This window comes from Tasmannia lanceolata, unplaced genomic scaffold (assembly GCF_043159265.1).
Source record: "Tasmannia lanceolata isolate RefF3 unplaced genomic scaffold, GAP_Taslan_0.1 ptg000026l, whole genome shotgun sequence".
NCBI classification, from domain to species: domain Eukaryota; kingdom Viridiplantae; phylum Streptophyta; class Magnoliopsida; order Canellales; family Winteraceae; genus Tasmannia; species Tasmannia lanceolata.
Genome location: NW_027518703.1, coordinates 1,846,579 through 1,907,526, shown reverse-complemented (window position 1 = coordinate 1,907,526; position 60,948 = coordinate 1,846,579). Strand labels below are relative to the sequence as shown.

Genomic DNA, 60,948 nt, shown 5'->3' with positions numbered 1-60,948 from the left:
ACTTACTCAACTTGTTTACAACGAAAAGAAGACAGATGGGAATTTCTCATCTGAACGCAAGTTCAGTTGAGCCCTCTTTGAAATGTAGGGATATGATGGAGCAAATGTATTTAGAAATACATCCATCGAGAAGAATCTCACGTCAATATTTGTCTCAGATGCTCTATTTCACGTCAATAATTATCTATTTCTTTTGTTGAATGGAAAGGTGCCCCACCTGCCCTCCAGCAGTACTTCTAACGGCAGCATATTGAATGTTTACTGGTAATGCAATTTTCAGTTCTGGACCAGTAAAAACGTACATTGGCTCTGGTCACTCGGGAAGAACCTCTTCTGGAGAAGCTGCCCATATGAATGCTCGTTTTCGCGACTGAGAAATGCCATTAGCTTCAGCTTCCAGAATACCAACCTCACCTAAACAAAGCACACAGCTTTACTACATATTTCTCTGTACTACATATGTACTTATTTTTTTAAACAAGAACAACAGAAATAGGGATTAGACTCAGTTTTAAACTAGTGTCCACTCCCAGCTACTACTTAAAAAAAAGAGTATGGCCTGCTTTGTATAAATATCCAAACCATTTATTTGTTGGGCCGCCATAAATAGGATGTGCCGAGACCTGCAAACCGGTGGGCTGGGTCGGATTTCACCCTACCCGTATGGGTTCGGTTGGTACGGGTTGGGTCACAAATGACCCGGAATCTTACGGGCCACAATTTGGTGAGCCCGGACCACACACGTATGGGCCGGGTGGACCAGCAGGTCACCCAGATTTTTTATTTTTTTTTTCTGTTTTTATTTCGAAGTATGATCCAAACCGTCCATGTGATGGGCCATAATGTAAATAGGTTGTGCCCAAAAAATCATTTCCATAGGATGATCCTAGCTCTCAGATCTATGGAGGAATTGCATATTTTTTATGTAAACCTCCATAGATCAGAGGGCTAGGATCATCCTATGGAAATGACTTTTTGGGACACAACCTATTTACATTGGGTTCCATCACATAGACGGTTTACCTGATCCTATGACGTAGTCCTTACAGTACTCTCTGAAAAATACGAGACTATTAGGGCTTTCACCGTATAAAATCTCGATCATTTGGGTTTTTACTAGCACCTGCAGATTCACCCAGCCCGGCCCAGTTTTGATGGGACCCGTATGTGCCAGTCAAATTTCAATGGGTCAATAATTTAATGACCTAGACCTGTAAATTACTGGCGGACTGGTTGGACCCACGGGCCCGGGGTCAATTTTTGCCACGTCTAGATGTGCCCTAATAATAATCTCCATAGGATGATCCTAACCCTCCGATCTGTAGATGGATGCGGCAAATTATAAAAACCTCCAATGATAGAAGAATTAGGATCATTCAATGGAAATGATTTTCGGGAGATGGCCTATTTATGTTGAGGCCATTCAAAATGAATGGTTTGAAACCTTGAATCTTTGACAGGTAGGCCCATTGCATTTTAATTAAAAAAATGCATGCACACCTACCTGCAAACCCCATATAAAAAATGCATTTTCTGGATTAGATTGTTTAAGGGTGATCAAGGTTCTTCTAGGCGTGTTTTTTAACCATTCTCTGCAGCACTTTTGTACTTCTTTGTGTGGAAAAAAATTGAGAGAATGGTGTTCAGCCAAAGTCAGAAAATGAGACTGGTTGAAGAATAGCTATTTATAGCATTTCTACCGAATAAATAGCTCCTTAGACTTTTGAACTTCTCTTTGGCTGCGTTTGGATAGCCAGAATCAGGAATTGGAATTGACATTATATGCCAATTCCTATTCCGAGACTCCCTTACTGAATGAGAAGAAAATAAAATAAAAATTCCATTCCAACCAAGGCAAAATCAGAATAGGACCACGTGAGGCAGGAAACAGATTCTAGAATTTAATTCAAAAAAATTCTAATAAAAATTCCCTTCTGGGACTGAATCAGAATACCACCTCTTGGGGCGGAAACAGATTCTGGCATTTTCACCCTTGCGGATCATTCATCTTTTCAGCAATATTACCGATTCAAAAAAAAAAAAATCAACAATATTGCTCCAGCATGGCGGTATTAATAACGATGCATTTACTGCAAGCATTTTGACAAATATAAACAATGCCTTGAAAATAAAAATATTTCAACAGAATGGAAGGGGGGAAAGCAAAAGCTTTGCTTCACTATTGTGTATAATAGCCTGCTGATGTTGGAAGGGTATGGAAGGGTATGAACAAAATTAAAGAGACATCATTTTTAAGAAATGGTGAAAATATAAAATTAAACATGGATGCAGATATGTATCATCTTTCTCCTTTCTATTGAAATATTGGGAGATCATTAGGTGTTTGATGGTCACTTAGATCTCCCTCTGTAGTAGAGATGCAATTCAACTTCTGATCTCCAGCCTCACCCACCATTTTCAAGAAGAAACTGTGCCTGCACAAGCAAATCTTAAAAGTTGAGAAAAACACAGGACAGAATTCAAGAAAGCTTCAAATACACTACTGAGAAACTTAAAACACATAATTAGATGTCAGCCAAGGCAAACTTGATATGCCAAGATGTTCATACAGTGGACTGGTAGTATCAAAGATATATTAGAAACAATCGAGAGTGGATGCCTTTTTTTCATAACACATATCTAATGGTTAGGATCATCCAGTCAGAATGATTTTTGCATAATGATCCATCCATGTTGGGCCCACCAAATGAACAGTCCAGAAGAACCATTCCAGAACTTGTGTGTTACGACTGAAACAATCACAGCACATTCAGACCAGCATATGGAGCAAATGAATTGATCCGGACCATTACTGGTGCTATTATACAAATTATACAATATAGTTCACACATTTCTGTAATAAGGTAAGCATACAATATAGTTCACACACTTATGTAATAAGCTTATCTTTCAAAACAAAAATCTCTGTAACAAGGACTTCTCATGATTCCATCTGCTCAATTGGGATGATACTGGGCAGCAACCTTGAGGTCAAGGGCACAATCTCAGCTCAGCTATCAGAAAGAAAAAGAAGTAGACACAGTACATCTTTCGGAAACTCAATGATGACAGTGGTAATCCTTCCCGTTATGCTAAAGTTTGGAAATCGGTAGCTCCTCCTCGAGTTTTGGCCTTTACATGGACTCTTGTACTCGGAGGAATAAATACCTGCGACAGATTAATAAGAAGAGGACTCTGTTTGGCCAATCGGTGTGTGTTATGCAAAAAATCCGGGGAGTCTCTAAATCATCTGTTTCTGCATTGCTCGTTTTCCTCCCAGGTGTGGATGGCGATCTTGAAAGTGTTTGGTTTCTCATGGGTTATACCAAGGAGTGTTCGGAGCTTAATTCTGCATTGGAATGGGGCTTTCAATTGGTTGCGCAGGTGAGGCCATGTGGACTTCTATACCAAATGCGGTGGTATGGCACATTTGGATGGAACGAAATAACCGGATTTTTGCTGGGAAAGAACGGTGTCCTGAGAACTTAGTGCTTGATATAAAGCTATCGACCATCAAATGGGCCAAATCGAAGAGCGGAATCTAGTATCCCGTTGGTGAAATTCTACGGCATTGGTCTAAAGTTGCGGGGGAAAGGAAACCTAAAAATGCTGTATCTCCTTGATGGTACCCACCACCTGAGGACTGGCTAAAATTTAAATTCGATGGAGTTCTCGTGGTAATCCAGGGAAAGCGGGAATTGGTGGCGTTTTACGTGACCAATGGGGTAGTATACTCATGTCCTTCTCCGGACCGGCTGGGATATGTGACGCCAATGAAGCGTAGGTATCGGCCCTTCTGTTCGGACTACAATGGTACGTGAAGCACAAGACTGAACACGTAATTGTCGAAGGGGATTCATCCAATGCAATTGCATGGGCCACTAACAAAATTGGTGGCCCCTGGACTCGCAAGCAAAATTGACAAGATCAGGGATTTGATTTCTGTCATTCACCCGACCCTACATCATAGGCATCGAACGGTAGGCATCGAACGGCAAATGACTGGGTTGACACCCTTGCGTGGGAGGGCGTGGACCGGGAATCAATCTTTATTGTGACTCATGGTCAATTGGACCAGTAACTTTTTCCGACCTTGTTAAAGGTCTTTGATGTATTTGGGGGATGCCTTGTCCCCATGTACTGCCTGTGTTTGCATTAATAAAATCTTGTCATCTTTTCAAAAAAAAAAATTTATTTACCTAGTTTTACTAAAATCCTATGAATCCAGATACAATATTCTATGCTGTGTGTTTATGACCAGATGTCCGTATAATGTTATATATTTCAATAGGGAAGTGACAAATCGACCCCCATATATCTTAAATCGACCCCTTTCAACGGAAAATGTTAGGGCGTGTGAGTTGTAAACTTGTACGGTGTTTAACGGCAGGTGGCAACTTTATTCAATGCCCTAATGTTTTCCGTTAAAAAGGGGTCGATTTAAGATATATGGGGGGCGATTTATCACTGCCCCTTTCAATATTATGATATAAGATAACAGACATGGAAAAATATCATGGTTCCACCAATGAACCAAAATACTTGCAAATGATAAGTATGCAAGTACATAAATCTTTTTCAAATACCTAAAAACAAACTCAAATTATGTAAATACAAATAACTAGCAGACAAGAACAATTAAAAAACTTAGTTTGAGATTTTATCCTAATAAGCATGTACGTAAATAGCTCACAGCGCAATTTAAGAAAATGGATTCCCCTTTGTTACATAGAGTGTATGCTATCATCATGAGGTGCTTGATAAGTGAGTAATTACCATCGAGTGTCTGCAGTCAATTCAGGGTGGAAAGCAGTTGCAAGCAAGTTCCCTTGCTTTACGGCGATGATCACTTTTTCTTCAGACCTAAGTTTCTCCTGTAACAGAGAAAGGTTGAAGCACATAAAATAAAGCTCTAGTGCACTGCACTAAAGAAGTTACCCGGCTGAAACATCCTTGTGAAAATTTAGGACAAAATGAGAAAGGCTGATTAAAGTTATTGCTGATGGGATATTCTGTTAATGTCATGGAAAATCTAAATTTTCAGTTTCAGCTAGGGGAAATTTGTTAGTTATTGCACCAAAATCTTCCATACACAGCTAAGCTTCCTTAAAAATCTTCGAAAATTAGGGATACTGTTATTTATACGCTATTTTGCACAATATATGGTTATTTTACTAATTACTATAATTATTTTCCCCGTTTAACTTTTTGAACAATTCATAGAAGCCTTAAAATTACCCTCTATGAAACCAGGATACTTTAAAATGTGTGGAGTACCCAACTCAACAGGATACAATAATGATAAGGGCGTGGGATACATGTTGGGCATGGCTGACCTGTATCCTCATTTTTAGCTTCTTCTTTTTTTACTGATATTGTTTACGTGTCTGGTCTTCTATATGTGATTAAAAAAAAAGATAACCATTGGATCATAACCCTTCTTTATTCTTGTTATATTTCGCATCATAAAGAGAGAGAATCCTAAGAATCCTACTTTGTAAATGCTTCTTTATTCGTTTCATATTCCTCATCATATGAGAAATGCAGATCCCAAGATAGAGAGAAAGGTCTCTAGGGAAGGAGGTTGTTAGTTTGTTACACGAGAGAGAGAGAGAGAGAGAGATGCATGTTTGCTTTTCAAAATTCAAACCATGTTTGGTTTAAACTATTTTAACATTTTCTTAAATAATTATTACTTGTACTGTATCCCTCACTCACATGTCGGATCATTGTCGACTCATATTCATATCCTAAGACATTACAACTTTAGAATCCACATAACAAATACTCAGCGTCCAACACCTACATCAATATCCAGGTAACATAGATTACCCTAAAGTGCAATAATATCAATTTGGTTCCAAAATGAAATAATGGCTAATCTGAATATAACAGAGAATCCACGAAAAATGCCTCTGAACTTCCAAAAGATGCATATGAATGACCTTTGATCCATTCAAAACACAATAAAACATTGGCCAACATGTTGTAGACAGTTTTAAAACTCCCTTGCATCTGTGCAGACTCCCCCGAGTCGACTCCCTTTTCCGCATTGCGCTGCATCCACGTTCCACATTTTGCCCTATAGAGTCAATAAAAACTCCTTTGACTCTCTTGAATTATGACCGTGTCAACCTTGTACTCAGCCTCGACAACCGAGTACTTGACCGTGTTGTGCCGAGTCCTCGTTTTCAAACACTAGTTGTAGAGAGGCCTCAAACAAATCATTTTTTTTTTTGTAACCTCAAACAAATCATTGAACAAGGGAAGTATAATCTCTTCCTAGAATTAGTGATTAAACACTCAGAGCTGAACGAGGACTAAACACTCAGGTGAGTAATCGATAGATGCAGCCAATGTTTCATTAACTGGGGCAAGTCAAAGGTGATTCTGATTGACTCGGTGTGACAAAACTTGGACTCAGTCGAGAACTTAAACACCTAGTCGACTCGGGCCAGTTGATGACTCACTTAGGGAGATGTTAAACAGTGTCTAGAGGCCATTTCCTTCTCAAGTTTTCAAAACCAAGTTCCGTGTGCTCAGTTACTAAATTACAAGTCGCAAGCTATCTTTTCCACTAATTTGGATATACTATTACCATAAGTAGCTAATGCTAGTGACCTTGATGCCTTTCTCCAACTGTAGTCCCAAAGCTCATGTTGAATGTGGAATGTCAGTATGTGTGCTCTTTTGGAGCAGATCAAGAAATGAAAAAACATTTAAAGTGAATTAGAGCTCGAAGATTTCCCCATCCTCTAAATTACATGTGGTTTACCAAAATTGATGCATTATGGTGTATCATTTGCATTCAGAACAAGTTGAAATAAAGTAAAATGATTCATAAAATAATAGGTCAGGATCAGACTTTTTCAATTTGAGCCGGGTAGATCCTTTCACCTTCTTCATGAAAATTTTCTAAAGGATCCCTTAGCCGACCCCAACTAGTTTGGGACAAAGGCTTAGTTGAGTTGACTTGTATTCATAAAATAATAGAAAGCGTAAAAAGAAGGAACATGAAATTAGAGACTTTAGGCCAAAACTATTAGTTGGGAGCTTGTACAAGATCATGTCAAAGACCCTATCTTTGGAATGATGAAAGTTGTGCGGAGAATTATCCCATTGTTTCCGGGTGCCTTCATGGATAGACGCCAAATTTTGGATGGAGTTCGCATTCCTAATGAGTTTCTAGGACGGACGGGTTTTGGAAAGAGATGGAGAGGCTTAATCCATGAATGTATTTATCATCCATCTTTCTCGATATTGGTGAATGGCAAGTCAGTGGGTTTTCTCTCTTGAGCTCGGGGGCCTCTGGCAAGGAGATCCTCTATCGACTTATTCACGATCGTTGGACATGAGACAACTCTCTACAAGCAACTCAGAAAAATAGCCTGGGTAGTCCATAGCTTCGGGGGGTTCCTCATAAAGAAAGTTGCAATGACTAGGATGGTCTTCTCTGAACACAATAAAGGTCAAATGAAAGGCCCTTATTGGTTGCGCTTGTCAGCTATACGCTCTTCCTCTCATCCTGCATTTAAATACCAATCAATTGCCCTATTAATCCATGAAAAATACCTCTGAATTTTCAAAAAGATGATTAAGAATGGCATTTGATCCATTTGAAAAACAATAAAATATTGGCCAACATGTTGTAGAGAGGCCTTAAACAGATCATTGAACCAGTAAAGGGAGATAATAATTTCTTCCTAGAATTAGTGTTCAAACACTCCGAGTCGAATGAGGACTGCGAAGGGGGTAATGAGTTTTTAGACTCCTAGGAGAAAAGGGGAGAAAGTGGTCTAATTTGCAATACATGGAGGTGTACAAATATGTAGATTCAGGTTCTGTGCTTTATCTTCTAGGAAGGATGGGTTTTGGAAAGAGATGTAGAGGCTTGATCCATGAATGTATTTCGCATCCATATTTCTCAATTTTGGTGAATGGCAAGCCAATGAGTTTTTTTCTCTTGCAATGAGATCCTCTATCACCTTATTCATGATTGTTGGCTGTGAGACAGCTCTCTCTAAGCAACTCGGAAAATAGCCTAGGTAGTCTCCATAGCTTCGGGAGAAAGGCTGCCTCCTCATAAAGAAAGTTGCATCTTCTATTAACACGATAAAAGTCAAATGAAAGGCCCTTATTGATTGCGCTAGTAAGCCACATGCTCTTCCGCTCGTCCCGTACTTAGTTACCAATCAATTGTCCTATCAATAAAGCAAGGGAAAAGCCCCTTCTCTACTCCCTTCCTAACCCCACCTTTCCTATTTTAAGAGTAAGAGTAAGGGTAAAACATTGGGAAACCCCTCAATAATCTTGTGAGTACGCAAAAGAGAGTTAATTTAGGGAGCTTTTCTATGAAGGGGAAGCCAAAGGGGTCTCAGTATGACAGTATCTCACCTCCAATTTTCATTAAAAGCCTCAATAATCTTGTTGGGATATTTGGCTGTAAAGTTGCCAAAGATTGAGAGACTCTAAAGAGAATTTCTTTGGAAAGATTAGGAAGAAGTGAAGAAAATAAAGCATCTATTGAGCTGGGAGTTTTTAAGCAAAACAAAATGAGGAGAGAGTTTGGGTTTAGGTAAATGCCCATTAACAATAGCCATGAGAATGAATAATGGGTCAACTAGCAAAGACAAGATCTGCAATGATATAACTAACAATCAGTCAACGAATGAGGGTCCATAGGATTCAAATACCCCAAAACAGGCCACTGGGTTGAATTGCTGCTGCCTTGGCATTAATCCACATGGGTTTGAGGGATTCAATAGTGACAGACTCAACTTTAATTATCATTAATAAGATGGTATCATGTTTGACGTACCTACTTGAATCCATAGTATCCACTTTTCTATCAAGGCTCCTTAGGCCTCTTAACAATCCATGAAATGGTATTCATTGGCTACCTGGGGATCCGAGAAAACCCCTCCCCCGGAAGGATTGGATTCGGACTTGAGCCTAGACTCATAATTGACGGAAGACAGTAAATTTACCAGTTCCCTTGGTCTTTTTTCGGAGTCTTCAAAAATCTCTCAACCACATTAATAATAGATTTTTCACTAGGGCTATTTTTAGGAATCACGATAGTCGGATTAGACCTACATTCTTTGACAACCATAGAGTTTAGAGGCTCGACGTCCTTGTCTGAAAAGTTTGATATTGTGCCCTTCATTTCCAAGAAAGCCAATGGGAAAAGCATCCAAGCATTTCCCAATCAACTGATTAAATCATGGTCAAAGACAATTGACTAAGGATCATCATATGTTTGCTCCCTCTTGGTCTTTTTTGGGAGATTTGTCCTGATCGATTGGGGATAGAATAATATTAGGGGAAGAATATTTACTTGATAATTCCGAATAACCAATAGAGTTACATACTGGAAATAAAGAAATGAAGTAACACCTCCAACTCTAAAGAATGTGAAAACCCCAACTCTTAACCAGCCGCATCATATGATTTACCAGACACTTTGAATCTATAGGTTACACTCGTGTTGACACCCCTTTCGACAAGTGTAAACATACTTTTATAAGTATCAAATCAATGTCAGACTACTATAAGTATCAAATTAATGTCATACTACTATAAGTATCAAATTAATGTCGGTGTGTCAACACATTTTTTTATGACTGACAATTGAAATTTTACAGCAAAACATTGACTTCTGATGAACATTATACTACCAAGTCCTAATCTATTGTATCTAAGCTACTTGATCGTATATCTACATGAGATCCAAATATATATCATAAAGGTTAGTGGCTTACTGACAATTATAGCATGGATTGATGAATGCACAATTATCGGATTATGTCTTGTTTGTTTTAGACTTGAAGTTGCTCAATCCTATGATTTTTTAGTTTGTTAAATGATACTACATTTATCTTGTTACAAATTATAATCAATAATCAGTAATTTTATATGTATGTATACAGGTGTGTCCCCATTTCTATATTTTTAGGGATTGCCGAGTCAGTCACCTTGTGTCCGTGTTGACACTCGACATGTGAATCCTTATCCACACATTATAGCCTCATGGGGAAGTGAAGTGACTACGGAGATTTGGGGAGGAAATAAAGGATTTGTAGAGTAAGGTACTAGCTGAAAAATATAGAGAGGGTTGGGGAAGGTGGGAATGTAGAGAGAGTTAGGTCGGAGTAAACGCTCAGATGCATGGAGGTTTGGTCTCTCAAATTAAGAATAAGCTCTTATTGGGAGTGAGGTATAAGTTAGGAAGGGGGAACAATTTTGCATAGATGTCAAGCAAGGAGGTCGGCCTTTTTGCCATGCATTCCTTAACCTTCTTAATTTAGTTAGGGTCAGGGACTGAGAAGCAGAAGTTTGAGAGTGTTATTAGCAAATGGGGATGAGGATTAGTTAGTGTCACTTAGAGTGGCAACAGTTTTCATAGGCTGTTACATGTGTTATGAGCAAGATTTTAAATTTCGGTTTCGGTGTTGGTTTCGGTTTCGGACTGAAATTTCGGCCGAAATCATGTAAAAAATGACTATGATTTTGTTTCGTTTTTTTTTTTTAATTTCGACCGAAATGCTTAAATTTTGGTGTAAATTTCGGCAATTTCAGTAGAAATTTTGGCTATTTCGGTGAATATTTCATAAATTTCGGTGGGAATTATATCATTTCGGTGAACTTTGTAAAAAAGGCTAAAAACGAAATTTCGGTGACATTTCGGCAAAATTTTGGAATTTCGGTGAAATTTCACCGCCGAAATCTTGTAAAGAAACGACTTCATGTAAATTTTGTTTCGGCTGCAGCCGAAACCTAAATATTCGTTTCGGCCGAAATTTAAAACCATGGTTAAGAGGTCTTCCCTGATCTAGAGGATGAGGAAAGTACCATATGGGCAGTTGAGCCCCGAGTGAATTCATAGTGCGATGAGAAGATGGGTTTGGGAATAGAATTTGAAAAAGAAGAGAGGGTAACAAACCTCCTGACTTTCATCAACAGATTTTGAACAAATTAATTTTTCTAGCGGAACAGGATAATCTGCTAGGACTTCAACATCAGGTCCTGCTTTCAAAATTGCAGGCGCACGAATAAACACGCAGCGAAAAGTTGCAGGGCCGCCTTCCTTTGCGACAAGTTCAGGCACTGAAAGCTCTGTTTCAAAGCTTTGAAGCTGCAAAACTGGCAAGCTCGGTCAACCACCATTACCAACCCCCCCCCCCCCCCCCTCTCAAAAGAAAAATAAATAAAAAAAAAAATTTGGTCAATAAATATAACAAATATGAAGAATCAAACTTCATAAAAGTACCTGACTTCCAAAGAAGTTTCGATGGACAGTACAATCTAGACCCCCAACAAGGTCCTGTCCTCCAGATTTTTGGCCTGAGAAGCAAATTTTAGATTTATTTCTTCAAACAAAAATGATAAAAAGGTTACGAGACAAACAACATTGTAAAGGAATCACATATTCACTTGCCAACTGCTTTGTTTGCCAAGAAAATAAGCCCTGCACAAGTCCCCCACACAGGCTTCCCTGTTTTAACAAAGTCTCTTAGTGCAGGAAACTGCAAATCAAAGATGGCAAGTGCAAAAGCTCATTGGTTATTTCCCCATGTGTGTGAATTCTAATGGAATAAGCAAACACCAATTTCAAGAGATAAATTTGGTAAAACTACAGTTGGCGCTCTTATATTTTATATTCATGGTGGCATCTTTTTATATAAAATATTAGAGCATATTAAGTATTAGAAAATGAGTCTATCACCCGATTTTTCTTGCAATCTTTTTTTTTGAAAGTGACATATTTTCGTTGATACTATGAAAAGTACATTGGGGACCAGGAGTCCCAACTAGCATTACATAGTATCGAATGAGGCAGGCCAGGGCATACCCTGAGCCAGAAAGATTAAACAAAAACAACAAAAATCTGGGTCCTTTCTTCCTCCACCATGCCATGGGCGGGTCTTATACTACAACAAATCCAAAAGGAGACTTTCCCCGACCATGCCCAACCATCTGTCTTGCGCTACGATCATTCCAACCTATTGAGGGTCATTCCAAACTTTCCCCGACCATTTTTTTACTAATTGCAGGGTAGAATAGCTTACAGGCAGTATTTTCCTCGACAAGCGAAAGACCACGGTCTCTCAAGCTATTGCGGATCTAATACTTTCCTCGGCACACCTGGAATCTGATATTATATGGGATAATCACTCCTCCCAATACTTTAGATAGCAGAGCAGGAAGATCAAGATGAAGAGCCAATCTAGGCGAAAGACCATGGCCTCTCAAGCCTTAATTGGTTAAAGTGTAGTCCAACTGGATGCAGACAAATTATTAACTACTTCTATTACAACCATGTTCATTCAAAAATATCATTGATTACGAATTTAAAGACCGGCGGCTAACAATTCCAAAAGAAACTTCCTCTCCATCCAAACATCTCCTTCCTTCCTTGCAATTCCACAGCCAAGCAATCAGACACAAATCACAACCGTACCCAAGGGATTGCAATCTACCTGTGCTCCAGCACCTAAGATAGTCTCCCCGACACCAAGATTTGTCCTAGTACCCCAGAAGATCGGACACCCAAAAACTTACAAGTTATGCTAAACAGGGACAAAAACTGAAAACTAAACTGAAGAGACTAAAACACCTAAACATATTAGAGAAGAGAACCCATTACTTATCAGGATCCCCCTCCCAATCTTCTTTGCACCCTCTTTCTCTTTCTTTTCTTCCAAACCCCTTGCAGCCATATCCAGGAACATCTCCTTCGTGGCCCCCACATCTTCTTCATATCCAATCCCAAACACGTCCCCGATTGATAACATATCATCAAGTTCTTCCGGAAGGTACCCCTGATCCTCGGATTTCCCTGAACAGTCTTCCACCATTTTTCTTTTGCCTTTGATATCCTCATCCGGGCCCAAACACTCCCAAACTAGATGACTAACTTCCAGCCCCAGCGACTCGCGAGAAACTTTAGGCTCATCAATCAGACCAGCCTTCAGCTGTTCCAACCTTCGAATCTCCGCCGCTTTTTCCTCCTCCCAGCGACGTCTACGGAAGCACCTTTCCTCTTCCAAAGTTTCTCTGAAATGAGGGAGCTTGAAAAGGGGAACGTGCATTTCATTAACATCCTTCTTGCCAGTTAATTTGAAGAGGTTCTCCTCATTGCTTCTAGCATCCATTTTAAGCAGCCTCCATTGCTTTTTCAGAATACCTAGGGAAATTTCACTTGGAGTAGGAAATTCCTTTCTAGCCAGCTTCTCATCGTATTCCAGCCCCTTTAGTAGCTCTAAGTCTTCAATTTCAAAGGTAAATTCCTAAGCACTCTTTCTTTTCCTATCCTGGTTCCCCTCATCTCCCGACATGGCTGAAGTAGAAAGACTATCAAAGTTTTGAAGAAGATGTTGCACTTCAGATACAAGCTTCCTCTTTCTACTATCCTCTTTCCTGAAATGGCCTTGGATCCTTCTTTTAAAAAAGGAGAGCCCACCTCTAGTAGCTAATAAGTGTGCCTCAGACTTAGCACCTCTACGCGAGGGACCTCCCTTCCCAATACGTAAACGCTTGTATGCCCTAGATGGATTGACACAGACTACCTTTCCCTGGTCCTCATTAAGTCTCAATTTTCTCAACTTGTCTTTATTATGCTTATACTCATTATAGAATCTATTTTTTATTTTTTAGCACCCTTTTGTCTTTCGACGACTTCAGCAAAAAGCTACCAGCAAGATCTTTTCGATTAGCTTTCCCCCTCACGCCACGTGGTTCCGCATTTAAGGATTTCTGAGTCACTTCTTTTCCACGTCATCCCACCTTTCCACGCATTGATGCATTTCTACTGTCTGACACCCCCGACGACTTGATACATGGAGGTTCAAAAGGTGCGACAATAGGCGATTCAAAAATCAAAGAGGACCTCGCCAACGGCTCCCTGCCACAAACAAAATTTCCCTTCAGATTGGCAAAAGAACCTCCAACCTTTTCCGGTGGAGCGGCCATCTCCGGCGACGCCTTGTCGGAGACCTGGATTTCGGGTCCCTCGAAAGAGACAGAATTGTCTTTACCACTTAAATCCCCCACCACCGACAAGGCCAAGCTATTAAGACTATCCTCAGTTATCGCCTTAACTCTCACAGAATAAATACTTGAATCTACCCTAAAACTGATAAATGAAGGTAGAGATTTCCAGAGGCAGTGAAAGGACCAAGGCAGAGGCATAAGCCAAGCAATGGTCATGGTTGCCATATAATTGGGTCTGAAGCACCTGACGCAAATTCTGACCTAAGGCCTCTACAGTTGACGTAGACCACACATGAAAGGGAATGTCATAAAATATGATCGTCACATGTCTAGCACCAGTATTAAACACAGGAAACCAAGGCAGGAGGGATGATAAGGTATCCTCCCAGAGCATCCCCACCACGCCTGAGAATAGAGGAGGCCTGAGAATCAGATTCAAAGCAAAACATGATAGACATTGAACTGATCGAGAAAGGCTTTTGCAATTGAGGAAGGCCCCAGACTTGTTTGGCCCAACCCCAGGCTTCTTCCAAGAGCCATGCACTGTTCTCCAGTTCCCCAATGAGAGCTTTCAAGGGTCGTCTTTCTCTCCTCCACCAAGTCAAACGGCACATCAATCACCGGATGACCCACTAGAATTTCTGCACCCTGAAGATTGTCAGTCTTTGGCCTCCAAACCTTGGCTAATACAGTTTTACTCTTCGACCCAGAACACTTCCTATAAGAGATGCGCGATCCAAAGTTCTTATAGCGGCAGTTCGGGCACATCCAGTCGTTACCATTCGCTGGCACATCCAGCACAACAGATTCACGAAAAAAAAAAGAGATTCCTAATAGAAAAAGGAGGAAGAACAGAAATAAGAAAGTTAACTACAAGAAAAAAAATACATAATAGAATTCGCATAAAGAATAGCTCTTAATCTAAAGCAAGAATTAGATGCATAATAAAGAAAGGTAATATCAGACGAAAATTGCAAACAGGGAAAAAGGAAAAGAAAGAAAGAAAAAATGGAAAAAGAACCCATCTTCCACTGTCAAATGTTGTATAGATGTCTTGTATTATGGCATTAAACAGGACATGACGGACTAATGTGTGCGACACACATGCAGGTAGAGTTTTGGTTTTGCCCCAAAGGGTATTTCGGTAATTTTCTCTATGCAGTGGCATTGATATATAAGCCACATATGAGGGTTTTGGTAAGACATATTTTCTTTGTATTTTCTTGGCAAAGAAGAAGATTTTGTAGCCCTGAAACCGAAATAGTGAAAAATTCTTCTCCCGTGGAGATCGGCACATTGCCGAAGCACATAAATCTGGCATTTTCTTGTGTGATTGTGTTTCTTTACATCGTTTCTTGATGTTTTGCTGCACTTTGTATTTGATCCTACTTGAGAAGGTATTTCTTGGCTTTCTACATCAAGTGTTGTTCTTTCCATATGGGTCTATTAAGAAAAATCCCTCACATACATCAGAAGGAAGAAGAACATTAAGGAGAGAAGAAAGACGAAAGGAACCCTAGAGAAAAAAAGAAAGTGAATGCCCATAAAAAAGAAGAATGGCAAAAGAGAAGAACCCATCTTTCTCCTTCAATCCTACTCCTTTCCAATGGGGTTTTCTCCAAGGTATGTTTATAACACTCATCAACAGATATATGAAGACCAAAACAAAAACTATGAAACCCAAAATCAAGAAAGAGAGAAAGAAGAAAAGGGGGGATTAGAAATCCAACCAGGTTGTGACATTCAGCCAACTTGGCCATGGTGGTGCTCTCTCCACCTGGAATAATGAGAGCGATAACATGCTGCAGCTGTTCAGGCTTCCTTATCTCTACTCCCTTTACTCCAATCCTTCTAAGTGCTACACAACACGAACCAATCAAAAAAGAGAAGAAAATAGAGAATGAGAAGAGAGGAGGGAGTCGAAGGAGGGAATACCCGCCAAGTGTTCGTTAAAAGACCCCTGTAGAGCGAGAACGCCTATGGACATTGCGTTTCATATGGCTTTCGTTCTCCTTCACTTTTTCTATATTCAAAGCGTAAAAAGAGATATAAATGAGTGGATTGGTCTGCGGGACTTTGACAAACAGTAGCTCATCCATTTCTATTGACCAGACACTGGGAATGATATCGGCACTACCATATTTTGATAATGGCACTACTCACTTTATTTTAGACTACTTAATTTGAGTTTTTTTTTTTTTTTTTTTTTCTTTCAGGACGGGAAAATTCGAGTTTAACACAATACGTTTAAAAAAACATTGTCAAAAAAACGGAAACACCAAAAACTGAATTCAAAATTTTGTCATTTACAAAATATAACGGAGGTAATGTTGGAAAGTTGGCAAAAAAAAAAAAAAACACATGTTTTGTACATTCAAAACGTGTTTTAAACAAGTTTTGTGTATTGGATCTTTGTGGTCACAATACACAAAGATCCAATCAAAATCGAATCGAAAAAGTCTAAAACAAAGTGAGCAGTTTCATTATCAAATATGGAATGAAAGACGCATATCAATATTAGTGGCTCTAAATGCAACTTTCAGGTGTGTTTGGTTGCACAAAAGTTAGGAGGGCTCAGGGGTTTTGCTCTACATCTAGGTGTCACATCAACAAAATCCTTTGTTTGGTTGCCAATATATCATTGAATTTCCCTCTTATGTCTCGTGGCTAAAAATTGCATGTCTAGTAGCGTGTCACCCTTGTCCTCTCTTTATGATTATTGAGCTGGTGATACAAAATCACCAGATCAATTTCATTCTTGGACTGGGTCCCACTTGGCCCTTTTAAGTGGGATGTGTTGTCTCTCTATATAAATGGTTAATATATGAAAAAGAGGTTTGACGAAGAAGGAAAAATGTAGGGAGGAGAGGGAACAGGCTAGGGCAAGGCAAGAGTGGTTTTCTCTTGGGGGGCCTAGGAGTGTTTTTGTGTTGAAGCAAAAGCAAGGTTTTTCTTGAGGAGAAAAACTAGGGCAAGGCAAGAGGGGTTTTCTCTTGGGGGCTCTAGGAAGGCTTTTATGGTGAAGCAAAATCAAGTTTCTTCTACTCAAGGTTAAGGAGAAATTAAGGGCAAGAAGAGGATTTTCTCTTGGGCTCTTTGAATGTTTTTTGTTGTGAAGTAAAAAAGGGTTTTTCCTCCTCTTATTGTTTATCAAGGTGCATTCTTCTTCCATTGTTCTTCTCCATTGGATTTTGTCTATTGTAGCACAAGCATTGTGTTGGAGGTTTTTCCAACTACTCCTCGAAGGAGGGCTTTTCCATGTACTCGGTGTAGAGACTAGGAGGTTATTTTGTGGCTACATAGAAGGTTGGGGAGAAGGGTTTTATCGATGGATTTTACCGGTTGAGGTAACATTGTACTATTTTGGTTATAAATAGTTGATTAAGTGTTGCCTTGTCCGTGGAGTAGCCCATTGTGGCAACCACGTAAAAAAAATTGTAACGGTCAATACCCACTACCAAATACACCCTCCAATCTACCACGGGTGAACACATTGAAATATCCAAGATCTTGCACTACAAGATGGAGAAAATATATACCAACGCACCACAACCACAAAAGGGAGCAAATCAATCAAGTAACCACAAGAAGATAAGAATATACGTGGTTCCCTATATTATTTGGTTTCCTAACTGAAATTTAAAAGAAAACTAATTTTCTCTTTTAGCTACTTTTAAGGAGAAACTATAGGAAACTAAATAGGAAGCAAACACACTTTATATGAAGCATAAAGGGACGTTTGGACACCACATTCACGTTGGAAATTGTTTCCCAATTCCAAAGGAAAAACACCAAACTCTCCTCTCTTCTCTCCTTTTAGTTTTCTTCTTCTAGTTCTTGTTTTTAAGAAGAAAATACCATTAAAGCTCCATATAATAAATTTGATATTCCCATCTAGGGTACTGATATGATCAGTACGTACATCAGAATAAAAGTTATTCGATTTTCCGCTCGTGCAATTTGAAGGAATCTATCGGTTCAACTTGCAAGTCCGCAATGATCGGATCGTCTGTGGGCATTTCAGGCGTAGATCAAGCAGAAGTTGTTATTGCGGACAACCACAAAGGTATTTTTATGTTTTATATTTTAATTTGAATCAATCATCTAGACCCTAGGACCCTAGGTTAACAGGCTAAATCGAGGAGAATTTTTTTGTTTTATACGATTTCTAATTCTATTGCGCATAGCGATTTCACCCAGGGTTACAACCCTTCTAACATTGCTCTGGCCTCATCACACCCTCTTTTGAGAATTTTAATTGTGTACAATGTAAGTAGGACTTACTAGGACACTTCAATTGATGATCCAATTTGAAATGAATGGTGACCGAAACACGGTCAATAGGATCCAAAGAACACTCCGGATCTGATCCGACCCATGACAAATTTGAAGTAGTTATGACCATGGTTTGAAATTTTGATCGAAATCCGAAATTCAGATTTCGGTCGAGACCAACACCAAAACGTGCCGAAACCGAAACGGCTGAAACCTTTGGAAATTTCGGCAATTTTGTCAAAACTTTGGAAAAAATATTAAAATTTTATTCCGTACGAAATTTCAGTCCTAGAAAACGACATTTCATGTCTCTTTACTGGATTTCGGTTTCAGCTAGATCCGAAATTTATGCAGAAACCGAAATTTCAAACCAAGGTTATGACTAGTACATTGGTGGATCCGATCCCAAGTGGATCCATCGACACCACTAGCCACAGACAGCTAAATAGGGTTGGGCAATCCAAATGAATGATTTGGACCTTTGAACGTGTGCCAACGCTACTTTTTGAAATAATACTCGAACGTACGCACGGACATCATGTGTGGGTCCCCCTTCCAGACACTCAATACAACATTGGTTTCATGTGTGGGTCCTACTAAATTCAGTTGTAACTGTCATCAGGTATTTTACCCTACCTTTTGACTAAAAGTTTCCCAACGATAAGGCCCATGTAAGACTGCCACGTGGCTATATTTTTCACCCGGTGACCGGAAGGGAGGATAGGGTTGAAGTGGTGTCACGTGACACTCATAGGTGTTGCATGGAAAATGGCAAAGGAGAAAACGAAAGCAAGGATATATCAGGTCTTCACTTTTGCTTTTATCGTTGCTGAAACCCTGCCCAGCCCTGTAGCTTTCTCTCTGCTAAAGCTCCTGCCTAATATTCTTATTCAAATACACAAGAGAGAGGGACTCGAATAAATTCATAAACTGAGATGGGCCCACTTCCTATCTGGGCTAGTCTTTAATCAGACAATTGGATAACACACTCGTATGGAAGTTTAGCTATCCATGACACATATATTAGTCCCCTACAAAACACATTAGAGCCCAAGGTTTCAAATTTCGGTTTCGGACCTCACCGAAACCGAAATTTCAGCCGAAATTGGACGAAATCTATTCCACGGCTATTTTCTCTCCTAATTTATTTCAACCGAAATTTCTGAAATTTTTGATTAATATTAAATAATGATCAAAAATTCATATTTTTGGGTGAAATCCCTTAAATTTTGAACGGAATTCGGGATAAACAAAATTTCAAAATTTCGCCCGAAATAAACTACCGTTTTGGGTATCATCGATTTCGGTTTCGTTATCGACCGAAACCCGAAATTTCGGATTTCGGTTGAAATTTAAAACCTTGTTAGAGACTCACATAAACTGTAAAATGGGATAGAGAGACAAAAATTAAGGTTGCCACTTGGTTTAGGTTTTACCCGACTCTAAATTACCACCTTGGGTCTGGTTTAGCCATCATGGGTTTTGGGTTGGGTCGGTTTTCATGTTGAAAAATCTGATCTAATCTCAGGTCGATTTGGGTTTAAAGAAAAAAGGCCCAAAACCCAACCTGAGCTGCATAACATGGAAAAACTTTTCTTATTTCTTCATTAAAACTTAAATGATAAAACCCTAATACTCTCTGTTACCCAATGCACCTGACGGCCGACACCCCTCGATCTATTTCTTCATTATTCAATCTTCCTTTTTGTTCTTCCAAATTCCAAAGTGAAAATGGTTAGTTGCCTTTTCAAAGGAAATTTCCAAACTTGAAACCATTAGTTGAATCTTCGCTTGCACTATTGCTTAATGGCACATCATTCTTGTCAGTCAAAATTAAATGAGTGCAAGTTAAAAAAAACCCTATACCGACCTAGCTCGACCCAAGACACTATCTCATGTAAGGTTGGGCATATGAATCTCAGATTTTCCAATAAAAAACCTAACCCGGGATAGGTTCTTGGGTAGCGTAGGGTTCTTGAAAACTCGACCCACCCGGCTTGGGTAGGGTAGGGTTCTTGAAAACTCACCCACATGTATCAACTTCACAATAACTTAGGCCCTCTTCGTTTTGGATTTTGAGAAATGATTTTGTCCAAAACTAATCATTAGACTCAAAGTTGAGTTAAGAGTCCAATAATCAGTTTTGGACTCAAAGTCCAAAAGAAGGGTTTAAAATATGAGTGTGCGCGTGTGTGTGTGTGTGAGAGAGAGAGAGAGAGAGAGAGAGAGAGCCTGGATATGATGTGGAATGGAATCTTATGGTACGACTCTCTTCCAAACACCAAGGCATCCTTGTCTCTGACAACATGATTCCCACACTTGTTCCCTCCAACTCAAAACGATAAAAATTTGCCATTTTCAAGCTCCCTAGGTTTTCCTCTATTGAGAAAAGAGCAGAGAAGATTTATTTTTTTATAGCTAACCTGGGACTGAAGCTACAACCTCAAAGCTGAGGTAAAGCCTAACCTTGAGCCCTTGACCATTTGAGCTACTGGCCAAACCTTAAGCAGAGAAACCTTATTTACATTTGAGGGTAGATTAGCCCTCATACCCATTATTCTATTTGACTCTCCTACCTCACCAACCTTTTCTCACCCCACAATATCCCTCAATCAATAAAATCCAAATGGATTTTTCAACAAAGTTAGTATCTTAAATACATTCTCCTTTTTTAGTCCATAAAAATGAAAATTTCAGAAGTGGGGACTGTTTAAATTGAAAGGAAGAAGCTTACTAGGATATCAACTTTAATAGCTTTGTTATGTTAGTTTAAAAACCCTGGTACTGTTTAAATTGAAAGGAAGAGGCTTGCTAGGATAGCAACTTTAATAGCTTTGTTTTATTACTTTTAACTCTTTTCCTTATGCACAATATAATATATTTGAATAAAAGGAGCGGGCCAGAGAGAGAAGTAAAGAAAATAAGTTCATCTTTCTTTTGAAATGCATAGAGGGATGAGGAATCCATGCCATCCAAACACTCCAGACAAATATGTTTCAGAAAGAGAAAAGCAGCTTGCTTTTAGTTCAAGAAAAAGAGAATTCAAAACCCTTAAGCCTTTAGAAAATGTGTGGGCTTTGTGAGCACATCCCTCCCTATATATTTAGATGCAGCTAAGTGCAACTCCAATCCCTACCCTTCCTTCTCCTATTCAGTAGACCCTTTTCAACCACCAAAAGAAAATAAAAGAGGAGACAAAGTGGGAACAGTTGTGGTGGAGCAGTTTTCTCATCTTTCCCTCTTTTTATAATGCAAGAGGTGGTTCGTTTTGTGAGGAAAAAGGATGTGGGGGCATTAAAAATTGTTTAAATTTAGTTGGAATGACTTTGTGATGAATAAATCTGCTCCACCACTCCTCCTCTTCGTCCTTAGCCTCCTGTAATCTTCTGCTGTTGATTTCCATTTCCACTCCAAAAATGTTCTCTGTTGAGAGAGATAGAAGGATAGGTTGGTTTGGTAAGGTTTGTTAATAGATATAGAAATATAGATTTACATGTATGCCTGGCTCCCTGTATGCCATTTGCAGAGTCCATCGGAATGTCGATTGCCTCCATGGATGGCGTATGAGGAGCCATGCATATTGCATTCCATATACTATGTTGCATTTGCATTTGCATTTTCATTGCATCTCTCTCAAGGTATAATGGCTATTTCATCACTGTTATCTTTTTTTCAAGACCGAAATTATGCTCCTCAGAGTTTTATTCATCACAAAGATTTGGGTTGTCATATGGATTTATGATAGTTTTAAAAAAGCGTAGACTTTCTTAGTAAGGGTGCAACTCAGATTGATTTTTGGGCATTCAGGTTGAGCTTTTACCTTAAAATCCGGTGGGGTTGATTCTAATTCATTCTTTAGCAAAAGCTCAACCAGACCTGACCCAAGTTGCACCCCTATTTCTCAGGGGGGTCATTTGGGTTTCCTCACACAAGGTTATCATGGCTATTTCATAAAGACCAAAGGGAGAAAACTAAGGAGAATAAAATCCAATATTCTTATTTGATATATTTGAGATTTTTGAATAGGATTAGAATTGTTTCTATATTTATCTCTTTAATCTTCTATTTAAACCCTTTAATGGTCTCATATAAGCAAGGATTCTCATTAATATAGAGTAATCATGAGAATCCTTTATATTTTGGTTCTTCTACATGGTATATGAGCCATGACTAGCTCAGATCTGGTGATCGAGCTAGCCATGGTCGTGAAAATTTTGCACCTCTCACCCTTCCCGTTCTCTCTATTTTCCTCATCTACCTACTGGCTTAAGATCATTTTAATGCATCTAGCTCCTAAAAAATCCTAGTATCCCATCATCAAATCGCATAACTGATGACGCCATTGCTATTCACTCTTGCTTAACGACTCCACATAGACTGCGATTCAGACCACTCACCTCAGCATGGAGCATATTTAAGGAGCAGATGGAAGGTAAGTTGGAGCTGAAAGGTGATTCCTATACTGTCATTGCATGGGCTCAAGGTAAGAGTGTAGGTCCTTGGACTAGGTTTTTGGATGAAATTTCTACAATGTATGATGAAAGATTTCGTTTTGATATCCATATTCCTAGGAGTGCCAATGATCTTGTAGATCAATTAGCCAAATCAAGAGCCTTGCGATATTCTTTGTATGTTGGGCAATCTTTGCCCTTTTGACTTGCACCTGTAATCTTTTCTCTCTTTTAATATACTTATCTGTCTCTTAAAAAAAAACCCAACATCAAATCAAATATTGTGACCACTAATCATCTTCTTTTCATTTCTTTCCAGCGGATCCAACCCCAAGCTTTGAAAGAGCACGTGATTTAAATAAGTTGGATGAGGTTGACACTACAAGAAACACATGTACACTCATTGGCCATGGATAAAATCTGTGTACCAAGCAACATGATGGGCAGAAACACCTTCACCAACCTTTCTTAAGATCAGTGGCTCATGTTTCTTATACAATTGCACATTCATTTACAAGGGGCACGTGATTGCAAGAGGGGTATTGAGATAGTTGTATGCATGAGAAAAATTAAGGAAAATCAAATCAAATATTTTTATTTTTTTTGATTGATCTAGATTAGGAAGTTGTAAATGTATTTAGGATTAGAGTTGTTGCTATGTTTATCTCTTTAATCTTCTATTTAAATTCTTTAAGGGTCTCTTGTAAGCAACGAATTCTTATATTTTGGTTCTTCTACATGGAAGATCCCTATTTTTTATTCCCAAAACTAGGGCTCTCCCATTTCTTATTCATTTGATTTTTTGCCGTTCCCACAACTTTGGTTTTTCCTCATGGTTTTGTCTTAAACTGCAGTGACAACTTTGGTTTCTCTCCTGGCTGTATTGAACTGCAGAGAAACATGAGAGAAGTTGAAAGAAAGCTAAAGAAGAAAGATAAACTTATTGGTACATGATTGAGTATGTGAAGTAATTCTAGACTCTTGGGTTCATGTCATTCCAAATTAATTTGGATTTTGCCTGTCTTGCTACTCAAACTTAATGGGAATGCTAATTACAAACACACAACATAGAAGAGATGCATGGCTGCCTAGCATGTGAAAACTACATCTCATAGAGGCCAAATAGGATCTATTTTTCAGGTGAAATGACACTTTACGCATACAAAAAACACTTGCATGTTTGGAGGAGTGGAAATATAATAAACATTCCTCCCACAAAAACAATAACAACACCATCACTAACAACAACAAAAACAACAACGGCAAGGACAAGACGAATAACAAGAACAACAACCATCAATACAATAATAAGGGGGTAGTAATCCCTCCTTAGAGATGTCGTCCATGTTAATTTTTCCACTACGTAAGAAGATAAAAATGAATCAAATAAACAACTGATATGCTTTGAAATGCATGCCTTGTTTTCTGGGCAACAACTTGGGCATTTTGCACTATATAAATTTGTCTTATTTGATTTGCTTTTACATTTTCACACAGGACAAATTGACATGGGTATCATGTCTAATTTTATACAAGTTTCCAACAACAACAACAGCAGCAGCAACAGGGATGTTAGTTGCAGACACTAGGTCTATAGATGCAACTAATCATACAAATTCCACTCTCTTATTGCTCCCGTTGGATATTTTAAAAATATTTGTTTTTAAAAATATAAAAATGAGTTTTTTTTTTTCAAAGAGAGTTCTTTTTGTGAAATGAAATTTCCATTCAAAAGATACTTTAATGTGAAAAAGAATTTGATTATTCAAAAGATTTATTTTAAGAGGAATGCTAGACTCACAAGAGCCCTTGCAAAAAAAAACAGGTAAAGGGTGCCCTCATTGGTCAAAACCAATTCAGGATGCACAGAAAATCACGGTCATAACTGCCATAAAGCAGTTTTGACCAATGAGGGCTCCCTTAATTTCCCTTGTTTTTTGCAAGGGCTCCTGTGAGTCTAGCATTCCTCTTATTTTAATTGAAAGGATACTTTCATTTGAAAGGGTGTCTTCAAGTCTTTTTTCCGTCTATAAAAGAAGGCTCAGGGTCTCATTTCCAAAAGAGATTCTCTCCTTCACTTTTTTTTCTCTAGGTGCGGGTATACTGGTTGTCTTGAACTTGGAGTGCAGCCCTTCTTCTTGGCGTAGGCATTGTATCATCAGGACTTATTTCCCGGAAGCCACCGACATAAGTTGAGAAATTAAAGTCTACAAGAGAAAACTTTGGCTTGTGTCCCCTACCTCCCATTTTTCTAACCCTCTTTCTATTTGCCTTTCTGTTTCTTACTTTGATTATTTGCTTCTCCCCCATTTGGTCATTCATCATACCAATTTGCCCTTCATCATACCAATTTGCCCCTACAGTTCCTGTCACATTGCTCCCAAGCATCTCATGCTTTCATGCACTTGTGATTTTACTTATTGTAGGTGATAAATGTGTTAGGGATGATGAATCTTTGGTGGAGATATCAAAGAAATGATACTTCAAGAAGGGTTGCATGGTCGCTTTCCTTAGAGACAATATTTATCTCCCCACTTAAATCATTGATGTGCATTGGGATCCGCAAATTTGTCTCCAAAACACAATGAAGCCCAGTTGGTCAAATCTATCCATGTCTATTGACGTTACACACACGGAAATAGGCTTGAAATACCCTTGGATTTTGCAAGTCTGAAATATTGGTTTCTGTTTATGTAAAAAATAGATAATTAGAGAGAAAAAAGAAAATGGTATAAAAAGAGTGTATTAGAGATGGAAAAGAAGGCTTTGGAAGTTGCTAGAATATGGCTCTCATAATGGAATCTCGGATTCTGTCACAAATAGTATGTTTCTAGTCTATTGACTAACCTTCCACTGTCATTTCTAAGTTACAAAGCGCCCTTTCTATTTCAGATTTCTCAACAACAATTCCTCTCATGAGCTATCCCATGGATCTATTACAAATTCATGAATCGTCCATGGAATAAAAAAAGATTGAGTGTTTCTATCAGTATGGGATAAATCCCTTATTCGAAGGTATTGTTTTGCGTTTTCCATTGGCGAAACTTCGAAAACTCATGAAGTTTCAAACCTTCTTTTTTTAAAAGTATTTAGGGTGTTGGTCGAGGTTCTACGAGGTACCCACTACTCGGAGTACCCTCGCAAAAAACAAAAAGATGTGTCTGTCAAGTTCGATTCTTTTTAGTTGGGTTGGCTCAACATAGGCTGCTTATCTGATCGTTAGATAGCGATTCTACGATCCAGATTGCTTTTCTAATAAGTGTTGGCTAGTGTAAAATCCTGCTCCAATCTGTAACGGTCATTTGACCGTTGGATTGTGACCTATGGGCCGGATCCCTTCCGATCGACATTTGATCGTTGGTATGCGACTGGTTGCGAACTGACTATCCATATTGCACCCGATCAAACATGCACTGACCGTTACCTCATGATCCTGCACTCTAGATCACACCTGATCTAGCACTAGCATTGGAGCACACCCAACTGAGATCATGTGGTGTAGCTTGAGATTGATCACCATCAGAATCAGACAATTCGATCAAGATCATGATCAACGACTGAGATCTAATCAGAAAAAAAATTAACCGTTCCAACTGCTCATCGTGACGATGCATGTGTGTGAAGTGCAAAGTGTCCCAAAAAGCACCACTAGCGCCCTAAAACCCATTGCTCACGCCGTGTGCCCAAACAGTTCGATGGATCCTTAATGTTAATGGACAAGATTTGGGCACAACAATTGGATCCGTACGTGTGCATTGGATCAATATCCTAAGATCCAAAATTATTTTGAATCATAACCCAAATGTAGTCACAAAACCTGTTGGAGCACCATAAATATGAATGAAGGGTACCGATGTAAAAAAAAAAAAAACGATACCCTTTATATTTTCAAAAGGAGATATCCCATCTTTGGACCTAGGTAATTGAAAGTAAGTACGGCTCATGTCTTGGCAAATGGATTTCAATTCACAGATATAGATTTTGAGCCTTGATGATTTGGATGGACATCCTTGGACAGAAGCACAAATTCCTAGAAGCCATCGGATTCGTGGTATACATTGGTGACAGAGTTAAGTTTTGGCATGACAAATGGTGCTATTAACTTTCCATAGATAGAAACAGATAGACTAATATGTGATTCCATCTTCTTCGATCGAATGACATCTCTTATGTCAATGATACCAAAAGGATCTTAAAGGAATGGAATTGGGATATGGATGGAATATAATGAAATAGAGCTACTTTGAGGTTCCCTATGAGATGAGGTATGGAACGGAGCCACTATGAAGAACATAGATTCCTCTATTAGACATGTTCTCTAATATCTTTAGAATGACCACCAATCAAGAAGTTTTTTGTGCAAAATTGCTTCGTAAGAGGAGATAGGGTCTCTTGAAATCTAGCCTTCACATGTGACTTCTTCGATTGGGAAGTTGATGGGTTGCCCTTCTTACTCGCTTCTTGGGAAATTACTACATAGGAAAAGGCTGGAAGAGACAAAATGGTTTGGGTCTTGAACTCACCTCCACCTAGTTGCTGCTTCTCTCTCTCACTCATATACACACACTCACATAGAGTCTGGAGCATTCTAGTCCCACCAAGGACCTGTGCATTTGGACGGACAACATTCATGGACAGAATATTAGCCATCTCTGTCACCGCCACATGCTCATCATTGATCCTTGTGAACTATGTGTGGTAGCTGGCAAACATGCCAATCAAATGCTTCTAGTCTACATTGCTAGTACTCCACATCCGTGTCGGCTAAAATTCTTCAGTTGTTTGCAATATCGCAGGTCTTTCTTGCCCACTTACTCGACCTCCGAGACTCCTGGATCTTTGCGCCATAGCCCACCAAGGGTATGATTCTTTAGAACCTTGTTTTGCTATCCACTGCCTGGATCTTGTGGAAAGAGAGGAATACCCACACTTTTAAGAACATAGTCAAAAGCGTCACATCTTCGTTCTCGAGAATACTAACCCCCGTCATCTCTTAGGCTAGGATTCTTCCTTGCTTCAAGATATACTCAGCAATCGATCTAAGACGTTGTTGGAGGGAGATATACGCAAGTAACGAGCGAGAGGTCATTTTGGCCTTTAGATAGATCCACTCGAGTTTAGGAGCGAGAGGTCATTTCAGCCTTTAGATAGATCCACTCGAGTTTGGTTTGTTGAAGCTTAACTTCGATGGCTCTAGCTTGAGTAACTCGGGCATTGCTGGAGTTGGAGGTCTTCTTAGACACAAGATTGCATCGACTAAATGGGCATTTATTGGGCATTTTCCGATTCAATTAGATTTAAATACTCTAATGAGGCTGAAGTGAGAGCTATCCTTCAGGGCATCAAGCTAATAGCTTCAAGAGATTTGGATAACCTTATTATAGAGGGTGACTCCGTCAATGTCATCAAATGGTTCGATAGGAGGAACCATCACCCTGGAAATTCTCAGAGTTCATAGATTAAATTTTGTATAGTGTGCAAAATCACCTGGTCCGATTCCAGCACATTCAGAGATGGGCCAATGAAGAGGCAGACCATTTACACACACAAAATTGATTTTTTCATTTGTGTATTTTTGTAACTTTTAAAAACCTTACAGGAACGATCTCCCCCCCCCCCCCCCCCCCCCCCCCCCCCCCTCCAAAAGTCCAAGGACACTGGCAGGCAGTCCCATTCGAAAATGTGACCTGAACCCAGAAGGTAGATCCAAAAATCACTTTGAAAAAGATTATTCACTTCGAAAGAAAAGATCCGACTGATAAGGGACCTGAACGGATCATGACTAAGACATAGGTGAATCCATTGATAGCCCTAAACAAACCCGGATTTCTTATTTAATTTAGACGAGTGCATTGCATAGAAAACGAATTTTGGTGTGCGTAGATTGACTGAAAAATATGGCTTCTTTACTTCTCAAGTTCTCTTCTTTCTTCTGTGGTCTGAAGCAGTTAATGAATGTCATGAGATAGCATTTCCTTCTCAAGTTCTCCTCATATCTTTTTAGATTTCTAATCCCCGCTCAGTTACTTCCGGCAAGTGTAGGTTTTGCTTAGAGAGGAACCCCACCTTATCAGTGTAATCAATCCTCTTTGCTGCCTCGAAGATTCAGAGTATAAATCATTCGGCTCACATAATAAACCAAACGGAAGGCAACTCTGCCGCATCCAATCAGGTCCATATGGTAGAAAATTTTGAAAAGGGGGAGGAAAAGATTAGAAGGCAAACTAAAAGGGTTGGTTTAGGAGGGAGAAGATTTATGGGAAGAATGAGGCTTAAAAAGCAACCTGGAGGCAAGCAGGACGAAAAATGAAACAAGAAAGCAGTTCTATTAATAACAAGTCAATCAAAGAGACTAATTCCTAGTACCATTGATTTAAAGAGGTCGATCAAAATAACAAAGCTATTTCTGAAACACGTAATTGTAAATTAGATCTTCAGAAAAAGCAAATACTACTGTGACCCATTGAAAGATTGGTAGCAGAAATGACTACCAACAGCATTAAAAATGGCCAAATAGTGAGGCCCCCAGCAGATCATACAGTCACCTGCAAATCTAATACTTCCAATGCACCGAAGTGAGATTTGATCATCCTTTAAGATGACTCAAAGAACACTGCCATCTAAAAAGTCACTTCAAATATCAATTGGAAATCGATAGCAGAAAGCTTAATAAAATGGGTGTCTAGCAAATGACAACAACATGATTTTACTCTAAATGTTTCAATTCGAAAATTCAAGCAATAAATGTAAGGAGTGTGGTCAATGTACCAACAGTCATGTCTCATTATTCTTACACCCCCCCATATCTAAGTTCCTGATTTAAAACAGATGCTACTCCAGAAAGCAAATTCAAACCAAAACCAAACAAAAGTTGCTAACAAAATTCAACAAAACAGAACTAACAAACTACCATCACTGGGTAACGCCTAGCCACTTGGAGAAATTCTCAAACTCTGTGTAGTCACTGTCAGAAATCATAGTCTTGTACCATGATTTCCCTGCAGCTTTGATCGCAGTCGCCTCATCCTGCAAAGACAGTATGCATCATCAAATATAGGAAACAGGAAAGGGTATCAAGAAGGTTTAATACTTCAAATGGTTCCAACAATCACAGCAAAATAGCATTGTGTTCACTTTCTTGATGGGTTTGTCACAGGTCAACTTTTGGAACAAAAAAAGAGTCAAAGTTCTACAATGAAGTGTGCATAGCGTGTCATGTTTCTTTAACTAGATGTGTCCCATATTTTTCCAGATTACAAAAACGTTTGAGCATTGACCCACTTTAGCTTTTTAAGTGCTTTTACCAGTGTTCACTACTATGGACAGTAGCACACTTCTATTCTTTTACTGGTGTTCTCTAATATAGACATTAGCACGCTTACTTTAGTACAATCCCTAATAATAGTAGGGCACAATAACTTAAATCAAGATAAAACAATTGATGGAGGACGGGTGCAGAAAGATTATGCAACTTTTTTTTTTTGAATGGCTCTTTTATACATGCAACTATGATACCAAATTAATCTAGGGTACAATTAACTTAAATCAAGATAAAACAATTGATGCAAGACGGGTGCAGAAAGATCTTTATACATGCAACTATGATACCAAATTAATGTAGGGCGGGCCAAATGAAGGTTTCTTTCTTTTTGTTTTTCTGACTAGGCCAAATGAAGGTTTCTTTCTTGAATTCTAGATTCTAAAATCCGATAAGATTTCTTGAATTCTAGAATCTAAAATCCGCGTATCCAAACGGCCCTCAATTGCAATAGGGGGTTAAACAGTACATAACGTTTGCCCCTTTAGTCGAAATTCAAGCTCAATCATGTGTAGTTAACAATAGTGTGGCGATTCGAGTAAGGCAAAATTCAACTCTTTAAAACACAATCAGCCAGCCATACATCTATACCATATGTGTTTGAAAGTGCAGAACTATAGGTAAATGTGCCACAAATCAACATAGGAGGTTGACTCTGATAGCCATTAAAAAGAAATGGTATTAGTGAATTAACTCTTGGAACATAGATTTGAGCAGCAGTTTTTTCAAAAAAAAAAGAAGGATCGAGTAGCCTAGATTGTAAAATTTTGCTCTTGGACTCTACCTCCAATATCTCAAAGCTCTTGTTTAACAACTTCAATACCAATGTAACCTTATGGATTTTCTTGATAAAATGCCAAAACTCTTGTCTCAGGTCTGAGTGTAATATGACCTATTCTTGCATTCTTCAAAGATTAACAGATTGACAATATCATATCCATTTAGAACATTAATACATTCAAATTAGCTCATCAGGCAGACAATCACTTCCATTAACAGAAACTAGCTCAAATGTAAACAGATTCTACGAAATGAAGTTGGAAATTCAAGTAGCTTGGATAGTCAACGTAATGGCAATTTTTTCAAACACTTCACGATTTTCACTCTTAAGACTCAATCAAGAAAACAAGGTCCTCATGACTTTCAAGCACTAAGCATGCAACTACAGTTTCAGGAATTAAGGATCAAAGGATTCCAACTTCAGTTTAGATTTCTCACCACTCCAGTCCACACGAGAAGAAATTTGAAGGTATGCTACCAAATCGTCTTCTCCAATTACCAATTCGATCCAGACACGTGTAACAACCTATGATTTGTGGACACGGACACAAGTGTTGAATGTCGACACGGACACGGACACGGACACGGAGTTTCACACGGCAAACTCCCAAAATTTAGAAACGGGGACACGGCTAAAATAGAAAGTACATATAATCATTATTTGATTTCACAGATTCGTGTGCCGAATTTCGACACGGATACGAGGTATCTGACATGGCAACGCCTAAAAATCTAGAAACAGTGGCACACTCAAACACTTACATACATACAAAGTTATTGACACATCAATCAGCACATTTAAAAGTGTCTAAAGGGGTGTCACGTGTGGACACGGGTCCGACACGACACGTGTGTCAGCAATAAATTTGAAGTGTCTGATAAATCATAGGTAACAAGTAAAAACAATATGAATTTGAAATAAAGAGTCAGATAGGCCGGATCTAGTTTATTATTGGCATTCCATTCAATTGGAGCCAACTGAGGCTAGCTGTAACTGAGAATAGCTGGCACTTACATCCAATTTCCACATAAAGATGCAGGTCTAAGAGAAATTTTAAAAACTAACAGCAGAATTTTACCTACTATTAGAGCAAGAAAGCATATCTTGCTAAAAGCAGGACGGGAAATTTTTGTATTTTTTGAAATGCAAGACTGAAATTCTTCAACGACCCTAGGACAGGTCTTCTGTTCGATTGCTCTTCTCTGAGGATTCTTAATGACTGAACTGTAATTCTTGCAGCCTCAAATGATTTTCCTTCCAAGCAAGGAGATGCAGGAAATTTTACTCCTTCAATTCCTTGATTTTACAAGGACCAAATGATATAAAAAAGGAAGGAAGCTTGTAGCTCAAGCTTAAATTCCTCCTTAATTGGATGAAAATTCAGCAAAGAAAACCCTCTTGGAAAGAGGTTTTTTCCTCCAAATTCAAGTATTCAACTCGATCTCAGATCTAGCTACAATTCCAATTTCGAATTCTATTCAAAATTCAACAATAGCTTCCACAAGAAATGGAAAAGAGGCCTTTTGTAGGCTACATTTACAACGAAAATTCCTAAACTAACCCTGAGATACTAAAAGACATCTAAAAACATGAATTAAACTCAAATGCCTAAATTATCACTAAGTAACGAAAAGCAAAGGGAAAAAATCCTACACTAATCATTTTCAAAACAAAAAAAAAAACCTACAGCAATGAGCTTTGTAGGCCAATGTAGACTTTCACAGGAGATGATCCTCAATCAGGTACCCCTCCTACAACTTAAAATGCTTGAAAGGCACATGAGTGATACAAAAATTTTGAATATGTTCCCTAAGAAGGTACCCCTTCTACAACATAAGGGAATTAAAATACACCTAAAAGGCCTTAAAAAAAAATATGGTCCCTGGGATGGTCCCCATCAATCTTTCCACATGTATTGTTTGCATCAATGGAGGAGGTTGTTGATCAACTTCTTATGCTGCATTTTCTCTAGATGGATTTGGGATTAGTTCATATATTTGTTTGGAGCGGAGTGAATTAGGCATCCAAAGATCAATGAGACTATGTTTGTCAGTTCTCTAGCACTTTAACAATAAGAAATCGATTACTGTGCAGTTACAAAATGCACCCACAGAAAATAAAAAATCCTACTCTTACAAAGCCCAGATTATCTCGAAAGTAAAAAAGAGATAAACCATTTCGAAAACAAACTACCTTGAAATAATTCCAATACTTCGTTCTCACGAAGTATTGATGGGCCTAATAGTGTACAAGGAAGCTGCAAATATCAAATATGATTCTAGAATAGAAGCTTTCTTCGCATCGATGACAGAACACAAGATATTAAAAGATTAAGCACCTATAACTAAGCTTTCCCTATATTTCAACTGGCCTAAAACTGGCCGATAACATCTAACAATTGCTTCGAGTAATGAATTTAAAAAAATAAAATAATAGAAGAGAATCAATAGCAAATTGCAAATGAAAGATGAATAACCCAAACCCATCAACTCTAAAACCCTCAACAGCCTCTATTCCAGTGGTACTTAAGAACTTTTTTTTTTTGGGAAATGGTGTAGCACTTAGAAATTCCAATTAACATACTCTCACAAACCCTCCATTACGTCCAACTTATGAGTAATACAGTAACACTTAGTCCCCTGTCATTGGGTTTCATGTCCAAGCACTTGCGTGCATCGACACAATCAACATGCAGCGGAAGAAAAAAAAAAAAAAAAAAAAAAAAAAAAAAAGAAACCATTTCAAAAAAAACATGCAGCACAAATCTACCTCCAATTTGATTACACCCCTTGAGATTGAGAGAAATCGGAGACCCAGCCAGAGAACGATAAATAGAACATGTGTGACCATTTGTATAAAATTTCCTAGTAGGCCTATAGATATAAAATTTTCAATCTACTTGCATCCACAATGCTTTACAACACGAGTGGAAAACATAGAATCAGAATGGAATTGAAAGACATTCAATTTAACAAAGTAGAGAGAAGAATCTGCATTTGCAAAGTAAAGGTTGAAGGAATAAATTTTCTCCCCAATGGACACGTGCAACATATTAGACCATAAATGTCTCATTAGAAACATTGGAGGATACAGAGAAGATTACCCCATGCGCAAAGATGAAATGAAAAAAAATCGAGAAACTGTCAAAATTTTAAAAAGAAGTAAAAGACATAATAGACCATAAATCCAATGTTCTTAATGGATGATTAGGCAATGTACAGGACAATATATAAATATTCTTTCTAGACAAATGACCAAAAAAAATTATAAACTATTGGAAAAGGTCTGATTTTTATCATTTATGTGTATTAAAATCCAAGCCAAAAGTACCATGTGAACCTTTCCTTCTATTCTAAATTCAAATCAGATGCTCATGTTAATTTTGATGGTAAGATTTTCTCGCATCAATAGAGGGCAAACTGGTGCATGGTCAAAGACTAAAACAAAGCTTGTGATAGCCCGTAACACATGGCAAACAATAACACAGATGAGAGTGCCAGACACTTGAGGTGAAAGAATACAGAATGAAAGGCTTCCCCATGAATCCAAAGTCCTATAAAGATCATATGATTTCAGATATAGTATCTTATTAATTTAGATGATAAAAAAGAAATGATGCAAGACACATCCAAGGCCAATTTTTTAAGTTGACAACTTTCATAAAACAACAAAACATTCATAGTAAATACTAGATTAAGGGTGTAATTACAAATTTGCCACCTCTGTAAACGCTGATGAATGTTAGAACTACGCAAAAATAAGGATAGGAAATTAGTCAAATTACTAATAAAGTTGAATCAGAGCAGTTATAAATAGGAGATTTTGACCAAAGACCAGGCCATCTCTTCGTTGCAGTGGTTGTTACAGCCATAAGTTCTAAAATCACTAATAATTTCTGAGATTCAATACAACTTTTTCTCCTACCATCATTTTACTTTTTCTTAAATATGCAATCTGCAAGCATTATTCAATAAAGAAACAAAGCAAAGCAAAGCCGCAGTAAGCGATCGAACCAACAGAGAGTATTGCGATTAGTACATTTCTAATGAGAAAATATGTATTTCAGATATGCAATCTGCAAGCATTATTCAATAAAAAAACAAAACAAAGCAAAGCCACAGAAAGCTATCAAACCAGCAGAAAGCACTGTGATTAGTACATTTCTAATGAAAAAAAAAATACATATTTCAAATATGCAATCTGCAAGCATTATTAGAAAATCAAAGCAATTCAAAGCCACAGTAAGCAATCAAAGCATCAGAAAGTAAAGTGACTAGTACATTTCTAATAAAAAAAATTGCCTATTTCAAATATGCATAATCACAAACACCCATTCCCAACAATTTAAAAAAAAAAAAAACATTAGCAAAAACAAGAAAAAAATTACCTTGCACAGCTCCTTCCTCTCCTTATCTAACTTCAAAAAAAAAAAAAAATCAAAAAACCAAGAAAAAAAAAATTACCTTAGGAAGCTCCTTCCTCTTCTTATCCAACTTCTCCTTCTTAGCCTTCACCCTCTGTGCCTCAGCCAAAAGCGCCATCCTCCTCGCAGTCTTCGCATACGGATTAAGCTTCAAAAGCGCATTCAAATTCTTCAATGGATTCTTCTTAAGCGCCCTCCTCTTAATCTCCTTCTTAATCGGCTTAACCACAGACTGAACCTCATCAGAATTAATAATCCTCGATAAATCTGCATTCACCATCTTAGATCTAGGTAAAACATACCCCTTCTTCTTCTCCGACGCCTTATCAAACGATCCATAAACTGAATCCAACTTCTCAAACGCGGATTTCGTCCAAATAATAAATCTCCCAACATGCCCCCCCGGCGCAAGTTTCAAAAGATTAAGCCTATCCACAGAAGCAACATCCACACCAGGAATGTTCCTAAAAGCCTTCACAAGTTTCGAACCCTCGGTCCCATAAACGATCAGTGGGCCCTTCCGCGAAATATACCGTCGATTCCTCATCTTCCCCTTTCCCGGTCGGATGGAGTGGCTTTCTTTCGCCTTTTCTGCGTCGGGAAAAGCTCCGATCTGTTGAAGAACTTTGATTGCGGCTGAAGTTTTTTCCACGGATTCCGCAGAATCGGAGACTACGAGGGGGATTTCGGGTACGGATTCGATGCGGTGGCCGCGAGCAAGTACTAGGGAAGGGACGGCCGAGGCGGCTAAGGCGGAGACGATGGCGAAACGTTTTTGGTTAACGTTGATTTTGCGGTGCCATCTGCGCCAGATTTTGGTGGGGGCGAACATGCGGCCCCCACGACACATGTTGCCGAAGGCACCCTGACCTGCGCGGTGGGTCCCACCGCCGGGAACTCGAGGGATTCGGGAGACGGCACGGCCTGTTCCCCAGGACTCGGCAGAGGTTTGGTGGCCGGCGCGTTTGGAAACGGCGTAGGGTTGGCGGCGGTTTTTGGAGATGTTGGCGTGGACGAAGTTGACGATGTCTGGACGGATTGAGGATTTAAGGACGTCTGGGAGAGGGAGGGAGTTGAGAGTGTCTGTTGACATGTCTCCTTCTAGGGTTTGGATTGTTACTAGCGGCCGGACTGCTGCAATGGAGGCCATTTTTTGGGGAGGGGCTAGGGCTAGGGCTAGGGTTAGGGTTTAGAGGAAATGGGAAAAAGGAGGAGGGTGAGGGATTAGGGTTAGGGTTTATAAAGGGAGTTTTCTTTTAAAGGGCAATATATGGTCATTTTGGTCATTTAGGGCTTTTGGGTACTGATATTGGCACTGCCGTGTTTTGATAATTGCACGAAGTTATACTGTCTTTTCTGCTTTAACTCGCTTTTGAGTTTTGAGTTTAGAGTGCTGCTTTTTAGGAATTTTATACATCCTATTTTAGGATTGAATGATCGGCCAGATTTTTGGTTTATAGGAGATCCAAAGCAAGGCCTCTTAGATGGACGGTTCAGATCAGTCAATCGTTGGTTTACAGGAGATCCAGAGCAAGGCCTCTTAGATGGACGGTTTAGATCAGTCAATCGTTGGTTTATTTTCCTTTGCTGGCTCTGGCTGACCGTGATCTTTGGATACAAAGAGTGGGATGGAACGATGACAGCCGTTGGATCATTTGTATGTGACGTAGGATAATAGCTCTATTACACTACGGGGAGATTACTAACTCACCCTGATAACGAAACACACCATGAGACTACTACCCCACTACTCTACCAGGAGACTATTACCCCACAACTCTACCAGTTAAACTCGCCCTTGATAGAAGTTAGGGAAGTGTACTAAAACACGGGGATGAGTGCTGATGGGTATAAAAACAACAACCTGTAACAGGTCGACACCTGTCCAGGGGTATTATTGTAATTACCCCAGAGTAGGTAAACTCAAACCTATGGCAGGACGACATCTGTCCTGGAGTAGGTGAACTCAAACCTATAGCAGGTCGCCACCTGTCCAGGGGTGGGTAATCCCACATCACCAATTTTCCCCTATAAAAAGGGATCCAATGTTCAAACCAATGGGTAATGCAATCCCCTCTCCTCTACCACTCTTAAAACTCGCTCTGCACTTTTGCACATACTGACTTGAGTGTCGAAGGGCCTGTCCGGAGTAACACCCCGGGTTGGTCTTCTGACCTCGTTCGCTCCTTGTGCAGGACTCAGCTCCTTCACTTTTGTTCCTCAAGATTCCACTCATCCACTTCGGCTCCTCGGGTCCTCCAGCTCGGCTCTTACGTCACTGTCGTACCTGTTACCGATTTTAGGTCTAACAAGTGCCATTAACAAAAACATGTTTATTTACTGGTGCAAAACATTTGGTAATGGCACATTTTATGTATGGGCCATGATCCAAAGACCTCACTAACGGAGCAATGCCAGCCATTACATCAAGATCTGATCATATTTCAATCTAAAGATATGCTATCAATTGACTTACCAACCCAATACTAATATCATTCAAAATTACATAGCTCAGTAATCACAGGAGTTCAAATTCCTATAAAAGAATAGAGAACTAAACACTCTCATCTACACCATCCCTTCATAGAGTAATATAAAACTGTAATCACAGAGAACTCAGACTAAATAAGAACCCAGTCGAGTTTCCGATTGACAATGAATAAATCGTATGAATAACAGAAGAGGTCCAAATTCCCTAAAGAATAGAGAAACAAACACTCTCATCTACACCATTCCTTCACATATCAGCATACACAATGGAGTTTCTGATCGAGTATGAAGGACTTGTATTGTATGACTAACAGATGGGGACATTCAAATTTTCCCACTTCCCTCGGAAACTATGTCGGATGATGAAGCTGAGGTAGAGGTCTTCAAGCCAGTGAAGTTGAATGTTCGTTTCTGTCCAATTTTCATTGACATAAAATCGGTCATCAGTCCCGGTTTCAAAATCTCAATCTCATTGGTGTCGAGCTCATTTGACAACATCTTCAGGGCTATAGACATCTTCGGTCTGAGTCTAGGAGTCTCTTGCACACAAAGTAAGGCCACCTTCAGAAATCGAAGGCCTTCTTCATCGGGGAACTGCCCTTCCAATATTGGGTCCACCATTTGCAGAAGCTTATTAGCTTTGTAAAGCTCCCATGCCTGCACAATAAGAGTAAGACTATCATGTTTTGAAATTAGCAGTGGGAACTAACAAATATAGAAAGTAACTTCAAGCAAGTTTCAAAACTATAGAAAATTAATGTTTTTTATTGGAAAGCCTAAATATTTTAGTTTGAATCTTTTACATTCATGGTTGTTTAAGGTTGTGTTCTTTAACCATTAAGGGCAGCGCTTTTGTGCGTTTTTATGTGCGGAGAATGAAAAAAACAAGAGATTGGCGCTCGGCGAACTTTTGCCCGTTTGCCTGATTCTCCAAATGTTGAATTCTCAACAGCCTTTTTCGCTGAATTATCAAAGCAAAGCAGAATTCTCAGATGCAATGGATGCATCTGAAATTAAATGCATGACTTGGACTTGAAGTATGATGAATCTCCCTAATAGTTTCACTATTTCTTTTATATTTTTTCAATCCATCCGCTACTGGGTTCATTGATTTCTTTTAAGTTTTGATATGAAAGAATCCTGTCTGTTTAGCTTAATATACTGAAACCTGGAAAGGAATTCATTGTTAACAACTGAGGCTACAAGTCTAAAACTTGAAATGTAGTATAATTTTGCTCTTCAGTTTCATTACTAGTCAAGGACTACGCAAACCTATGTTGCATCAGTACGGGTACGAGTGTCGGAATCCAACACGGCTGTCGAGTGTCAGATTCGGCAAACTTCAAAAAGAAAGATCCATGGATTCACCAAAATCTTTTAATTAATTCTGAAATTTTAATTATAATAAATATTATATTAAATTTTTTTAGTCGGTTGAGTAAATTTAATGTTTAATTTTCATAATAAAAAATATAAAAAACTTACTATTAGGATGGATAAATTTTAAAACAAGCAGTACTTGTAAGGTTGTGATAGTAGTATTAGAGAAAAAAACAATTAAAAGAGACCTAGAAGTGTCTATGTGAATCCTAAAGTACTGGAATCCAAGATGTGTCCGACTTGGATTTGTTACGTGCGTAATTGGCCGTAACAAAAATAAAGAAAAACAAAAGGTAGAATAGAGAAGGGATGGTTGATTCGAGGCAACCGGACTGTTGGGAAAGTTGCCTTATTTCTAGGGTTGCAACTCGGGTCGGGTGGGTCGGGCTGTCTAAAACCCTACCCTACCCGAGAAACTATCTCAGGTCGGGTCGGGTCGGGTTTTTTTTTGGAAATCCTGGGATTCTTAAACCCGGCCCTACCCGAGGTAGTTTCTCGGGTCGGGTTGGGCCGGGCCGGGTTTTTTCCCACCATCGCCTTTTTTTTCCCATGGCAATGCAAATATCAGTAGCCTATATAAATTTGGAAGTAAAACCAAGAGATTTTACATGCTACATGGTGGTGTATTTAAGCACAACAAAATAGAATCGGCCCACCTATGTGAATGATCTAAACCATTGATTTGCTGCCCTGGCCCACCTTATATAGACCATGCTTCAAAAAATCTTCCCCTTTGACTGGGCCCACCTTATTGGAGGACTCTAACCCTTTGATATATTATAGGTAAAATGAGTGGTTCAAAAAGATAAAAAAATGACAAGCCTCCACAAACCAAAGCCTAAGATTAATTGTCATATAATAAAGATGGTTTTGGAGGGCATGACCTATAAAGGACAGGGGCCAACAAATGAATGATTTAAAGGTCATGCCCATGTAGGATAAAAATCTATTTCCGTAAACGGAACTCTTTTTCGATGACAAAAAATACCCCTATTTAAAGGTTGAATTTTCAAATTAATACCACCGTTGCTAAACTTATGACAGGTGACTTGAGCCGTCCTCATAGGGGGGTATGCTGGTAATTTTAGCGGAACAAGAAACTATCTGGCCGAATTGGTCCTCTTTAACGGCTTTTTGTCCATGCGTCCCATCAATCGTCATTTTTAAGGAAAACTGTCCGTTTTCCTAGTAGCTCTCATTAAGATACTTACATGTGTACGGAAGATTTTACTTCACGTGTAGCGTGGTATCATAAAGTTAGCGGTTTCTTCGTAAGAAAGGAAGATATTTTCACTACTCCACTTAGTTACATTAGCACGGGGCGTAACTGCATGACATCCCTTAACACACGCCCCTACACCCCCCATCGTAAAAGACTAAAATACCCTTAATTTAAACGCAGAATTTAAGTATATGCACTTCGGGTAAGAATTCGGGTCGGGCTTTTCACATTTAAAACCGGCCCGGCCCGAGAATCAACCGGGTTTTGGAATGTGAAACCCGGCCCTACCCTTTACCCGAGATCTATAAACCCGGCCCTGCCTTTTTTCGGGTCAGGTTGACGCGGGCCGGGTAAAACCCGGCCCAAGTTGCAACCCTACTTATTTCCCACCCACGGTGGTTGCTTGGGTGGGAAGGCAAAGGCAAAAATAGAGATTTCTATTTTTAGCTTTTGGGAAAAACTAAACTATAAAAAGAGAAGTGTTGTTCTCTTGGGTTGCGGCGAAGCAAGACGTCTTTGGTGTGTCGGCTGCCAAAGGAGAGAGAAGAAAAAGAGAGATAAAGGGAGAAGAGGTTTTTCATCTCGGGTTTTCCTCTTGGATTCTTTTTCGGGTTTATCTCTCGGGTTGTCTCTTGTGTACGGTCTTGGGTGTGAGAGGCAAGGAAAGGGTTGCGGGTTTGTGGGTTTGTGATTAATCCATTGTAATCCTTGTATATTGTTTTTCTCATAGTGGAAGACTGTGTTCTCGCCCGTGGAGTAGGCTTGGCCGAACCACGTAAAATCTTGGTGTTCATCTTGTGGCTTGTTTGTTTATTTTATCTTTTCCGTCTAATTTGGGCACGATCGGATCGGATTGCCCGGCGGATTTTCTCAACAAGTGGTATCAGAGCTCAGGTGAAGCGATCGTCGAGGCCAAGTAGAGTGATCGTGGGTGTTGTGGTTGGATCGCGGTTAGAGCGATTTTTTTGGGGTGGAAAGATTGCCAAAGAAGATTCTTGTTCGAGGTGGAGCGCTACATCGAGAAGTGCAAAGTAATCTGAGATGACGGTAAAATCAAGTTCTACTCAGTTCAACATCGACAGATTTGATGGAAAGGGCAGTTTCACCCTATGGCAGATGAGGGTGAAGGATATCCTAGCTCAACAGGGCCTGGCTAAGGCGTTGAAGGGAAATGATGGCAAGCGTGAGAGGATGACGGTACCTGCGTTGGGGAGGATGGATCGAGATCCCTCTCCAAGGTTGACTAGGTGAGTCAACGGATTGGCAGCTACACATGTGCATTGGCCGTGTTGATCGAATCGGGAGGAGTCAAACCAAGGTGATTCGAGGGTGTGTAGCTGGTACTTCGGAAGGCCAATGGTGGTTTGCTGCGATAGCGGACCAGTGGCGACATCAACGGAAAATCTTCTGGTGGCTGAGAAATAAGCCAAGGTGGAGATTGTTGGGAAAGTTGCCTTATTTCCCACCCACGGTGGTTGCTTGGGTGGGAAGGCAAAGGCAAAAATAGAGATTTCTATTTTTAGCTTTTGGGGAAAACTAAACTATAAAAAGAGAAGTGTTGTTCTCTTGGGTTGCGGCAAAGCAAGACGTCTTTGGTGTGTCAGCTACCAAAGGAGAGAGAAGAAAAGGAGAGAGAAAGGGAGAAGAAGTTTTTCATCTCGGGTTTTCTCTTGGATTCTTTTTCGAGTTTATCTCTCGGGTTATCTCTTGTGTACGGTCTTGGGTGTGAGAGGCAAGGAAAGGGTTGCGGGTTTGTGATTAATCCATTGTAATCCTTGTATATTGTTTTTTCTCATAGTGGAAGATTGTGTTTCTTGCCCGTGGAGTAGGCTTGGCCGAACCACGTAAATTCTTGGTGTTCATCTTGTGGCTTGTTTGTTTATTTTATCTTTTCCGTCTAATTTGTGCATGATCGGATCGGATTGCCCCGGCGGATTTTCTCAACACGGAACTCCTAAAGGCTCAATTCGAGAGGAGTCATTACTCTCCTAGAAACATAGTTTCTGTTTTGCTGTAAATTTCTCTGTCTTTATTAATGATAAACATGTCATTTACATACATCATATTGACCCACGTTTCAGAGATACGTGGATAACAGCAACACTAGAAAGATAAGTAGAAATGAGAGAAATCAGGAAACTAACAATCAAAATCCTAACAGCAACTACAACTAAATTAAAACAATTAAAACAAGCCTAAAAATTAGGGATTTATTCTTGGGAAGATTTTGTGCACGCATCATTCCTTCCCCCTTGAAACAACCTTTGATACTTCTTGTTACGAACCTGATTCGGTTTGCAACGGATTTGATCTTCTTTTAGGGAAGATCAGCCTCTCGATCCACTTCGAGGGAAGGATCAGTCCTCCTTTGTGCACACAAACACACTTTCTGGAATAATATTCTACATTGATTTAATAAAAGACTGCATAAATGTTATTTATAGAAAAAAACCTAATCCAGATAAGCCTTATCCATAAGAGTCCTACCTACACTAAACAACTAGAAAGCAAATCTGAAAATAACAAATAACTAAAGAGATTTATTTCAGCCAAGGTGGCACCCATTTATGCACGTAACATTCCACCCCTCTTGAAATCAACCTTGTCCTCAAGGTTGGATTATTGTAAAAATAATGTACTCCCCCAGGGTCCCAAATCTTTTTCAGCATAATCTTGTTGAAAAACATTGTTGACATTAGCCTTTCACGGTTTTCGAAAATAGTGGTCGTGATCATTCGAAGCCCGCGCTCAAAATCTGTTGTGAACGAAGTTGGAAAGAAAAATGATTTTTCATTGAGCCGCATCGAAATGAAAGAAGGATCGAATAGTTGAACAAACTCAATATGCTCTTCGGCAATGTGTTCAACTAACTCATCCTTGTCGTCATCCTACTCGAACACCAATATTTTCAAGATTCTGCTCTTCTTCATCTTTGCAAATTTCCTTGATCAGTATGCTGATTTTGTTCAAGTCTTCTTCAAATTGTCGTTGCTCTTCTATCCTTTTCAAAAAAGATGCTTTGAGCTTATGAAAATTTTCACGTACGGAATCCAAAATCTCATGGGATGTAGCCATGCCGCAGGACCTACTGCTCGGATAGCACTTGTTACGTGCGCCTAATTCGCCATAACACAAATAAAGAAAACAAAAGGTAGATAGAGAAGGGATGGTTGATTCGAGGCAACCAGATTTCCTAAACTAAAGGCTCAATTCGAGAGGAGTCATTACTCTCCTAGAAAAATAGTTTCTGTTTTGCTGTAAATTTCTTACCCTGTATTAATGATAAACATGTCATTTAAATACATTACATTGACCCACGTTTCAGAGATACGTGGATAATAGCAATACCAGAAAGATGAGTAGAAATGAGAGAAATCAGGAAACTAACAATCAAAATCCTAACAATAACTACAACTAAATTAAAATAATTAAAACAAGCCTAAAAATTAGGGATTTATTCGTGGGAAGATTTTGTGCATGCATCAGGATTTTTCGCTCATTCAGAAGAATAAATATAACATAGACACAAATTGACCAATGTGCTACTTGGCAAGTGTAATGTTCTACAAAATAGTATACCACATCTAAGCAGTCATTTGTAAATTGCCCCAACTGAATCAAATTCGCAGCAATCGCAATTTAAAAAACTTGCACGGTAGTACCCATGTTTTATTCATTGCTCTCATTTTGCTGCGAAGAGGTTAATGCCCATCGTCCAAAGACAGATGCTGGCACCTTCGGATGCAACCAAAAATTGGTCCTTATTTGCAGTCAAGATTATTTTAATTTAATCTTATTTGCAAATGGGACATTAACCCTTTTGGAAGCCATTAACTATCTCATTTCTAGAATGATTATAGGAATTATTTGCAAATGACCATATTTAACCTGAGAACAGAAGGTGAAATATATGCAGAAGGTGAAATATTTAACTTGAGAGCAGAGGGAACTCATGCTGACCCCAACTAGTCTGGGACAAAGGCCTAGTTGAGTTTGAGTTGAGAGCAGAGGGAACTCATATGCAGAATATGTTAACCTGGGAGCAGAAGGTAAAACATATGTTTGTGTTAACTAGGGATGAAGAACTCTTAGAAATATATTACAATTCCTAGAGTAAAATGAGAGGATACATGAATTTCCTAAATATATAAGACCACCAAGAACTAAAAGGTGAACTAAAAATATGATAGAACTGTTAACTAAAAATATATAAGACCACCAATTCCTAGAGCAATGAGCAGAAGAATTCAAGGAAGCCCAAAAATATCAGATGTTGTAGATGCGACAAGAGAACTTATAATGGTGAGATTATTACCTGTGCCACTAGATACTGCTTCTCAAGTTCCAAATCGAAGTCCATAACATACCTTCTGCTGATTATTTCTAGGAGTAGTACTCCAAAACTGTAGATATCCGACTTTCGCGTTAGTTGTCCACTTATGGCATACTCTGGAGCGAGATATCCTCTTCAAAGTTTGTAATTTCAGAGAAGTGTAAAGCACCAACAGTAGAATTTAGAGGAATATTTTAATACCAGTGAGCTTGAAAAGCATGATTTCCTACCAAACATAATTGAGGACTGAGCTAAGAAAGACTGATAAGAGGCATTTGGAATGGAAGAGATAATGATTTAACTTACATCGTTCCAGAAACGCGCGTACTTATGTGAGTAATGTTATCGGGAAAGAGCTTTGCAAGGCCAAAATCTGAAATTTTTGGAGTAAGATCCCAATCAAGAAGTACATTGCTCGCTTTAATATCACGATGCACAATATGTGGTTTAATCTCCTCGTGAAGATAGGCAAGACCACGAGCAATTCCCAATGATATCGAACATCGTACGTTCCAACTAAACTTAGTTCCATCGTGCTCTTTGCCTGTCATCCAGGAGAAAGAGAAGACACCATCAGATATTTGTTACTAGTAGTTGTATTATGGCAAAATAATTTTCAGCAATCAGTACGGGGCAGTTTGGATACGAGGATTTTAGAATCCAGGATTTGGTTTGAAAGTATTGTAAAAGAGGGGCGAGAAATCAGAAAACGATGGAAGGGCTCCTTTAAAATCTTTGATTTTAAGAAATCCAGGTTTTAGAAATCTCTCCCCCATCCTTAGATTTCTAAAACCTGGAAACATGGGACGATCTCCTACTCTCTCACTCAATGAAAAGAAGGGTGGTGAGAAATCAGAAAACGACAGATTGTCTCCTTCTCTTGTCTCCCATCCAAGATTTTGAGGAAATCCAGGATTGTAAAATCCTTGTATCCAAACAGCCCCTACATGTAATAAGATTATGGATTCTAGATTTTCATGTTCAAAGCATAACAAGAAGGGTTTTGCTAACGAGTGCCCTAAGGGCACTTGTTAAGCATCATTTAATTGCCCTTGGAAATATGAATTTACACCTACTTTGAAACTTTTACACATGGTTTGAGAATTTTTCCTCTAAGTAAGTGTAAATTCAAGATCCCAAGGGCAATTAAATGATGCTTATCAAGTGCCCTTAGGGCACTCGTTAGCAAAACCCTAACAAGAAAGACATCATAAATGCTGTAAGCTTAGATAGGAACAAGAGCTGCTAGAAGAACTGAAAGAAAAGAAGAAATGGGTGCTCTTGGTTCTATCTAATTCTTCTTCTTATCAAGCTTTATACAATGTCTGCAAGATAGGGAAAAATAGTAGAGAAGCATTAAGGAAATAAATTAAGTAAATTTTTTTTTGAATTTGGTCAAATACTCAAATCAAGTAAGAAAACCCAATTGGGCCAGACCAACTGTGCATCCACTACAGGGCAGGCAGGAAGTGGCAGTCAGTCATGTCCTGGGCATTCTCAAATCATTTTCCATAAGATGGGTTTTAAGAAAACCCAATGGAAAATAAATCAACCTTCATTTCTATAATTAGGAAAATAGAAAAAAACTTTGAGAGAAAGAGACTGCAATAATAACAAAATAAATAAACAATACAAGTTCATAAGCTTGTCAACAAATACAAAATAGCATATGCTAATGTCGGAAGGGTTAGCCTAGAGCTTTTCTATTTCCTTCCCCCTTGAGGATTTTTAAGTTTCTTTTGTTCCCTCTTTTTTCTCCTTTTCTTCTCTTTGTATTGACTGTCATGGTCGACGGTTATTCTCCCCATTCTATTTAATGAAATCCTTCACTCAGAAAAAGAAGTGTTGGAAGTGTTTTAAATTTAAAAGGAAGTGTTATAAATTTTAGATTTCTGTTTTCCCATCTGTTTTGTTTGGATTTTGAAAAGTAATTGAAAGGAAGTCTTGCAAATGTTCATCTTTATGAGTTTTGGGTTTTATACTCTGTGGATTGAGTTCCACATTGTAAACTTCACAAGACTTTCTTGAGGATGTAAAGGATCCCTTACCTATTCTTTATGGGGAATTGCTAGGCAATTTCTCTTAAACACGAGAGGAATTGAACATAAATACCTCTATCAGTCAGTTTTGATCCTTTTGTAAGAAATATGACGCTCGATCCTGGGATGATACTTTTCCTCTGCAAAAACAACAAGCGATCCAGGGTGGCCTTCTACTCTGTCCACTATAACTTACGTTGATTCTAGGCTTCTAGCGAGGATAAATTACAATCCTTAAGAATGTGTGAGTATAGACAACCCCATATATAATAACAAAAGGAAACCCAAGAGTCCACCCATGACTCTTGTTCCTCAGGTAAGCCCTCCTACCTTATTCGGCTTACATTGGGCCCACACATTGATAAGCCATTACCATACTCATTCTAACATGAACACTCATGGCTAAGATGTTTTTTTTTTTTTTGAACGGTAAAATAATTTCATTAAAAGAGACCGAGAATGTCAAAGAAAGAGATACAACAAAAATAGGATACAAAGCGAGATAAAAAGAGGAATCAAAAAATCAAGGGGGTAGAAAATCGTAAAGTTCCAACTCTTCCTTCTCTACCCCTTCTCTTGCGAGTCTATCAGCCACCCCATTTGCAGAACGGCGCACATGCTGAAAGACAATAGTAGATTTCCCCACCCAGTCTTGAAGGTCATCAAAATACCTAGCAAACGTCTAAGGATAAGGGTGGAGAATTTTAAGCCATCGGATCACATTCAAGGAATCTCCTTCAATAATCACTTTGTCAAGGCAACTTTTATCAAGCAATTTCAAACCTTGATGTACCGCTCGAACTTCAGCTTCATTTCTCACCAATAGGATCGGCAGGGGCCCAAATCACCTCCCCAAAATCATTTCTTAAAACTCCCCCCACGCAAGTAGGGCCTTGGTTTTCGATACTAGATCCATCAAAATTGAGTTTCCAAAAGACTGAAGGCAGGGGTTCCCACTCTTGTACGGCGGGGGTTCCCACTCTTGTACATACTTTGTCTGCACCTCCCCATAGCGACACACCTCCCTCCAACCATTCCAAAGGTCATACGTAGATACAAATGTAAAGCTAGGGAGGACTTTAGCCCAAGAGGCAACCAAAGGTCATACGCAGACACATGGCTAAGATGTTCTCACTTCCTTTTTTTCTCCTCAGCTTCCTTCCATTGTTCTTTCCCGATTCTTCTTCTTCTTCTTCTTCTTCTTCTTCTTCTTCTTCTTCTTCTTTTTTATTGATTATTAGGCCTAATCTCAGTGAACCATTTTATCTATACAAAACCCGCTTGGATTCGGAAAAATACAAGATTTTATCCGAGAGGATTTCGTTAATGTTTCGGTTAAAAATGCGAGAACACCAGAGGAGTGAAGTGTTGTAAGAACAAGCCAAGGGTCCAGAATATTTATGGACCAAACCAAGCCAAGGGTTGAGCTCTAGAAAAGTGGGTCTGATTAACCAAGTAGGGTTGAACCGATGAGACTTGAGGACCAAGGCTAGTGTTCTTCTTAAATACTTTTTTTTCTCTCATTCCTACAATACTTTTTAGGGATATGATATATTTGCCCCTTTTTTAAACTTGGGACAGCCCCCTCTATTGTAAAAGAGTTGTCATAAATAAACTAGAGGGGGCTGTCCCAAGTAGAAAGGGGTGAATATATCACTCCACTACTTTTTATTGTCAAGTGTTCGAATATGATTAATTTAGTAGATTGAGAAATCACTACTTATAGTGTTCGAATGAACTACTTAAGATTAAGGTTTTAAATTTCAATTTAGGTTTTAGTCAGCACAGAAACAGAAACATTTTGGTTTCAGTGGAAATTTTGGTGAAAATCATGAATAACCATGCAAACGTATGGAAACATATGTGGAAACATATGCAAATGATGAAAGTTTTAATCTTTAAAAAAAATATGTAAATGATTAAATTTTAAGATCAAAATTTGGGAAACGCTAGAATAAGCACAATACATACTTAAAAACCATCACATGAGCAAGAAAGCCATCCATAATGGCTTAGTCACATCGAACATCTAGTGACATGCATTGTTGCACATGTTTAGAACAGTAAAGTTAATAAAGAAGTATAGTGAAATGAAGTATAAGAAAGTATAATGACCAGTTTCTCCTCTAAGGACCCTAACTCTATGTCAATACCACATAGAGTTACGAGGAATTATTGGTCCATGCCGATCTGACATCCCATGCATAAGATATGGTTACTTTGCTGTGAAGTTTAATGATGTTGCCTACTGAAATAAACAAGATAGGAGAGTAGACCCTTGGGCTTACACCTACCAAATATCATTCTCTACATTAATGAAGTGAAATGAAAAAAAATAACATCTTTCCATTATTTTTTTGCCGTTCTAACCATTTCAAAAGAAATTCGGTCAAACTCCAAAAATTTCGATCAAATTTTATAAATTTCAGTCAACTTTCAAGAAATATTGACGTAAAAGCAAATCGTGTAGATTTTGTTTCTATGGGGATGAAAATGGAAATTTAAAACCATGCTTAGGATTAATCGACATTATTGAAACACGATCCGTAGGAAACAAAGATCAAAGCACCCAAGCTTTGATAGAACTTGTTAAAAATTAAACCAAATCAAGAAGAAGTAAAACCCAAGACCCAAATTACACAAGAGGAAGAGAGAAACTTCTCTTCAATATTTTATTAAAAAAATACTACACCACTCTCTCATTGACAAACAAGCTTCTCTCTTTTTCTCTCTCTAACAGTTCATGTTTTGGACTTCCTTTTTGTGAAAACAACCAATTGCTCCAAAAGCTTAAGCTGTTGGAAATGGTGTTATTTAATCTTTTATACTTTAACACGCCCCCTCACGTGTGGCCCCTCTTTTAGGGTATAGTGGCACATGTGGCTCCTCTTTTAATATCAAGGAGTTTTGAACCCAGGGGAATTGCCCTGGTACCATGTGAAACAACCAATTACTTCAAAAGTTTAAGCCGTTGGAGATAGTTTTATTTAATCTTTAACACTTTAACGCTTTTATAAAGAAAACAAAAAAAACGCCTATTGAAACTTTCCTACTACTTTCCAAAATCACTAAAATAATATTTAAGATTACTACTTTCTAAAAACTAATTAGTACCTTTTCTAATAACAAACTAACCACTTTCTAAACCCTAATTAGAAACTTAAACTAAGACAAAATTAGAGACTTCCTAAATTAAGTCTCCTAACTACAATTAGAAACTTCCAAATCAAGATCCTAGTCTAATTAGGAATTACCCATGTGTGGCCCACATCAGCCCTCACTGCATCGCGTCGGGCCGGCCCACCCACGTGGCCCAGCGCCTCTGACGCCCTTGAGAGTCAGCGATGACTCTCAACACTGCCCTTCTACTGACTCTCTACAGGTCATGCCAAGCTCCTTTGCAAACTTCTTCAAAGTCGTCAGTTCTGAAATACAAACTTCACCATCTAATGTTTCTGCATATGCCGCATCCGCAAACTTGGGATTTGGCTTCCGTATTCGAGAGTGTCTTCTAGGATTGATCACTTCAACGTCAGATTCCTTCGGAGTCTTGGCCTCCCGAATATAATCAAGAAAATCCCTTTGAATGGTAGCCTTCAACACGAACATGGCCAGCTTTGATCTTCCACTTCCTCAAAACCTCTGTGGTTTCAGCACCTCCATTAGGAGAAGTGGTTTCCGAACCATTCACTATCTCTCATAAATCTTGGGGTTGGAGATATGATTCAATGCAAGATTTTCAATATTGATAATTTGTGTTGTTCAGCTTCTCAATCCTGTTAGCCGAATTGGCGAAATCTATCTCCTTGATCGAGCTTCGGACGAGTGACAAATTTGAAGTCCTATCTCGGATTTATAACTTTGATGTCTGATCCCTGAGCGCAGACGTGTCGGATCTCGTCCCTGGAGGCTTAATCAACCTTCGATTGGCTACGTACACCAGCCCCTAACCAGTGGCTCTGATACAAATTGCAGGAAACAAAGATCGAAGCACCCAAGCTTTGATACCACTTGTTGAAAACAAGATCAAAGCAAGAAGAAGCAAAACCCAAAACCCAAATTACACAAGAGGAAGAGAGAGAAACTTTCTCTTGAAAATTTTATTAAAAAAATATTACACCAATCGCTCATTCACACACAAGCTTCTCTCTTTTTCTGTCTCTAACAGTTCATGTTTAGACTTCCTCTTATAAATAAAACAAAAAAAAGACACCTATTGAAACTTTCCTACTTCTATTTTCCAAAATCATTAAATGTTGTGTTGACTTTTGAAGGGAAGTTGGAGACAGAGACGGAGATGAAGGAGATGGATGTGAGGCCCTTGTTCAACAGTCGAATTCCAAGGTCACAGAAGTGGAACGGGCGGACAGTTTCTATCACCATTCATTTGTCAAGAAACCTCGGACTAAAGGCTTTAAAAAAGCACATGCCACTGGTTAAATCTCAAGAATGCCTCAACTAATAAGTAGGAAAGGAGAGGTTGAGTGAGGTTCCTCGTTAGAGGGACTGAATGGAATGCTTCTAAGAAGATACAAGTCTTCAAATATTCCTAAAAGTAGGAAGTAGTACTGGGCTGGGGATAGGATAGGGTAGGAAGATTATCAGAACTTAAAGGTGCCTTTTGAAGCCGCACTCATCATCCAGTGATGAATTCCGTGGAAAGATCGATTTCTTCTCAGACGAGTGAAACTTTCCCGGCTAGTCTCTGACTCGGCAGACAAGGACAAAGGATGACGCTTAATGATTGGTTATTCAATATACTACTATTTAAATTATATATATATATTCGGCGTCATAGGTTATAGATCCTGAATTACTACAATGCCTTTTAGATAAAGGTGGATTAACTAACGAAAGAAAGATGGAACAAGATGCTTCCTTAAAAGAAAGCACTTTGCCTTCTCTATGATGAAAGATTAAAAAAAACTAATTAGTACATTTTCTAATAAAAACTAACCACTTTCTAAAACCAAATTAGAAACTTAAACTAAGACAAAATTAGAGACTTCTTTGAGGAAATAAAAGATATTGTGGGTAATTCCTCTATCTCCTTCCACCATATTACGAGGTCGGTCAATGAAGTGGTGATAGGCTGGAGAGGAATGGGGTGCACCTAACGACCCTGGCACAGTTTGATTTCCTTCCGCCTTGATATGTTTTGTCTTTTCTTGCTTTTCTTGTATTCCTTCTCGTGTTTTATTATGTTTGTGTACTTGACCACCTCGGTTCGCTTTTGGATGAATTTTTTAACCATTCAAAAAAAAATTAGGGAGTTCTTAAATTAAGACTCCTAACTAATATTATAAACTTTCACCTCAAGATCCTAGTCTAATTAGGAATGACCTACGTGTGGGCCCGCACCGACCCGCCCACGTCGGCCTAGCCCCTCCGAAGCCATGGAGAGTTGGCGATGACTCTCAACATGATCATCTTTTGATCGAATCTTTTGGATCTTTAATCTTGATCATTTAGAATATTTGACTGACCAAGTTAATTTGATCAATAGAAATAATCAACAAAGCATTTGTCTAAGATCTTAAGATTCTTAGCATCCATCGTTTAGAATATCTGTGCTTTTCCAATTGGAAAAGAGTCTTTTATGCTTTTCAAGTGTACATCCTTCATTTAGAATATTTGACTGACCAACTGCAGGATTCTAAATATCGGTGTTCACTATACTAATTACGCTTTTCCTATTCAATGTTACCTTATCAGTAATATAGATAGCGCGTGGGCAGATGGATTAGCCCGGGCAGTGGTTAGACAGGCTCTAGAGATTCTTTTTTTATTTCCTCACCCCTTGAGGGTCTTTGTTATTTTTGTCAGCTTTCCCATTTTTCTCATATTTGCTTTCTTCTTGTACCGACCACCTTGGTCACAGCTCCCCTTCTTTCTTTTAATAAAGCTCTTCAATTAAAAAAAAGAGTAATATAGAGGTATAGAGATGTCACTTTTAGTCTATATCAATTGTAAGGTTAGGTGGGACTTAATCAAAATTTTAAGGCATTTAAAAAAGAATGATTCGAGTATATTAATTTCTATTGGTAGTTCAAACCATGAGTTTAGCTTGATTGATTCTTGGAGATACTGAGATAGTATTTCAAAAGGCCCAATATCGGACTCAAAATCAGTTCTCAAAATCCAAAGCAAATAGGGCCTATATCTTTTGCATCATCGGGAGGCTCCAACTAGCTTCAAAAAATGGCATCTATAGTACGCCTCTAAGCTAAGTTTCAAGGTTAAGAATTAGTCGCTGTGCAAGATTGTTTCTAACAGTAAGCACTTTGAGAAATATAAATTTCTAGTCATATTTACAAAAAATAAGATAAGAAAGGAGAGAATTACCTAGCAAAGTTTGGGCAAGGCTGTTGTTTTCCATGTAGTCAAAAATCAAAGCTCTATTGGGTCCATCAACACAACAACCGCGCAGCATAAGAAGGTTTTCATGCTTGATATTGGACATGGAAGATATCTCAGCCAAGAACTCCCTCTCACCTTGTGTTGATTCAGCTGATAACACTTTAATAGCCACAATATTTCCGCCAAGGAGTCTTCCCTTTACAATCCAACCAAACCAACTTTGTGAGAAAAATAAAATTATTCCATCAAGGCTCTGTTTCTTTCTATGTAAAATGGGTGTAAAACAAATTTTACGCCCATTTTTACATTGAAAGAAACAGAGCCTAAAGAAAAATCCATGGAATTCAACATCAAAATATGCAAAAAATGGCATTGTTAAGACTTTAAGGGTGTCTTTGGATGCCATCAAAATTGGCATTATTTTAATTAATCTTATTAGCAAATGGGACATTATAGCCTCTTTGGAAGTCATTCCAAGAGGCTATAATAATTACAACTATTACAGTAATTATTAGCAAATAATCACATTTAACCTCAAGATCATTTCCATATAAGATTATATGCTAAGTTCATCTGTAATAGAGGCTTAACATAGTGTAGTACTAAGATAACTTAAATCTATATATTTGCACTACAACGATTACAATCAGTAATTGTGAGGATCACCTTCATCAGAAACAAATGAAGGTCTCTTTGATTTTATATTTATGCAAGGAAAGCAAGGAAAGTCTATTGAGAGGATGACGAATAGAAAGCAAGGAAAGTCTATTCCACAAATAAATTTCTTATTTAGAATAAGATCTAACAAAGTTGGGATTTTGTAAGAAATTGTGTAATTTATATAACCAAATGTGACAGTTTGTCTTCTCATGATATAATATATATATATATACATATATATATATATATATATATATATATATATATATATATATATATATGGGAAAGGTGTGCGTACTCGGTCGAGTAGATAAGCTTATCTACTCGGTCGGGTTAAAAACAGTGGGGGCCCACATTTTTGGGGTGATCCAAACCATTCATTTGAAAGGCCCCTACCTAGATAGGGTGTCCAAAAAAAATCAGTCCCATAGGATCATCCTAACCCATCCAACAGTGGAGGGAAAAATCGTTAGAAAAACAATGTTCTCTCTTCAGTAGTATGTCGTGCTAAAGAAACTATAATATACATCAAGTGCATAATACAAATTTGTAACAGATGAGGTTGTATGAAGGTAAGATATCTAACAACAATTAAATAATTAATAATTAATTGCATTTGTAGATGTGAAATTACGTAATGGAGAATTAAAATGTGATGGTAAAAATGATATATTAGAGTTACTATGGATTCATTTCTTTTGGTGTAAAATGGGTGCAAACAAAATCTATGCCCAACTAAGGAGGACATCAGCATGAGTTACATGGAAGTTAGAAAACTTGTCTTTTATGAAAGGTCAGTTTGCATTTCCTTCATTAGTGTATAGACCGGTCTCAATATTGGAGGGTATTTAATCGTAAGCAAAAGTGATACCGGTTGTCCAGAGCGAGCCATGAAGCCCAATTTTGTTGACCTAGTCTCATGAGCTTGAAGACAAAGCATGAAAGCAAGACGAGTCCTTGGCTCATGCACCTTTAAGCTATTATTAGTCATACCTTTCCATGGAGGTATCCTCCCCAAAGAAGCAGGATTCTTCCCTGGGAGCCTTCGATTCCCGCTTCGATTCCCGTTTTCGATTCCCGCTCTGGCAACCTTGAGTAAGATTCTTCCCTGGGAGCCTTCGATTCCCGCTTTCGATTCCCGCTCTGACAACCTTGATCCTCCCTCCTAGGATAGGTTTAGCTTAGGTTCCATACTAGTCAAATTAGAATGTTACTTTTTGTATTGTATGATGACAAAATAAGATAGCATAAGTGAGTTTGGTTTTTCTCTGTTTAGAATTTAGAACAGAGACTCTTCTTATTGAAGCATTTTCATCTTTCTTTTGCTTTTTGTTTCTTTCAAGAAAGATATCGATCATTTCTTATTCTTTCTTTTTCTATTGATTCTTTTCCGACCAAGATGTATGGATCTGTGGATCTATATGTTGAATGTAGCTTATTGGTTGGGCCACTAAGGCCTGTTCCTCCACTGCCATTCTTGGAATTTCCTCAATCTCCTCTTCGGCAAGTGGCTCTGCAACTCCAGTGACTCCTTCCAGAAAAGGTTATTGTGTAGCCCTTTGTGACCCCAAATTCTATACTTGCTTCTGGTAGAGGGAAATGGGCATAAAATTTGTTTTACACCCATTTTACATCAAAAGAAAATGAGCTTTTATAAATTATACGAGGTGGATAATACAAATTCATAATACATAAAGTTATATGAAGATATAGGTATGCAATAATTGTAACAAAAAATATAATAAATTGCATTTCTAGAAGTTAAATTGAGTAACAATATAGTGAATTATAAATATTGTTGGGATGTCAATGACTAAAAAGAGATGGGTGCTAATTACTAAATATTGTTAGACCTAATCAAAATTCTGTGTGATTGGAGGGTGAAATACCTTGTAAACAGAGCCAAAGCCCCCAACTCCAATCTTGTTAGATGAACGAAAGCCTTCAGTGGCAGTTTTCAGTTCTTTGTAAGAGTATTGGAGAACATTTTGGAAACTTGGTAGACCTGAATTCATTAGAAATATTTGCATTCCAGTAAAAGCTTAGAAGTAGCACCCAAAGAAATAAAAGCAAGATAAGAAAAATAAAAGATGTTAGATTGATGAGAAAGATCATCCAATTTTAAAAGGGATAAATAACGGGTTGCCATTGTCACCTCACTAGTTACACTCTATTCTAATAAAAAAAGAGGTGCAGTTGAGAATTGTTAGAAGGTGTATATGTGCCTAAGGGTACTTTTGTCTATGTACTCTTCTCTTTTATATAAGGGCAGTGATAAATCAACTCCCAAATATCTTAAATTGACCCCATGTGTCTTTCTCTCTCCTCTGGGTTAGAGAGAGAAAGAGGAGAGAGATAGACAAATGGGGGTCTATTTAAGATATATGGAAGTCGATTTATAACTCCCTTTATATAAATAGGTAAGTGAGTTGGGGTATTCTTAGGCACATATACATAGAAAAAAGTGCATACATAAACATATACACCTAAAAAAAAAATTTAGCAAAGAAGAAATTGACTTATTTCAAACCTAATTCTGTTATGAGAATGATACATGCTTAGTCTAATAGAAGAAATATGAGAATTATTTAATGATCAAACCTTTCAACATGGAATTGAATAGACCCAAGACAAAAAGGGCCTAAAGATATATTAGAATTCTAACATAGAAACCCATACGGGTGTGGCTCTTTGGAAGGGAAGTAGCCTTGGAATTTCGCCCATGTAAAAGGGAAAATTAGTATTAGAAGGATCCATTGGAAGACCCACAAACGTGGCCAATTACCATCATTCCAAAGATTGTTTCCTAGATTTTCAGAAGCAGGGAAAAGGAAGACCAGTGGCAGGGGAAAGTATCCAAAAAGTGGGTGGCAATATCATTCTCAGTCCAAAAGTTAATGATGGGTACCTTGTGTAGTCATGGAAACAACTGGTTCGGATGCAGGAGAGGAACTTCTTGGACGTATGCAAGAGAAACAACTCATATCTGTGTCACAACAATCTTCTTTCTTTTATCCTCATGCCCAAAATCATTAACATTGAGCTCCTTATAAAGCCAGAGAGAGAGAGGGAGAGAAGAAGAAGAGGAGGAGGAGGAATCGAAATAATTGAACGGGTCAAGAGAAAATGAAGAGGGAGAAAGACAAAGAGGAGGTAGACTGGTAGACATGACCCGCTCGGCAGTTTAAAAAGCTTGCCTCCGGTTTCTTTCGGAATATAATCAAATCATAAGGGAGATAATTTTTTCGCCCCACTTGTACATGAATTGTGGGCAGACTCTAGTGAGATATTTTTTTCGCCCCCTTGTAGGATAATGCGGCCCCAATAATTGAGGCGTTTAGAGAAAAGTAGCATCTCAAATCGCAGGTACCAATTAAATCAATGGTTGCTTTATTTTTGGCACTCCTAACAAGTTAACAGGTATTTGCAGTAGGGACAATTAGGGCCGGTCCGGCCCGGCCCGGCTCTGCCCAATCAAGGCCAATCGGGGTGGGCCACGGCCAGCACTGAGCCCTATAGGGCGGGCCATGGGTTGAGGTTCTTCGGCCCTGACTCAGGGTCAGGGCGGGTCAGGGCCGAGATAATGGGATCCAGAGTTGGACTAGGGTTTTGAAAAACACGACCCTGTTGCAGCCCTAGGGAAAACGCTTCCAAAGCGGAGCTGGGTTCAGAAAATAAAGACGGAAGGAAAAATGACCAAATTCACGTTGTTTTTTGAGCATCGGTGGGATTCAACTATTCAAGCCATCTGTCTTGTCTGTTTGTTTTTTTGCGAACGAGTCAAACAGAGGACTCTGTTTTACAAAACGCAATTTTTCGTTTTGCTAGCAGCCCACTGATAGGTATTCTTCAAAAATTATACGGTTTACACCAAAGATGATCCAAAGCGTCCATTTTAAATAGGAGGGTTGGGATCATGTTCTCGGCCATTAGAATGGGATTTGGTATTCCAAATTAAATTAATTTAGTCGGATCATTGTATCTACCTCTTTGACATACATAGCTAATCTTCTGTCGTTTCCATGGGGGAGGGGTTTTTATATAATTATTGACATTTTGATGGGAAATATGTGATTGACTTATTAGCATGTTATTTTACAGTATAAATGCATTGCTTAAAGAAGAATTTTCTATTGACTTTTGGCATGTTATTTTATAGTATAAATGCATTGCTTAAAGAAGAATTTTCTGTATTTGTTTTCAATGAAAAATGAATTTTTCCGTGTATGGTATTTTTTTCTCAAAATTTGAAAATTTTCTTTTTTCAAGAAAAGCTGCAAACCATCTAGAGCCAGAATTTTTTTCCAATGGAAACTCCATTGAGAGATCCAAATTGTTCATTTGTTGGGCTAGTATTCTCATTATCCCCTTTCCACCCAATTTTTTCGGAGAGAATGAGAAGCCTTAAAGGACATGCCCTTAGATTTTATGATTCCTCATTTTTCAAATATTGAGCCTCTTATCAAAATCCAAGGGCAGAAGAGGCCATCCATCATAGAACTGTTGATGTATATATGAATGATTAAATAACACTGAACTCTAACAACTTAGGCTTTTGAAGTAATTGGTTGTTTCAGCAGGTTTTGGGTTCAAAACCCAACAACTTGATATTAAAAATCCATGTGTATGCTCAACTCAAAAACAGGGTCCGCATGTACTGCGTGTATGGCCAAACCAAGAAAAGATGGGCCACATGTGAGGGGGAGTGGAGTAAATGATTAAATAACACCAAACTCTAACAGCTTAAGCTTTTGGAGTAATTGGTTGTTTCACAATAACTTATAATCTTTTACTCCACTAGTCGTATTTAGAGCCCAGCCTATGTTGTTTTCTTGAGTATTTTAATAATAATAAAAGAAAAACAGTTGCTTTTCCACCTTGGTAGACTTACTCTTCCAAGTTGACCCAACTTATTTTCCCATGGAGTTGAGTTTTTTCGGTTTTCAACAGTGGTAAAACATTAAACTCATAGCAAGAAGGGGTCAATGCTGGTGATGAAAGGGACTGAAACAAGTGGAGATTATGATAATTCAATGAATCATAAACGCTCGTGATCCGTTTGAAGTAGGACATGAAATAATCAGAAAAATACAAAGGCAAAATCTTTTTCAAAGGAGCGTTGAAATTTTGGTCCATCTCATACAGGCTTAGATATACAGTTGTGTTGAGATCACTATGGATATTAGAGATGTTGAATGTCCTCTTAATAATAAACAACTGGAATCTACTAAATAATGTCCATGAAGAATATTTGAAATGAATTTAAGCCTTCGAGTTCAAGGACTAAGGCTCAAATTAAGGTAGTTTGGATGACAGTTCGAAGGTATGGTATCTATAATTTGTGACTACAACAAAGTTGGGTTTTACCTGCAGTCTAAATTCCTAAAATCCGCCGATATAATCCCTGCCAACATATTGCCTGCGTTCTAAAATTCACTGCTAAATATGAGATTGGTAAGGCCTTTAGTTAAAAACTAACGTTGTCAGAAAACTGTGTAATTGGGTTGTTTGAAAAAAAAATGATAATTGACTAATTTGTGACTCGTGAGGATTTTTCAGAGGTTGAACAGAGGCGGGGGAAATTTCTGAATCGGGTATTTCCTTAGGCGAAGACACTGCTTCTTGGCTCTACGAGACCATCTCTATCGTATATGGAAATTGAAAGGGAAACTTCAACTGTTTGCTCTCCATGAAGGGTTTTTTTTTTCCTTTTTAAGTTCAGCAACCTAGATGATTGGACACAAGTTCTTGAAGCAAAAACTCACAACTATAGTGGGCGACCTCTCATTCTACGAAAATGGTCCCAAGACATCTCTATCGAAAAGTTAAACATTGTCAACGTCGTAGTATAGATTCGCCTCCTTGGATTACATCTAAAGTTCTGGACTCCATCAAGACTCAGTCGAATAGCTAGTGAGATTGGGATGCCATGTAAATGGACTCTTAAACTGACGAAGCTACGGGACTCAACTGTGCCTGAATTGGCGGAACCAGATTCAGCTCTTCCCGATCAAATTGTGTAACGCTCTCCATGTAGCTCTTCCCGATCATCATAACGTACCCAATCCACCTGATTTACCTGTATGCAAAAGGGGCTTAGTCCAACCGATTTACCGGAAGCGACTTTCATCATAACATAACCCAGTCCACCCGATTTACCGGTGTGCAAAAGGAGGTGCTCAGTCCAACCGATTTACCGGAAGCGACTTAGGCGGACTTTGCGCAGGCCCTCATATCCTTGGATAAAGGGTGCCACCCTAAGGACAAGGAATGAACCTGCCATTTTCATAGCTATGGGGCATTCCATAGTGCTTTGTGATGCTTAAGTCCTTAAATAATTTCTTTCTTGTTTTGCAAAATTATGCCAATATGCCATATACATAGGATCTTGGTTTGCAAAACTATGCGTGATGTTCTTGAAGACCCATGATGCATAACCCGCATCACATAAATGTCTTATCATTCTTTTATTCATATACAACATTAACATAAAGGGGTCAGCATAAAATATCTAACTTTTAGGGGCCGTTTGGATACGTGGATTTTAGAATCCAGGTTTTTAGTTCGAAAACAGTGTAAAAGAGGGTTCATGATCAAGCTGTTGTATGCTGTTCGACAGCGTTTCTTGGATTTTAAGTGAGAAATTCAGGTTTCAAAAATCTCTCCTACATCCTGAGATTTCTAAAACCTGGAAATATGGGAGGATCTTCTTCTTTCTTGCTGATGGAAAGAAGGACGAGAAGTCAAAAACGAGTCAAAGCCGACAGCTCGTCCGCTTCTTCGCTTGAAGAAATCCCAGATTCTAAAATCCACGTATCCAAACGGCCCCTTAGAGACATTCCAAATACTAAAATAGACAGGTCATATTAAACTAGAATTCAGAATTCTTATTTTGGCACAATAAACATGGGTGGCAATATCAAACATCGAATACATATATGTGCCAAAATATTTTGGTGTCATGAGCAAAACGGATACTTTATTCAAACAGTGTAACATATTACTGGGTGCAAGTATCAAGATTAGGTACTATTTTTCAATTTTGTAATGGTACTATTTTCCTTAACACCTTATTAGTCTTAATACATTAGGTTTCGGCCTTCAGATGGTCTTAACTTTCGAAATCATATTCATAGTCATCAAATCGTTTACACCAAATTGACATAGTTGCTTGTATAACAAATAGAACAAATAAAAGGCAATTTAAATTATCTCAAGATCTAA

At 38.6% G+C, this 60,948-nt stretch overlaps 3 protein-coding genes across 8 annotated transcripts; all 3 read right to left on the bottom strand.

Moving 5' to 3' along the window:
* Positions 1–2,066: 2,066 nt before the first annotated feature.
* PDX2 (pyridoxine biosynthesis 2) lies at positions 2,067–16,064 on the bottom strand. 3 transcript variants are annotated; one of them, XM_077369247.1, is made up of 7 exons: positions 15,928–16,064; positions 15,723–15,850; positions 11,434–11,525; positions 11,270–11,343; positions 10,943–11,142; positions 4,777–4,874; positions 2,067–2,435 (listed from the first exon to the last, which is right to left on the bottom strand). In XM_077369247.1, the coding sequence occupies exons 1-7, from the start codon at positions 15,977–15,979 to the stop codon at positions 2,315–2,317; spliced, it is 765 nt and encodes a 254-aa protein (XP_077225362.1). In that variant the 5' UTR covers positions 15,980–16,064; the 3' UTR covers positions 2,067–2,314. The 3 variants fall into 3 exon arrangements, with proteins under 3 accessions (XP_077225362.1, XP_077225363.1, XP_077225364.1); XM_077369248.1 differs by having other exon boundaries at positions 10,943–11,134; positions 11,438–11,525; XM_077369249.1 differs by having other exon boundaries at positions 10,943–11,134; positions 11,434–11,494.
* Positions 16,065–29,408: 13,344 nt separating this feature from the next.
* LOC143858374 (large ribosomal subunit protein uL4-like) lies at positions 29,409–36,480 on the bottom strand. The gene is made up of 2 exons (XM_077369010.1): positions 35,281–36,480; positions 29,409–29,744 (listed from the first exon to the last, which is right to left on the bottom strand). Exons 1-2 carry the CDS (start codon positions 36,388–36,390, stop codon positions 29,631–29,633), a joined length of 1,224 nt encoding a protein of 407 aa, XP_077225125.1. The 5' UTR covers positions 36,391–36,480; the 3' UTR covers positions 29,409–29,630.
* A 1,227-nt stretch (positions 36,481–37,707) lies between these two features.
* Positions 37,708–57,030, bottom strand: LOC143858588 (putative serine/threonine-protein kinase). 4 transcript variants are annotated; one of them, XM_077369267.1, is made up of 7 exons: positions 56,633–57,030; positions 55,614–55,729; positions 53,050–53,260; positions 44,972–45,209; positions 44,700–44,735; positions 44,266–44,368; positions 37,708–38,387 (listed from the first exon to the last, which is right to left on the bottom strand). In XM_077369267.1, the coding sequence occupies exons 1-7, from the start codon at positions 56,706–56,708 to the stop codon at positions 38,055–38,057; spliced, it is 1,113 nt and encodes a 370-aa protein (XP_077225382.1). In that variant the 5' UTR covers positions 56,709–57,030; the 3' UTR covers positions 37,708–38,054. The 4 variants fall into 4 exon arrangements, with proteins under 4 accessions (XP_077225382.1, XP_077225379.1, XP_077225383.1 ...); XM_077369264.1 differs by having other exon boundaries at positions 44,700–44,798; positions 56,633–57,028; XM_077369268.1 differs by lacking the exon at positions 44,266–44,368 and having other exon boundaries at positions 44,648–44,735; positions 56,633–57,019.
* Positions 57,031–60,948: the final 3,918 nt, after the last annotated feature.

What these genes read in the sequence shown, in the direction of transcription:
- PDX2 (XM_077369247.1), bottom strand. Translation starts at nt 15,979, where the DNA reads ATGTCCATAGGCGTTCTCGCTCTACAGGGGTCTTTTAACGAACACTTG. An exon ending in TGGCTGAATGTCACAACCTG is followed by an intron (nt 11,526 to 15,722) that starts GTTGGATTTCTA and finishes TTTGATTTGCAG; the next exon opens with TTTCCTGCACTAAGAGACTT. An exon ending in GAAACTTCTTTGGAAGTCAG is followed by an intron (nt 11,143 to 11,269) that starts GTACTTTTATGA and finishes CGAGCTTGCCAG; the next exon opens with TTTTGCAGCTTCAAAGCTTT.
- LOC143858374 (XM_077369010.1), bottom strand. Translation starts at nt 36,390, where the DNA reads ATGGCCTCCATTGCAGCAGTCCGGCCGCTAGTAACAATCCAAACCCTA. An exon ending in AGAGGAAGGAGCTTCCTAAG is followed by an intron (nt 29,745 to 35,280) that starts GTAATTTTTTTT and finishes CTGTCTTTGCAG; the next exon opens with GATGAGGCGACTGCGATCAA.
- LOC143858588 (XM_077369264.1), bottom strand. Translation starts at nt 56,708, where the DNA reads ATGAGTTGTTTCTCTTGCATACGTCCAAGAAGTTCCTCTCCTGCATCC. An exon ending in TGTTTCCATGACTACACAAG is followed by an intron (nt 55,730 to 56,632) that starts GTACCCATCATT and finishes TAATGAATTCAG; the next exon opens with GTCTACCAAGTTTCCAAAAT. An exon ending in CTAGAAATAATCAGCAGAAG is followed by an intron (nt 44,369 to 44,699) that starts GTATGTTATGGA and finishes TTCTGCTCCCAG; the next exon opens with GTTAACATATTCTGCATATG.